Below are 72,089 nucleotides of genomic sequence, written 5' to 3' on the forward strand. Positions count from 1 at the left end.
CCCTTGGCAGCCTGTGCTGCGCTGGGGAGGGCAGAGCAAGAGAGATCATTAGAACCCTGCGAGACAACACTTTGGCAATCTACATCCTACCTGGGAACAATCATCAGTACTGCGGGGAAAAAACAAAAGATGCAAGATAACTAAAATGGCAGAGCCACTGTGTTTGCTGAAAGAAAAAATAGAACTAGCAATCAAAAGCTTTGGTAAATAAAGGACTCGGGGTTTATTGTTACCTCCAGCGGAGATTTCATTGTCCTTGTGTTGTGCACCACGCTATTACACTAAGGGTATGAAATTAAATTTCCTTTCTTCTCCAAGACTATTTGCAAGCTGCTCCCACATCAACACATACTTCTTACTTGCAATGGCTGCCAAATTTTGAAGATGATAAAACAAACCAATCAATTCCTGTTTAAAATGATCAGATAATAGTTAGCAAAAAAAAAAAAAATTTCTTTCTGACTGCATTTCAAACCCCTATTGAGATAAAAGGGGGTTGTGTGTGAAAAAATCTGAAACCTCTAAGAAAGAGTCATTTTAAGGGAAGGTTGAAATGGTCTTTTCAGGCTTTCTGTTTATTTTGAAAATTTTTAGGAATATAGATTTGAACAGACCAAAGAAAGGGATGAGACACCCTAAAAGGAAAGCATGAAACAATATTTAAATGATGTGTGATTTCAATCTTGCCTGAGGGCATGCTGAATTCATAAAGAGGGTCCCCCAGGATATTTCACAGTGTGGTGGTACACAGCCTGCTTCCCTGACAGGTCATTACTGCATATCATGCTGGGATCCGGTACACGGCATGCTGGTGGCTGCTTTACCTGACTTGGTCTCAGTGTAGTCCCTGTAAACATAAGTCAAGGACTCTGTCTTTGTCATCCCAGATGTCCAAGGAGACTCACAAGACAGGTGATTGATTTCCACTATAGGACAGAGCTGACGGAAAAAGTTATCTTCAATTCAGAATGTTTATAAACGGGCTCCTTGAAAAATTTAAGTGCATAACGTGGTCAGCTATGTGGAGTTGGCCTATTGAAGAACTCCTTTCTGACTTTGTGCACAGTAGCAGACTCTGAGTGACTGAAATAAGTTCATTAAAAAGCAGGAGAGATGTAAAATACATAATAGAGATGCATTAGAATGAATGAAACAGTGAGGAAAAAATACTTCCTTAGTGGATACAGTGAGGGCACACCTCTCAGCTAGCAGAAAAACTGCCTTTCTATATTACTTGGTGTATCAGCTGAAAAAATCTGTGGTTGGTGTGAAAGTTCTGCATGGCTGTTTCGAAACCTATGCTGACTCCTCTGGACTTGCATGAGGTGTCAGTGCACTGGTGACAGTGAAGGAGGAGGAACTCCCCCTCCCAAGCCAATCTTCCTCTGGCAATAAATTATCATCTGACCTTGGCCCACATTCTGCCCAGTCAAGTAGCAGAGCAATGATAGAGTAAAAAACATAAGTGCTTGAAGATATTTTAGGCCAAGTTTGATGGTCTAAGGCCTTTAGCAACTATAGGTATTCAGAAGTCTGCATTGCTTCTGCAAACTGTTGGTGAACAAAAGCTTTTAAATAGGATTTGATGCTTATAACTTTGAGAGGAAATCACTTAGATTTTCTGTTTTATAATTAGTGTAGGTGTGAACATTTTAGGGATACACGGAAAATGGCAATACAGTGTTACTTCTGTCCAGTAAAATATTCAGCCTTCTGAATCAAGACGAAATTTCAAGGTTTTAGACATGCAGGTTATTTAAATCTGTTTGCCTTTAGATTCAGAAACTGAAAAATTAGTCTTCTGGGACTAAAATACTACTTAGTAATAATAACAGATAAAGACTCAGGGCGTGGCCATGCAATGAGAAAAAACCCAGAACACTCAACTTTTATCCTAGATTAACAGAATTTAACTTTTGGCCAGTTAAAGCAGTTTTTCAAATCCATTGTGGTCTTCCTGTAAGTATTCTAATTAACTGGACGTTGAATTTTCTTTTTGAAATATGGTTAAAAAAAAAGCACCTACTTAGCATTAGAGTGGGAAGTGTAACCTGTGACCTTATTGTTCTAATTTTAAATCTGAATGAGCAGTTTTTATTATAATGGAATAGAAAAATGTGTGAATCAATAGAGTTTCAGTACTAACTAGCAGAATTGAGGAAGTGCATCTGGGGATAAAAATAGCTAGAGGCCGTTTTGTAGTTTTTACTAATCTACCTTGTAAAATATTCACCTGTGTACTTTTTCTTTCTTCCTTCCTTTCTTTAGACTTTCTTAGAAATAACCTCAGTTTATTGATTTGTTTTACCCCAGATTTTTAAATTGTAAAAGTAGTTGGGACTCCTGGTTTTACTAGATACCTGTCACCTTGACAGCACTTGTAGGTTTGAATCATAGTTACTGCTGTGTTTGGGAAAGTCCTTAGTTTATGAAGGCCCTGCTAGATCATTGTGTGGGAACATCAGAAACCAAGGCTATTTCACTGCACTAATTTGTAACACAAAATTGTACATCAGTGAGGTTTAATAATATCTTCTTGTTTGAGCACTAGTGTTTTTAAGCCAACAACATAATAATATGACAAATAGAAGGCAGGGTGTGGAGGACATGTGGACATGACTAATCAATGCATGCTCATTCTCTGTTTGATCTGGATTACTGAATTTAATCCTGCTTCTCTGTGGATACAGATGGCTCCTTTGCATTGCAGCCAGCCTGGGTTTTCTACATAAAGACAGAAAACAGTGGATGGCCACATGGGAATGCATGGCTGGTGTACTGCACAAATTTCTTCACTTGCTCACAAGGTAGGAACATAGTGGAAGTAAATAGATGAAGAACTAATAATTCTAAAATGGGATAAATTTAATGCTACACTCAAAAAGTGACCAGGCAAGTAAATGTGCAGTCGTGTCATGGCAGGATATGAGGCTTCTCTGCCTCAGCTTCCCCATCTATAAAGGGATTTGGTCCACAAAGGTTCTTGGCATCTTAACATTTTTAGACCACTCTATAGATCATGCAACTTTTCTTTCATGAGACTTTTCCTAATTAAAAATGGTTTCTAGTTGGGACACTTTCCTTCATGCTCATCTGCTTTTGTAATATCCCATTATTTCTAGTTTCTATATTCCATTATTCTCTCAGCTTACTCTTAAGTTCCTCTTCCAACACAGTGATAGTTGCCATACCACCCTTGGTCAATGTTCAACTACATTACATAATTCTCATAGATGTTCCTCATCAGTCAAATTGTTCTGTGCTTAAACATTAGCATTACTTTTTGGTTTTTTTCCCTAAGCTCCATATCTCACCATCTATCTTTGCCCTTCTTTTATAACTTGTCAGCCAATTTTAAATCCATGAGACAGTGCTCATTTCTAACCCAAATGAGATTAATTTTTAAGTATGATTTCTGAGGTACTGCATCTGATGTCTTCTGACACTTGATGCAAGATCCAAAATTGCTGCATGTTAAAAATTTGTGACCCCCCCACGGCAGTCACCCTGTGCTCCAACACATATGTCTAGGATCATAGTTTCACTCATTGCTGTTTATTGCTCATGTTTCTGCTGTCAGCTGCTGACTTTCTTTTTTGAAAAAACCCAAAACCTCACTTCCGTCATTTTCCTAGGGATTGTAATGGGATTTACCAGACGATATTTTCCACGATTACTCTTTATTCATATTCTAAAGTTCAGTGCCATCCAGCCATCTGGTGTTTCATTAGTTCTGCAAAAGCCCTAACCTACAAAGAAAAAAAAATACTCACATGGCTAATTTTAACTATGTGAATCCTAATGATGCAAAGGAGACTGCTCATATTTTTGAGCGAGGCATATAGATAAGTCTTAAAGGACCAGGCCATAAAATAATTTTTTAAAAGATTTCTGTGTTTAATAGTATAAAGTAATTAGCATGGAAAATGCAATGTACTTCGCGTACAAGTGCTAATAGGCCTGGATTTAAGGTTTTCCATGCATTTCTCTACCAGCTCTTTATCAATCACCTACGCATCAGATTTTTGATAATAAGAAGAGCAGCGTAAGTGTTCACATGAAGCATGTTGATTGATGTATGCTTTCAGGAAATTTGGAATCAGATGCAAAGTGTTCATCATTTCTTAATTAGCCATTTTGCTTTCCCTCTTCCTCATGGTGCCAGAGACCTACATACCAGCACAGTATTCCTTAATAATTCCTTAAGCACAGAAATTCCTTAAATAGCAGATTTTCTCTCTTAAATTACTTGTCCTCACCGATATATCTGCAAAACCCTATTTTATTTGTTCTGTATTCTGCTATGAGAATTCATTTTTTTCTGTCTAGAAGAGTGTTACTGCAAAGGAGCAGCTTTATTCTATATCCTCTTTTCTGAGAAACACCTTTCGATTTGTTAATGCACTGCTTAGTTAAAAACATCCACCGTGTTGCAATTTTCAGAGTGCCATCATTTAGGTTTGAACCATTTTGTGAAAGGCAGTTGTTATTGCTTTATATCATAAATATCCTTCAAACACCCACTCTTTGAACTTGTGACTCATCAGTCTGGCATCTCAAATTCCCTTCTGTTAATTACAAAATACTGATCTTGCTCATTACCACCGTAACAATAACACCTAGTTAGGAATAGAAAGCTGCTTCTCCTGGCAAACTGCAATGTTTCTTGTTTCATTGCTTTCTGCCACTTAGCTTATTAAATCAGTTTGCACATAGCCAGCTTTCCATGTGCCTCTGCAAAATCCTGAATGTCCTTTTGTAGGCTTGTGAGTTCAGACTGGGTGATGTGGAATACTCAGAATGAATGTCAGTTGTTACCATTAACTACTGGAGCTTACCCCAGCTCATAAAGGCATTGTTGTGCATTCTCTTAAGCAACATAGGAAACTATGTATTTTTATCTCTTTGAATATGGATCAGCAAAACAATGAGAAATCAAGTGTGTTTTCCTAGGACCTACAGTAACTCTGCAAGTGAATTTTCTGAAAACCATTAAAAGGCTTAGCTGCAACATTGTTCCTTCTGAAAAGGTACAGCCTCCAAGCCGGTCATTAATGGCTAGAAAATATTAATCAGATAAGGTAGAGGCAAATTCACCTGACTATCCCTAACTGATTGGAGACAGCAGGGGGTATTCAGGGTTATTTTATCTGCTTTTAGAGAATGTATTTTTTTATGTGCATTTTCATACAAGAGCCAGCACTTCCCCAGCCTGGGAGAGAGGAACCTTCCAACAATAACTCACCGAAGCGAAACAGACTGGCCAAACTCTGGAGTTGGACTATGTACAAATCTAAATAATCAACAAATACCTCTTCCCCTAAAACAAAACCAAACCACAACATATCCACAGTAGCATCTTTAAGTTGAAGATATTTAAATTATGTAATCACAGTCCAGATGAGAAATTGTTAATGGCAAGCGTTTGGTCTACATAACAATACTAAACTCACACTTGGAAGTTTACACAGTTAAGTAAGTTTGAAATAAACACTGGAATGAACGATTTTCACAGATCAGGAAAAAGGTTGTACATAAACATCCTGACAAAAGAAGAAAGTCACTTTTAGAAAGCCTCTAGATTTAAAGCATTGTGAATTCATTTCAGGCGTAGCATAACAGTCCTGATGGACCAGGATGCTCTCTGGGATAAGCAAACAGAATCTCCATAAAGAAGAAACTTCAGCAGAGCCAAGTCAGTTAAGGATCGTTTAATGCAAAATCTCCATGCAATTTCCTTTTATTTAAACCATTATTAGAAATAGCCTTCAGCTTATCACATGTGAAGCATAAGCTTCCTTTGGTATTAACTTTGACACTTGGGGGATTATATAAATATAGGTGATAGTACCTGTTAGTGAGCATTTGATTGCCCTCAGTGCAGAAGGATTTACTCTTGTTATTGATTTGTTGGCTAATATATTGGTTGGAAATCCCCTGCTATTGCTGGTAGCGGCGTATTCTAAATTTTATTAGAGTTGTGAGCGATTTTCCCCTGTCTTTAAACTTATGATCACTTTATAAAAAGAAGAGCCCAAGAGTAAGCTGAAAAACAAATCCTTGTTTTTATTTTGCTGAAAAGGAAAGCTGTCTTGTTTTGCTTTGTTCCTGGTTGTTGATTACATTAGTCTGGCTTTTGTCATGGTTACTTTTGAGACTGGCAACAAATGGAGAATGCATTGCAACAGGAGCCAGCAAGAGAGAAGCCATTACCTCTAATAGGCAAAGGGTCACCAGGGCAAATTTTGTTTCACAAAGAGGATAGAAATGAAACCCATCTACCCTTTAGTTGCCATGAGTAAGCATATGGGCTGATGTAACTTCTTTTACAGCACTATTTTCCTCCTAATGATTTCCCTAAATCCTTTAGGCAGGAGTTAATGAAAGCCAAGGATAAGTCAGATTACACTCTTGCCAGCCTGACCCCTGAGTTCAGGGTCGTGGGTATCCAGGCAGCCCCTGCCCATTCACACACACCACGGCAGGCGGCCCGTGGGGCCAAGGGGATTGGCAAGGTCTGTCCCCTTGCCTGCAGGCAGGACACAGCCAGGGAGCAGGTCCATGCACCTCTGGGAGTGTGTGGTGATGACAGCAAGCAACTGGCTTCCATTCCTGTGCTGTGCCCTGGTCTGTGCTCCAGTAATCAATATATTCTTACTCTTTGTTATCCCCAGAGTGGTAAATTGATTTATCTTTATCTGTTCTTCGCCAAGCCGTAATTCCTCTGTCCTTACACACTGAAATTTCTGGTAGAATACCATAAAAGTGTCACAAATAATAAACGCAGAATTGGGCCTCTAGGACACTAAATGTCTCCTCTTTAGCTTTTCTTTAAGACTGATTCAAAAAACTTGTTCAGAACTAACAACAACAACGAAAAAGAGAGTTTAATTAAACCCATATTGGGAAACGTCTAAAGAAATAAAGTGTTTCATTATGTTCTCTTAATATATCCTACAATATTCATCCAATTAAGTTTGGCACTCAAGTTATTTTTAAGATGTGGTACGAATAAGACAACCTAAGATATCATATGATTGCTCCAGCTGAGACATAATAGTTGAAAGTCATTTTTTCCAATAAAAATAACAGTGAATAGTGCTATTAATTCATTGTAATGATGCTACTGGGAGAAGTGTATGACTTCCACTGCTGAATAATCAACAAAAGTAAATTAGCTTTAAGCAACAAAATGTGTCTGTATGTGTAAGTCTGTGAGGGTAAATGACCTTGAGAATGAAGAATTGAGAAAAGCAAATTAAATACAGTTTTAACCATCATAAGAATGGGGTTTTTTTAAATTATGTATTTTGAAATGCAGTCCATGTGAATTCAACACTCTGCAAGGCAAAATTCATTGTCATTCACTTCTTACATATTATAACTAAAAGGCACAGATGTATACTTCTACTTGAAACCTTTCCGAATTTCAGCTTTATCACACAAAGAAATATGGTTCCTGGTGCATTTCATTTTTGCTTCTAACTCAAGAAAATCAGGAGCAAAACATTAAATTTAATAAATCTGCAGTTTCTTACCCCTTGTCCCTCAGTCCTCATTGTTTTCAAGAGGGATGTATTTAAAGAGAAAGCATTTATCTCCATTGCAGATGTTTTTGATTTCCATTGCAGATGATTTTGACCAGCCTTTTCAAGCTGATTTAAAACATTCAACTTCTCAACATAGGAAATTCTTTTTTTAGCTGTATTTATCTATTAACTTGGGTTTTTTCTTTCTTTCTTTCCTACTGTTCTAGAAGGTACATATTTTCCTAAAACTACCTGCTTTTCACTTCCAGTGTATTTTTGCTATTTAATCAGGTGTGCACAGTTTGCACTTTTACCTCTTCAAACACAATGTGGTTGTTCAAACCCATTTTGTTGCCTTTGAAAAAAAAAGAATACTTTGCCTTTTTTTTGCAGTTCATTCCTTACATTTGTTCATATATAGATACTCACCTACACTTTCTTAATGATTCTTTGCATTTTTTCTGATCACTTTCCTTCCTTTGTGTTGCTTCTATTTGCAGCCCCTCTCACCAGATTGGTAGATTGGTAGCTGTACAGCAGCCATATACTTTTTTCTCTCTTAAACAGTCTTAAATACATTAAATGTGTATTCATGTATCAAATGAGAGAAGCTGCTGTGTCGTGAATCTGATTGACACAGACTTTTACCGAAAAGAAAGAAAAAAAAATTTGCTTTTGAAGACTACATGGTTTTCAGTTTGGAGTACTTAAATATTCATAGCTGAAAAATTGGAAATATCTGATTAAGTGTTGATTATTTAATTTAAGATTATCCCCCAATAATGGCTCTTTCTTATTTGTTTGTTTTAACATGGTTGTTTTCCTACGAAAATATTGATAGAGATACATAAAGCAGAGTCAAAGACTTAATGAAACATTGATTTTTATCTTGGATTGAAAGGAACCAGTACTTCCACAGTTTCTCTGCTGCAAATGTTCTCTGTATGAATATATACAGAGTATTTTTGAACATAACCTCAGAGTGGCCATTGTGAAATTATTATACTGGATTGGCATACAACTGTTACCAACAACTACTTTCAAGCAGAATTTAGGATATTTAGAATTTTGGCAGATATGCACATCAAGGGACATGTGAATTCCCTAATATTTCTACAGCTTAAAAGGGTAACTTGAATGATGATAAATGTATGAGACGTAATTGGAAGCAAATTAGAGATAGATTAGTATGGTCGTTCTAACCATGATTTATTTTAAGAAACTGGAATCTTTCACTACTGATGTACTTCAGCCAATATTGCAAACATTTATGTGCCTTTGTGTGGCTTTAGAGTCAGGTGAAGAATCTACATTTGGTAATCAGTTATAAGACTCAAACCTCTTTTGGTGATAAATCATCTAAAATAAATATATATCTGTTATATGGTGTTATTGACTAAAAATATGTAAATAATTTTTAAAAAGTATGATACATATGATGAATTCATATGAATTCATTGACTGCTGAATGATACTGGCTAAGTAGACAAACATGTCTTTCATTGATTAGAATGTACACTTTGGATTTTTGTTGTCTGGAATTATCTAGATCTACAAAATTACAATTAATATAAAATTTATATTTTTTGTTATGGCTCTTAGTGAGAAATCTTTTTAAGGATATTTAAAGAAGGCAGAAAAGTCTGGACATCGACAATGCAACTAGAAAAAAATCAAGGCCTGTTTGGAATTTTTTGTGATGTTTACTCAAGTTGACAATGAGCATAACATCAGTAGGAGTTCTCACAGATGAAATTTGGATATCCAACATGTATTCCTACAGAAGACATGGCTAATAAAGACTGTCTTTCAAGTAAGTCTCGATTTGATACAATGAAGTAGCATCTAAGAGGACTGAGAAAAATATCAAGAATCCAAGAGCACCATCCACAAAAGCCCCCTCAGCAGCTGATTGCCATCTGAGATCATGATGAAGTTATCCAGGTCAAAAGGTCTCCCTTCATTTCATTTTCATATATCTGCAGGCTAGACAAATGACAAATTTTCTCTAGGAGAAAGTGGTAAACTAGATTTTTGTCTTTGCAAATTGGGATTTGCTCAGGGAAGGTTTTCGACCATATGACAACTGCAGTTATTTCAGACTCTTGCAGGTAGTTTGCCAGTGCAGTGAGTGCTCCAAACTGAATGGATACCCCATTATGCTGTATTCCTAACATAGCTGTGGATTTTTATTCCTTTTCTGAAAGAGCTTGGATCTGATGGTGAGTAACATGCATGCCATAGGTGTGTAGTTTTCAAACTTTCTGTGTACAGAAGACATATTTGGAAGAAAATCAACTTTGATTTATCCATGCTTGGAAGTGTACCCCAGAGTTATGAAGAGTATATACATAAAAGTAATAGTCCTGCCAGAAAATATCCAGCCATTCAAAATGGAGACAAAAACTCACAGAATCCTGGAAGCCAAATTAAGCAACACAAAGCAAAAAGTAAGAATAATATCTATTCTTTTGTTAAATTATGTTTATTTAGAGACTGGCATATGGATAAATAATTGTTTAAAAATAGATTTTAGGTATATGGATTTACACATAGAGATGTACAAGCCTATACATTATATATACAGATATAGATTTACATATAAAGTTATATATTTTTTAGATATATAGGTAAGATATTTAAATATTTTTAAAGATCAGATCAATGATCAAGGGAATATTAATTGAGATCAGTTGGAAAATCAAACAGAATGAAAATACAAAGGAAATCTCCTGAGTTATTTTGACTTTTTTTGGAAAAAATACATGTCAAAAATACTGCAGAATATGCCAAATTGGAAGGGACCCACAAGGGTCATCAATATATTGCCATGTTGAAAGATATAATCTTCAGAGTGCTTTACTTCTGCTTGTCAGTAGGTCTATTTAATTAATTTTAATTACTTCTATCTATAAAAGTCAGAGACAAAAAGGCCAGAGAGCTCTGTGGGCATTCATTTAAAGGGACAGTTACATATTAAACCAAAATCTATTAATGTCTCAAGATACATTTGCCTTTGACTTTGCTATCTCTATCTTCAGTTTAAAAGGAATGCAATTTTACTAGAAGAATGTTTTAAGCATGAGAACAACTGTATGTATTTTGTATATAAAAATTATGTAATTATCATTAGATGTCTCAGAAGACAGACACTCAGAAAAACAGATTTACAAAGTAAGTTATTTTGAAGTTGGAAGAGGAAGTTCCCTTACTTTTCCTAGTAATAAGCAGATAATTCATGCTCCACAATTTCCTTGATTCACATCACCTCTTTGTGCTTAAGAAATATTTATAAACTGATAGAGATTTTCCTCAGATTTATTCAAGATCCAAAAGTATTCACCAAACATTTCTTTAAACTGTTTTCTATTCAGCGTGATCTGCAGTTCACATTGCTTTGTTTAGCTGTGAGCTGCCAAACAGTGCTTCGGGGTTTTTTCCTACCCACTCACTCATTAGGTGCCCAAGCACAAATTTCAGATTAGAGCACTGAAATGGACTTTCGGCAAAAGTCCCGGGAAGAGACATCAGCCAGCTGCCAGTTACAAACAAGGACAGAAGGGCTGCAAACTTCAGCTAAAGAAAATTCATTCACAAACACTTGTGAACAGTTCCATCATTAGCCAACGTGTTCTGATCTCACCCAGTTACATCATACATTAGCACAAGACCTAAGCTATCTGAGGACTGTGTTCAGCACTTAATGCTGTGTGTGAAAACAAATGCTGCTTTCAGCTCTGTAAACAAATGAGGGGTACCCAGAAATATGTTATATCCTGTCCATATAAATAAAGAATAGGTAAGAAAGGATGACTCTACCAGTACAGGAGTAGCACTTTGAGTGGTGGGAGTCTGTAGGCAGCACAGTGTTGAACTGCACAACAGATTTCCAGGACACTTCACACTAAAATGAGAAGAACAGATTTTTATTAAACATATATTGTCTGAAAAAATCTAGAGAGCATTTTTGCTGATGTTCTTTGTAATCTTCCAGTTAAAGAAAAGAGTCAGTTTTAGTACAACACAGAAATAATTGCTAATGGCTAATTAAGGTGAACGAGAAGGGAAGGCATTCTTTGTCATCTCAGTCCCACCAGGGGGGTCACATTAACACTTAGCATTCAGCAAGTTGGAGGCAGTACTTTTCAAATCTGTCTAAGGATAGACAGACTGTGGTCTTCTTTCTTCCATACGCTTTTGCAACTTAGCTTTTTGTATCTTGCCAGATTTTGCACTACTTGCAATAATGGGAAATGTTCAGTCTTTACACAGCACATGCATGAGAGTTAGTCAGGGTATTTTATTATTTATCATCAGACTATCCTTCCCAGAGATATTTGTGCACTGCCTCTCAGGGGAAAAAAAAAGGGGAAAAAAAAAGGGGAAAAAAAAGGAAAAAAACCCCAAACACCTACAGCAAATTGTTTATCGTGGGACCATGCTAATTCCTGACTGTGTAGGGGATGTAATTTGTTCTGTTTGTCTGGCTACTGGGGGTTGGCAGCAGGAAGGAGGGGGAGTTTGTTTATTTTTCAGTTGTACTGTTTGCTTTTCTGTTAAAGATATGATGATCCGAATTCTAGTGCCTGTGACTCGAACTGTTAAAACTGTCTTGCCAGAGCAGAATAATGTTCCAGATTTGGCACAAACCTTGGAAAATGCTTCCAGGTTTTACAAATGGCAACTTTGCCCATGTTTGAGGCAATGTCATATTCCTTGCAAAGTTCCTCACCTCAGAACTACATTTCAGTTTATTTAGTCACTGTCACTCAAGTATAATAGGAAGCTCTTAATAAACTGATTTAGTGATCATTTTAACAATCCTTTTGAATAAATTAAAATAGAATAGTTTCAGTTGGAAGGGACCTACAACAATCATCTAATCCAACTACCTGACCACTTTTGGGCTGACCAAAGGACATCATTAAGAGCACTGTCCAAATGTCTCTTGAACACTGACAGGCTTGGGGCATTGACCACTCTCTAGGGAAGCCTGTTCCAGTACATGACTAGTCCCTTAATAAAACAATGCTTCCTAATGTACAGACTAAACCTTGCCTGATTCACATCTTATCTACAGGCTTTGTCAGTGTCTCAAAACCTTTCCATTTGACCTGTTAAGACTCTGGTTACAGGAAATGTTCCCCCCCTCCCCCAACGTTGTAGCTTAGTGTCCGTAGTAGCTCCATATGCTCGGCAGGAAGACAAACTATGGTGTACACGACTGTGAGAGGCAGGAAGGACAGCGACTGCTCAGTGGGGACAACATCTTTGGGAGCCTCTTGTGTCACACAGTGTGTGTGTGCCTGTGTGGAGGTGCATGTGTGTGAAACAATCAGGCACAGAGGGACTACTCAGCCTTTCCAGTCTTTATGTGTAAGTCATGTTTCTACTCAGACATTTGGGCCTTGAAGCCCAATCACTGTTTGGAATTTTTTTTTAACGCACTGTCAATCTGAGAGGCAGCAGAAGTGGTAATGTACTTGGGCCACGTTGATGCTCTGCTTTGCTTTTTATGGCACCTTGTGAAACAAATGTTTGAATAAATTTCATACAGGTTAAAAATCCAAGGTTCTAAAGTTCTTGAAAGGTTGGCTGAAAAAATCCTTTATGAGATTTTATCCAAAGTATATTGGCATTGGCAGTTGCACAGTAACAATGAGGAATTGCAGTGTGTTTCGGCTGTGTCCCAGGAAGACTCCTGGCTGAAGCAGCAACTCAGAGGCTTTTGATGAGCTACTGGCATGATGGAAATGTGTTTCAAAGTGTAAGTCAACTATCAGAGCCCTAAAGACCTACACAGCTGAAAATAAAATACTGTTTTCTCTAAACTCCAGCCACAGTGGGCTTTTAACAATGGTTTACAACTTGCTGGATAATCTAGATGTGAAAACCCAGATTTGAAGGATCAGTTTTGGCACCCAAACTCATACTGGGTTGTCTAGGTTTCCCTGAATCCATAAGAACTAAGATGCAAGAACAATTCTAAAAGGTAAAGCAAAAGTTTGTTTATAAAGTTGCCTCTTTACTCTATGAAATAGCATATAAAGTAAAAAACTCATTCACAGAAATTATTTTTTTTTTACTAAAAAGCTGCAGAATCTTTAAAACAAGTGGCACTTCCATCCTTATCTAACATGTGGAGGTTTTAACATAAACTGACTTCAGTGATTTGCACTCTGGCATTGCCTATTAAAAGTACACTAAAGAAGAAACTAGAAGAAGCAGGTATTAATAATGGATACTTTTAATATTATAAAGAAGTTTCAACTGCATTTTCTGGGAAAGTCCTCATAGGGGACTGAAAGGACGTTTACACAGAGATATGCTATGTAATTTGTTTTGCATGCTCATTTGGAGTTGTAACAGAAAGTTTTCAAGACCTAACCAGAGAGAGTCTTTCTAAACAAATAAAACTATAATAGTTATCTAACATATGCCTTCAACCATCTGTGCTTTGCTGGCTCATAAAATTTCTATAAGAGTTTGTTTTGATGATGTAAGCAGCATTTTCTCATGCTTTCTATGCATGAGAAAACAAACAAATGTAGGGATATTACACTGCCATTCCATAAATGAAATATTGTCAGTAACCTGTTTTCTGTAGGAAACAATGCTGGCACTCCATTTTCTCTGCACTACTTATAAACCAATAGGCCTGAGCCTTAGGGGGAAAAAAATAAAATAAAATAACCTTATCTCTGATCATATAGATTGCCTTTTTCTGCACCATTTTTCTGTTAAAGCAAATATTATTAATAAACATTTTGTAAGACCGATGTTCATTTAACAAAAGCTAGGAAAAGCTTAGAAAGCTCATCTGACATAGAAAAGGAACAAATTAATATTGTGATTAATGTGTATTTCTAGAACTAAAACTTTGTCCTGAAAGAAACACGTTTCTTTTACAGACAGAAGAGTAAGAGGACTCTAATATTAAATCTTTTTGATGCTTTAAACATATTAAGTATATTTAAAGATATTTCTCTTAGGGTAAATATGAAGTGATGAAATTTTGGTTCTATTAAACTGGGTGATAAAACCACCATAGCAGATTCCTTTAGATCCATAAAGTGTCTAGTTCAGTTGTTGAGAGTAAGCTTAAAAGTGTCCATGCTCTTGAGAACCTTTCTGCAGATGCAGATGAGATTCAGCCACATTTTGCTAAAATGATTGGGGTAACCTAGTCTACAGAAACGTGTTCAGAAGCCATCTTTTAACAGACAATATTTCAGCTGTAAATCACTTGCTGTGATCAGTTCAGATTCTTGTTGTTGATTGTTGCCTTTCGGTGTCATAGCAGTACTGGTACTCACCTGTTAAACCTAGTCAGTACAGGAAGTTACTGCAAGGTAAACATAAAGATATGACACTGTGGTACAGTGAGCTTTTCTCTATTCATTTCCTTTATACAGTACCTGTGGGCAAAAAAGACAAGGTAACCAATTCCACTTTCTCTAGTAGCCCACAAGGAGTAGCTGTTGCATACTAAATGTGTGTAACAGCCCTTTTCCATACAGTAATGCCCACATCTGTGTCACCTTGGGTAACTTTAGATCAGTCTTGGGGCTGTAGCATTATTCTGATTTTCAGTTTGAGTATGAAGCAGCCAACATCAATGCCAGTACAACACAAACCTCAATTTAGATTTTGGATGCCTTGATTCTTATTTTCTCCATGCTACATTATCCATTATTTACATTTGCTCATCCTATTCACTGTAGGGTAGTCAGAGCAGATTATGGGATGCGTCATGGTTCCCAAAAGTACTCTTTGCAAATGACAATTCTTCCCAAAACGACAGTACAATATTAGACAATGGGTACATTCTGCAATCACTCCCAGATATATGCCTTGCAGGAAACCTTCTCGGGGTATTGATTTTTCAAATATGCCAAAGCTTAAAGCTTTTATCTCCTTTATCTTTGAGCTGCATGTCACCTGAAGAGTATGCACACATATGAACACAACATATACACACAAATATACCCACCCACCCATTTCTCAGGCAGTGGGTTAGGACCACTAGAGGATGAAAGACACTCAAAAGCAAAGAAAATTTGATGCTTGTTCTGATTTCCTTCTACTCTGTCCTTTTTTTTTTTCCTTTGGGTATCTTTTGCCACCTCTCAAACACAAAAATAAAACCAGTGATTCTTGCCTCTGTGGCAGCACTATTGCTCTTTAATAGCAAATAAAAATGCTAACAAAAACGTTTTTTGCTGTAGTAAGGATTCATTAACCTGAAAACATTGTGAAAGAATGATCTGAATTATATTTAAGATAGAATGAAGAAATGTAAGGCTAGAAACCTTGAGGCTTTGTGCTTTTGTTTTTTATTATTTAACTAAGCAGTTCCTCACATCTAAAGAAGTTATCCCACAATTTTCCTTTACATTCTTTTCTTGCACTTTCTACAGAAGTTGGTCACTTTCAAAGACAGAATATTGTACAAGATATGTGGGGCTTCTGCTCTGGCACAGCAGATCCAGTGCTCAAATTCAAGGTGACTTCTGGCACAGCTTGTTGTTGTCTTTTGGTCCTATAGCCCTGTGTCATCCCCTGATAAGGTATGGCAGAGTGACAAGTTACCTAGATGCATTTAATGTGAAATGAAATATGGTGCCTTTTTTTGCTTCTGTTTATTAATTTTTTATTTTAATGGCATGTCATCTTAAAATATATACTTGAAAATAGTTTTGAACTAGGGAGCATATTAGTCTACAGGTCACTTTATTATTTATTTATACTTTCTTCCACACTGTCATGCTACCAAAAATGCAGCAAAGAGATTCTGAGTTTTAGGAGAACTGGAAAATGTCACAGTACAGAGTGAATAAAGTAATTAACAATATCACATATTATTATCTTTTCTTGGTGTGTTTCGAAGACAAAATTACAAACATATATATATATATTCTGGACAGCAGTGGTTTTCCATATTTGCACAGGAAAATACTAAAAGTTCTGCTAAATACTTTCCTGGTTCTGACCTTCCAGATCTCCACTGCTTTGGTGGACCCTTTTGCATCCTGACCTGTAGCAGTAACGGCTTGTTATGATAAATCATGGAAGGTTGTTTTTAAGGACCAGTTTCCCACACACTTGATACTAAAGGCTGGATGTATATCCTTCATCCCTATTTCACTTCATACAAGTTGAGCGGGTAGGTAGCTAAGATCGCTCTTTGCCTGTAAAGACAGAGCTCCCCATGGGACACACAAACATGTAACTAGGTGTGAATGTCTAGTCTAAATGCTAGAGGTGTAGGAGAAAATTCAATTTCTAATACTTGTGTGGAGAACTGTTACGTCTTTCTCGGGAAAACTTGAATTATGACAGAGAAGTTACACTGAGATCAATGTGAAGTTTTTGTTTCCATGAAGAGTAGGTATTAATGGCTACTGATGAAAATTACGAAGCAAAATGAAGGTTAAAAATCATGCCTGAGCTGATGTATGTCCACAATGCCTGAATGTTTAGGCAAGCAGTGACTAGAAAAGGTGGATTTGTCTGGCACTTGATATCATCTTCTTGAGAAGAATTCTAGCTGCAAGGGTGAGACTGTGCAACTCAAGATATAAGACAGATATAAGATTCAAGATATGATGCAGAAATAAGTATGGTAAGATACTTGTTGGTTATTTTAAAATTAGTTCTGTGTAATACAGTAAGTATCTTATTGTCTAATAAGGCTTTGGTTTTAAATAGTTTGGTTTAAAAGACATTCTTAGGAGTTGCTATTTTCTGGAAATTCTGTAAGATTTTTCCATGAGAATTGAGCTCAGTTTCTGATCCAGTAGAAATGGCATACTTAGGACTAAGAACTGCACTCTTAAATTAAGGTCCAGAGTAGCTGTGCATAAGCATCCAAGGACAGACTTATTTTCCTCAGGGTGTGTTCTACTTTGATGTTCCTAGAGTCTGTAACCTTTTAAAGTTAATGGGAGTTACATGGTATAGTATACATCAAGGAAAAAAGATATACCCTGCAGTTAAATATAATAACATTCCTCTTCATAGACCAGTACTATGTTCACATTGCTGAAAAACATCCCTTGAACGAGGCTCTGTACTAGTGATTTGCATCTGTCAGTGCAAACAGAAACAGATAATGTTGCGTTTGTCATGGCAATTGGCAGACTAACAAGTTCCTACTACACCATGACAAATCTTTAGTGTGGCAAATCAGCAGCTCTGCAGCCTGCAACTGCCAGCTCCCTTGCAGAGTGCTCTCTGAGACAGGGACTAAAACACCAAGTGCTGACCTGCTGTAAGCGATTTCCCGCATGATTCTGGAGGCAGGCATGTGTCTAGGACTCCTCTTGCCACTCTAGCAGTGTACAGACAAGACTAGATTTTCTGGCTTTATATCACGATGTATGTCCCTGGAATAGAATTTCTTTATAATTCCTCATCACTCCTTTTAGCACTGCACAAGCATGCATGTGTGTGTTTATGCACAGGAGTTCATGTGCCTTTGAGGAAGCCCTTTGGCTTCAAGACCATCCAGCTCTCACTCCCATACTGGGTAAGATCACCACCTGTCTTCAACCCACTACTGCAGAAACACTTTGCTGTGATTGTTTTGTTATAAGAGATGACAGCAATAACTATTTAATAACATAACCTGGAAGTGCCCCAGAAAGGGAATATGATGTTTACCCTTGAGTATATAGTATCATTTTAGCTGCTTGCTCTGAATGACACCTTTTGCATGCAGCACATTTTATACTTACGAAGCAATGCCACAGCAGCTTCCTGCATCTGCTCTCTCTGCTGCCTGAAATTGGCTGTAAATATTAATGTGATAGCTAATGCACAAAAAATAGCTACCAGATGCTATTTAATGGCCTCAAATTTCTCTTCTCCAGAAACTAAGGACATGAAAGAGAAAAAGAGTGTCCACTGTGTTCATTGATTGCAATACGTTTCTTATCTCTATGCATTTTGTCTTGAAATCCAGTAGCATTGTTCCACTGTAGCATTGTTCCACTGGAGTCTGAGCCACAGTTTTGTACTGTTATACAGTACTTCTTGAAAGGAGAATTAAAACAAACCCTGCAGATATTCCTAACTTGTGATTACCTTTCTTGAAAATATCCATCTTACATTGTAGTTGTAAACAAGTGTTATGTGTACTATCTGCTATGAATGGTCGTAGCACTATTGTTTTAGTGGAGTAAGCTTTATATTTTAAACAGTAATGCCATCTTGTGGTATGACAAGTTTTATCATTCTGTTTCTTTTTGCAACCTTCTTTTTCTTTACTGTTTTGGCAAGAATTCCTGAAATGCCACGGCACATGCAACAGAATAGGTATTGTCCCAGTTGCAAAACATTCACAGAAAAAAAAAAAAAGCCTATATCTGCATGTCATAAACTATTTCACCAGACTTTTAGCAAGATAATTTTGTCTTCTTCCACTGAAAGGAAGGGAGTAGGTAGACAGTGCTTTTATTAGAAGGGTCATTGTGAGACATGTGATTGTAAGAGCTGCCTTATTAATTATTGCCCACTTTTAAAATGGTGTTTGTTCCAGACACATACCCTTCAGCAAGTGTCTGGTCTCTTTATGTGTGGCTTCTGGACCACTGGTAAGCTACAAGAAAGTCACAAGACCATTCACCATCTACAGTCCAAAAAGGGACCTGTAGTATCTTAAGAGTACTTTTATTTCAGACGATAACGATAAGGGCTCAGAAAAAATGTTCTGAATTCACAGTGAGAGAGGTCCAATTTCTATTTTTCTCAAAAATTCATTGTTTTCTGTGTTTGCAGAGTGCTAGTATTAAGGGACCATGCGCTGACTCACTGTTGACAATGTTAATCATAATGTACCACTGACACTGGCCTCAGAAGATGCCCTGTTAGAGTTCAAGACATGCAGTCCATTGGCAATGGACAGGACTACTCAGCATTTCAAAGAGCAACTGCAATTAGCCTCTTGGTCCAGAAAACTGAAGATACAATACCTTTGCCCACTTCAGTGACATGAAAGTATCAAGCCTTTTTACTGCACCAATCATTTGTCAGGTAACTCTGAGCTCTGCCTTGTTAAATGACTTGCTGAGCACCTGATGTTACACAGTCCCACTGAAAGAAAGAGGCTGTGACTTCTGCTGCAGCTTAAGAGACAGGCACGATTTCTTTTCCCCTCTCTTTTCTATGAAAAATGTCAAGCTACTTATTGTCTGCTCAAACTTTCATAGAAAACAGCAAGTCCCATATCAGAACTACTTACATTCTTGGTATCAAATCTTCTAGTGACCCCAAGAGAGCATCACTCAGAGTGTCACCCAGAGCCAGGGCTTTCCATATCTGAAGCCAAGGCCCTGCAAGCAAGCAATGGTTTCCCTGGGTCTTTGCTCTTTCCCATTTATCCTTGAATTGTTCTACGTGGTATAAAATCAGTAGTTTTCAAGATTCTGGATTTGAGGTCCTGTAGAAATTTGCCAAGTACTAAATAGGTACCTTTGAAAATCTCAGCTGTGTGAAACACTGTATAGTGCATATGAACTTTAACTTTTTCTTTCAGGACACTAATGTTGAGCCTACAAACCAGGATTTCTTATTTTGGATGTCCCAAGTCCAGGGATACCACATTGTCAGAGAGGGAAGTTTACTGACAAAGAACTTTTCTTGATAAACCAAGGATTCCTGACAAACTTTCTCCATATTAAAGCTTATCAAAGTTGTACAGTCTGTGAAGGATTCTGTTTTAACTTTCCTGGCCACAAATCTAAAAAGATGAGTTTGTGGAAGTAATATCTTCAGCCTGGAAAGTCCCAAAATGAGTAGTCTTCTGTTGGAAATATGCTAAAGAAAAACAACAGGATCTGTATTTATCCATGAGTTTCAGGACTGAGTTACAATACTTATTGACATCCTTTTTTTGTGCTTGACCGGTGAGCATTGCTAGAAGATCTGTGCTACATAGTTTGTACTTTTATTCCTAATAGCCTGTCCCAGAAATACCATTATGATTGGTAGGAAAATGTTCCTCTGTAATAAACCAGAAAGCAAACACATGAAAATAAGATTTCAGCAATCTGTATGTCTTCTGATGGATAAAAGCAAAACACATAATTCTTTCACTGTAGCGATATAGAAAATGCAGAGTTATCGTGGCTCAGGTTTCAGAATACACTGCAAATGATGTACTGCACATCCTTTACACCTAGAACCAGACTGAGATAAAAGATGAGATTACATTTATTTATGCATGAATGTAGCGAACATCTGCCAAAAATCTATCTAGTTATTTTAATTCTCCATTTCAACAAAGTTGACCATCTGCTCTGTCATCAGCAGAGATCTTGTTCTAAAAGCTAAATCAAAAGATCACCTGTCTTGTGTGTCTTGTGTATCTTGTTCTCGCTTAACAGAAACAAAATTCTAAAGTTATCCCTCTGTAGGTGTGATGGTGACCTGCAGCAGGTACCTACTTATTGAGTCAAAATTAACAGCTGGAGCTGTAGTGAGCATAATGACAGTTAAAATGTTTAGACTCTATCAAAGACTAAAAGTCCCCAAGTTAGGTGTACTGCTTAAAACAGTCACTCTATATAATTGTAATACAGAATTTTTAGATGTATAAAAGCCAGTGACACAGAAATTAAAATAAATACCCTTAAGGTGATGCTAAAGTCTGGAATGAAACTGTTGAACTTGTATATTCTTTATAATTCAGGGTACATGATAACATAGAAAGGTTCTATGACTGCATAAATTGCATAAAATGTAATACAATAATACATGACAAAGTAGTGTTTAATATGAGAAACTGAGTTTTCCAGTGTTCTGATTTTAACAGAATTGCTCAAATTACAGAATAGAACATTTCGGTTTTTGTTGGGTTTTCAGGTGTTGGGGTTTTTTTTCTTGTTTCCCTCCTTGCCAAAATGAAGGAAAATAAGAGGTAGGTGTTACATTACTTCAGTGCTCCCTAACAGGAAAGTGTTAAAGAACAGGATATAATCATGTCGTTTGACTTACTTAATGGGCTTTTGTATTGCTTGCACAGCCATCACTGGCCTTGCAGAATTTTACTGTGTTAGTTTTAACAATACAAATATGGAAGCTTTGCAGGACTGTGAAAACTTCAATAAAGAGTCAACTTCCTCATAAAGGGAACTCTTCCAGAACCAGTCATCTTCAGGGACTGACTCCCCTGGCTCAGGCTGCCTGAGGAGCTGCTCCAGCAAGAAACACCCAGCGTTACTGCAGCTCAGGCAAGCTGAAACTGCTGCCAACATTTACAATATTTTGTTCCTGTTGTCAAAACCCGAAGTCTTCTCTAATTGAGGCTGCTGATAACAGTATATTGTTGGTGCTTAGTACTTAGGAAAAAGGCAGCATTTATGCTATGTGCTTATTTCTAATTCACTAGAACTGTTTTGTCTGGCATTGGAGTGAACTTGTTTCTGTGAACTGAGTACAGTCTGTCAGCAAAAATTACATGACTTCATCATTTTCTATCAATACCAATTAGCAGCTATTTTCCAGAACAGTCCAATTTAGATTGAGTTAAGCTATTAATGTTATTAGTATTTATATTATCCTGATGATCATGATCCAGCTTCTTTAATTAGGCACATCAGTGTGTCTAAGATTGTACTTTTTTAGACAGTCTTTTTATTTTTTATTTATTTATTTTTTGTTAGAGACCCATTAGCCTTACTGACACATCACTTTGTTCCCAGAAACATGTGGCATTTGGGCCTTATCTCTGAATTACATGTGATCTTTCTGAAATATTTTTTAATCAAAAAATCATAGGATGGCATTCAAGGAGTAGATATTATTTGAAATAAAAAAAATAAATTAGTAATGCTTCACTACATGCAAACCTGGGCTGTAGAGTAGTAGAGGTAACAGAATAAAGCATTATATTTACTCATGAGAAAAGCAAATTTCTTTTCTCTCGTGAATTTACTGTGTCTCTTTCAAAATCCTCCCCACGACAACACCTTCATCAGGCCTGCTCACAGGATTAGCTTTGCTGGGCACAGGGTGGCCGTTGTCACACAGAGGCCACGAGAGCCCATCCTGCAGCACCAGCACAAAGTGGGCAGGGTAGGGCTGGCCAGGGAAGTGCCACTGCCACGCCCAGGATGGCTGGGCAGGTCCTCGTCTGGGCAGGTCCTCTCCTGGGCAGGTCCTCAGAGAGGTGCCAGACTCCCGAGACTGGAGCCACACAGCCAAGCAACAAAGAGGAGGTGGGTCCTGGTGTGTGAGGTCCTTGAATGCTGCCCAAGCCCTGCCACAGCAACAAGGGTTTGCCAGAGCTCAGCCTGTCCTCAGTCCCTTACCAACTCGCTGTACTTAACTCCTGGGCTGGATAGTACCGGAAAAAAACCCCTGTGATATTTCATATATATTTGATGCATTTTTTCCTCCACGCAGAATGGCCTGTTTCAACATATCAGATGTTCAAACAGATTACATTAGCATACTATCTCTGAACAAAGCACTTTACCCCATGTCAAAGTTGTCCAGGTAATGGCAAAAAGTAATTCTGAAGGTTGATATTAAGTATAATTGAATGCATTCAGGGCACAACTGCAAATCCCTTGAAACTGTCATAAACTGTGCAAAGCTACTTCCTCAGTGACAGTTTGTTGAGCATAAAAGTGGAATCTGAAGATCCTAAGCTATTTATTTCAATTCAGTGAGATACTCAGCAAAGCTTACAATTTTGCTATATTCTGTAGAAATGCAGTGTCTCCTGAACACACAGATGATGCTATCTGTATTATATGGATACAACACTACCTTTGTGTGTATCTCTGTTTATATGCAATATATACACATCAGCACCTAGAGTAAGAATATGTTAATTTAAATACTTTCAGAATTAGAGGGCAACAGAATTTTGGTTTTATACACTCTTTATCTCTGGCCTAATTTATATGGTTTCTAAAGTAAATAGCAAAATGGTTTAACATAGAAAAATTGTGCCTATGACTTCAATGGCAGCATGGAAAGTTCCTCTAGAATGTTTAGATATTTGTTTCAACGAATTCGTTCACTCACATACATTAAAAGTTTGGCAAGTCCTCAGTTTTGCTGATCCAAGTATTTGTGGAGTTGTGTGTGTAGCTCCAAGCTAAAAACAGGCAACGGATGTCATGAATGTAAAGAGTGTCTTAAAGAGTATTACATAGTTGTGAACAAAACAATTTTCTAATGCCATGACACAAGAAATTTTTTTTTTGATGGTTAGTTTTTTTGAGAGCAGAATGCCTTTAATTTTTCAAGAATGATAGAAAAATGCATGGAATTGTAGACTGAAGAGGTGTTGCCAAGGTGCTCTACAGCAGTACATTCTGAAAAGTCCAAAGTAATTTTAATTACTAGCAGCACAAATGTATTTTGAGCAGCCGAGCAAGTAATTATTTCATTCTGTATGTGACTGTCTTGTAGTCGGACACCATATAGACATGTCAGCTCTCGTACTTTCTTTACTTTATAAGTGTGAAAGTATCAGATCATGTGAGGCAAAAAAATCTACTGAATCATGCAGTATTAGAAAAATTTTGTTACTAGAATTTTGTGTCTACTTAAATAAAAAAGAGGAAGGGAAAAATTGAAGTGGGTTTCATTTTGTGGCAGTTGATTTAAGCCTAATTAATCTACACTACACTGACATTCAACATACACTTAGTTTCTCTGCTATTGATAGGAAATATTGTCAGGGAAAAGAAAAGGTGTTATTTAAGGTGATTAATGAGTAAAGAACTATAATATGGAAATGTAAATTTTATCTTGCCAATAAAAAGAAATCTGCCCATAAAGTCCATTAGGCACTAGAATAGCACATCAAAAGAAGTCACTGATGCATCAACAAAGCCACGTTCAAAGTAGACCAGATAAAACATTTAAGAGGCAAGTCGAGAGGATCATCTTGTAAGTATAGTGCAACTGATATGACCGCAGCGGTCTTATCCAACCTTCTGATCTCTAAGTGTGGGATAAACATAACATGGCATTTGAGTGTGAAGATCAAATGAACAGAAAGCCACTTGTGAATCTGGAAGACGAGTATTTTTCCAAAGTCAGCAAACACAGGAAGAGCAATTGTATTTAATCCATGACAAATGGGAAAGATAGGAATAGTAAATCAAGGCTGAGTTATGGGGTGTTCCCTTCTTTTAGAAAAAAATAGCCCTCCATAGTGAAGTTATATCACTTCTCCAATTTTGTCAGTTTTGTAAATATGCTGTAGACCAAATATGGCTATTCTTAAGTGAATTTTTTTATCCTGTGAGCTCAGGCAGCAAATATTTGAGCTTAGTCTTGACAATTTCCAAGCACAGATATTCTTTCCAAACCTTAAAGACAGAAAAGTTTGGACAATAATGGTGCAAAAAAAGTCATATTTTAAATACAGACCAATTCCAATACTTGAACTATACCATAGTGTCCTGTAAGATAATGACTCAACATTTTAGTAACTACCTCCCACACACACATTCCAAGGGAACAGCTCAGGAATAATACCAGTGTAAATTAGGCCAATGTCTGAATGTTCATTATTATAAACATAATTAGTTCCCTGTAGTCATCTTGCCCAAATTCTAAAGGTTAACTTTCTTCAAGGGTCTCCTGACTGACTCCATGCTCCATAGAGCATTCAGAAGGTTGCAGAAATTAGCATCCACAGTTATTACTGTTTGTCAACTATGAGCACACAGAAACTGCTAAGCTTCCAAAGGCTTTATTCCCAAGTGAAATGAAAAATAAAATATCAAGGCAACATTGTATATTACCATGACATCACCCTTTTTTTTTTTCTGTGGGGAAAAAAACAAACCAAAAACATAAATCTTGGAATAAAAAGAAAGTATAATGCAGTTAATTAAGGTGGCTACCTCTCAGTCTTAGTGCCTGGATAATGCAATCTAGTAATTATTTTAGGACCAATGAAGACAATGGAAGACAATGTCATTCTCTGACAAATGTTTGGCATTTCCATTTTCAACTCACAAGTGCCACAGCACTACTCACACTTTTCTGCTCTCCTACAGGGTGTAAGTCACTTTCTTAATCCTACATTAAATGCTCTGGCTATTTATGGCAATGCTCAATTCTTTCGTGTGCCAACTGGGTGAAAATCCAAATACTCACTCTCACTTTGACTCTAGTAGCCAGAGAGAATTCACCACTATTGTCTCAAACAGCGTCACCAGAATATTTATAACCAAGACTTTCGTATTAAATGCAATCTGAAAGACAACATGTTTAGTAACATATTTGTTAATAGCATTCATTCTTACCACCATCATTCTGATTTAACATTTAGGCAAAGTTAAAATTGCCATAGCATGAAAACACTTGCAAAGGAAATATCTGTATATTGTTTAGCATACATTGTGAAATGAGACTAATAGATTAAGACTGTTAAAAACACAGATTGCAGATAAACACATGATCAACAATTTAAAAGTTAGTGTTGTGTGTTGAGTTCTTAATTTTCCCCCTTAAAACAAAATGATAACTTGAATAAAATTTTTCAGTCTCTATAAAAAAGACAATAGACTGTTAGCTTCCCTTTACAGAACTCCTTCTTCTGTTAGAAAAATAACAGAGATTCAGGGAAATAATAAGCTGACACAGACATACGCAGAGCTGAACAAAATTTTCCAGCACTGAGATGAGAAAATAAATTGCCATGAATAATTCAGGAAACTTAACCCTCTGGTCCACTCATGGACAGTACCCTAGAAGTTCATGGTTTTTCTAATACCACTATTTATTTCACCTTAACTGACAAATATGTAATTTTAACTCTGTGGATTAAACCCACTAGAAGGATAAATAATCTTGTGATGTATCAAACTCATGCTTTCTTTTTTCTAACTGGATGAATGTGAAAGTGTTTACTTCCTGAATGTGTCCATATATATAACTTAAATATGAGCAGTTGCATATACAAGTAGCCATTTACTTTGCTTTATTGTGCATCACTTCCATTAAGTTCAGATCACTATTATACTGAAAGCTACATATAGAGACAGAACTACTGGGAAAAAAAAAAAAAATAAAAAAAGGAGAAATAGAAAGTGAAAAAGAAAAATAAAGAGGAAAAAAAAGAATGAACAAATCTACAGACTTATTATGCATCTACAGAATCAGAAATTAATGTTGACTGAGACAATTATTTCTCCAGTTTATATAAATTACTTGCTTACCTCCTTTAATCTCTACTCAGTGACTGCTACTTATACCCAGTAATGCTCTGAGAAGGCATCCTCATATGTTGCATAGCAAATCCTCCAAAGTTGGAGGAAAATGAATTCAGCTATAAAGATGGGGATTTTATTGTGACTTACAGAAGATAAGAGATAAAATAATCAGAAAACTCTTATTGCCTGGAACCAGCCCCTTAAAGTGTGAGTTTTCATACTACTGGTGTGTTCTCTGATTACAATAGTCTGATTTTTGTGTGCAAGATTCTGATAGATATGGATAAAACTAACTAAATAAAAAGTAAATTAAACAATGAAATATATTATTTGAAATTAATAATGTTTGTGAATTTGCATTTTATGCTTAATTCAGTGCAGTGTGCTTTGTTTACACATATTCAGAGAGCACATGGCCAAAACAAAAGGACATAGCAAGAAAATTATATCTACTCCTATGCTTTATTTTATTGTTCTTTTTCTATATTTTAATTGTCAGAGGCTGAAGTGAACAAGTGTTTTACATTTACAAAACTGACAATTATCTACTGCCTTTCCCACCCCACTACAATAAAACATCCCATCACAAGATATATTTAGAAAGCAAAGGACATTCTTTCTTTATCACCCAGTTAAACACAACTACAATTAATTGAGAAAATTATAAATTATTCCTCATTGATTTTGCAGGTGTTAACTGTTAAGGATTTACCAGCAGCCCCAAAATTTCCTTAGTGTATAGAGGACAGAAGTTAAGATGGTCAACTAGAGGACCATAGTAAAGTTTAAACAAGAATTGTTAAAGTCTTAAAATTTCTCTGTAAAACCATTTAACTACTGTTCCTAAAATGTTCTCTAAGGGATATCATTGCTAATAATGGATACTTACAGACCATCTGGGTGAAATAAGTTAAAGAATTTTTCTTGTACCTACACTGCAAATTAATTATCTCTGCATTGATCTTCCTTCTGTTCCAGTCTACTTCCCTTAAATGCCTCCATATGTTGTACAGCACAAAACAAACCATGTTTGAACAATGTGTTGATATATACAAAATTCTGCTTAATTTCAGTTATGGTACCTGTGAAATGTAGATATTCCAAATCATACTTTTATAGGCTTCATATTGCTTGAATATGGTAGTTACAGGACAATAGTTATAGCCTCATTCCACTGTTGCTCCAGCACATTATAAAGAAAATAAACAGCTTGTTCTTTATTTAAAGGTGTCCTCAACACTCACCATTAGTAGCTTTGGTGTACCATAAATGCAAAAGCTTTCATAAAACCATCATTGCTTTTGGGGTTGTTCATTTTCTACGTTATCCAAGAGGACACTATATTTCTGTAAAAAGATGAAATCGTTCAAAGAGTGGAGGTGTCTGAATCTAACACAGTTCCTTTAAGCTTCCCAAAGAGCACAAAGGAAGAGCTGGCTAGGATGGAAATGGTACTTGTCATGTGACAGAAGAGGCAGAAAAGCAGGAAAAGCAAAACTGGGATAAATGTGGAAGTCTAATAGAACAGAGTAGAACAGAGGGCAGCTGGAGCAGCTGAACCAGGGACAAAAGAAGGACAGAAGGCAAGTTTCTCAAATACACTATTATCTTATTCATCATAAGTAAAGATGGATGGATTCACCTTCTGCATAACCAATGTCAAATGAGCAATTCTTCATGACGCAGCAGCTGCATTCATGCTCTTCTCCAGTGAAGGAACTGAAATTATATAACAGAACTAGTTAAACTTCTCTGGAAATCTCACAGATCTCAAACGAAAAATAATCTATTACTAACTGTCATCTTTCTTCCATTCACTTTAAAATCCATCTGATAACCAGATAGTACATAAAAGTCAGCAGTATTTACCTTTGCTCATAAAGTTTTTCCAATCAGCTACCTGGCATATCCCTAAAACTGGAAATATTGTTTTCTGTGTGCTTAATCCCAGCTGGTTAGGTCTGGGGACTTTTCCCATGTTTAAATTCTACACCAGATTTCAAAATTAAATACAAAAATGAGAAGAGAGGGTACCTGGAAAACTCCAAATCTGGAGTGAAAATAAAAGCCAACTCTTATTCAAATCTTTACTTTCTTTTACAACTCAGAATTTCTAGAGTTTGAGATAGTATTTTGGAAGGCTTGAGACTTGTCATATTGCAAAAAAAAAATAAAAATCAACCTATAACAGGTTTTGACATTACTCAATTAAACTCACTGGTTGGCCAATGAAAGTGAGCACCACTTGCCACAGAAAATGAAATATTGCATAATGCCCACAAAATTCTAAAGTTTTACACTTCAGCAGATCTGTTAGACATCTTCTTGTGCCCCAGCAAACATCTTACTTTAAACTTGATAAATTTCATAACATAATTCCAATTTTTCACTGATTACTAGTATACAAGATTAAGGCCTTAGTGCCTTCAATTTACATACAGAAGAGTGAGAATAGAAATGATAACAATAAATATTTACTAATACTAAAATTTTTTTAAAAACTTAGTGATCATCAGTAAACCTGACTGTAACTCTGGGGTTTGTGAGATATCTGAAAGACCTGGCATTGCTCTGGATGACACTGTTGCTTTCTTCATCATCTTTGTGCTCATACTATAATGCAATGTGTCAAAAAGCCTGAAATTAAAAGGAACAAAAAACAGGTCAGGTCCTTTCAAAGTAGTGAATATTTGGCCCACAAAGTTTTACTTACACATAAGGAAACAGTCTCATGGTTTCTTTTTCTCCATATTTCTGTTTAATTCCACTGTGAAATGCAGAGCCATCTGAGTCTACATTAGGCAAAACACTCACTGCACTCCAACATAATTGGATAGCAGATCCACATATGTTCACAGGCACAGACATAATCTTCTCCATATTCAGCACCGCCTGTTGATTTATGGACACCTCAGATCAATGTATGTCATTTCAGTCATTTGCCACAAAAGCTGTGGGGCTTGGAGGTGGATTTTTAATTTGAAATGTGGACTGATGATTCCATTTGGGATTGGGTAGCGTCTGAATAATAGCTAGTATGGAATCACAGTGTTTCTGAGGGTTAGAGCTGAATGCAGGGCTTAAACAAACATGGGTACAGTAACCCAGGTAGAGCAGGCAGTGCCAATCAATTTCAAAGGGGCAGGAGGGCTCCTGACCTGCCCCTGTGGGCAAACAACAGGTTTGCACTGGCTATGAACATCCCGCCACACCAATCTCCCGATCTCTGACACTGCTCCAGTGAGTGGATCCAGGGGCTGCGTGGGTGGATCCAGGTAGTGCTGGACATAGCCAGCACGGCAGACAGATGGTCCCGCACTGGGCCAGGGACACTCTTCCTACACCACAACTGCTTTGACAGACACTCTAAGCCCTCGGGCACACTGAGAACCAATAACCAGCCCCAACATCCACACATACTCTCTCTCACCACAAAAGGGTGGGAGAGAGAGCCCTTAAAAATACACCTTGACCTCAAAAATTGCAAATCTGAGCAACCCTCTTCTATTTTCCCCTCCAGACCAGGCTGCAATGAGTACTTTTGGCCTAGCAGACACTGACTTAAAGCAAAGCTCACACTTGCGTTTTAAGTCAGTATTTTCTCACAGTTGACAAGGAAATAGGGAAAGCCACCAAATCTGTGTTCTGTCTGTGTAATTCTCTGAGATATTACAGAATAAGGGAGCCTAACACACCACAGAGACAAGAATATGCTGTGTTTCAGCCACTGTCACAAGGGGTAAGCGATGCCTCAATATACAGCGATGTTCTTGGAACACCTTTGGAACCCCCCACAGTGAATGTTCATTTGCAACAAACCACTGGGGATAACAAGAGCTGTGGGTTTGATTTGTACAGGCACAAACTGTAACCCACTGGCTTGACTGAAGCCACAGACTGGAATAACTGCTTGGCATGGCCCAGCTTCCTTCACTGGCCAAGACCCCAGGTTTGGTTTGCCACAAGAAAGGGATGAACTGTATGTAGGCACTGCTTGTAGCTGACTGCCCACAACATGGCTGCTGTGGGATACAGCTGTGTGTGCATGTATTAGCCTTGGAAATACTGCATTTTAACTTACTGAGGTGCTGGTTTGGGGGGCGGTTATTTATTTTATTTTCTCCTGTTAAGTGGGAATTGAAGCGCTGCATTGCCTTAAAACCTATGCCACTTGTTATGAGGTAATAAAGTTACATCCAATTAATTAAGGGAAAAAGCACTACTCTTCAATTTACTTGCCATTTACTATTCACTAGATACAGAATCATTCATGCTCAAAAACCAGGAAACCACATATAGGGGAAACAGTAATGCACAGAGGAGGACATTTCTCTGGAGTTACAATTTCGCATCAACATGAATTGCAATAAATGGATCTTCAGCGTCGGTATTAATCTGGAAATTAGCCTTTCCATCACTAGAAACATACACCTGTTTTCCAGTACATTTGTTGTCCTCCTTTTGTCCAGAAATAACATCACAGTACGTACCAGCAGGCAGTCCAGTTTGCAAATAAACACTCATATTCCTGTGTGAAAATAAACAAATGCTATTTATCCATTATTTTAAAAACAAACATTTCAAATTGTGTGCAAGATTTTTGAACCTGATGCTACTCCCTTACTCTGAAGAGCAATGTGAAGCATGAGCTTTCTGATCATACCCCTGCTTCATTCCCTATGCTCCTAGCACCAAGCCTGCCAGAGTTCAAGAAGTCTTTGGATGATACTCTTGGGCACATGAGGTGACTCTTGGGGATGGTCCTGTGCAGGGCTAAGGGTTAGACTCAATGATCCTTGTGTGTCCTTTCCAACTCAGAATATTCTGTGATTCTGTGATTTGAGCTCTCTAGACTTGGCATACACTTGAATAACTCGGGTTGTATTGCTGATGAGGGATGCTATGGTTCTCTCTGGGTACAGTGTTTCTCACATTGACTTACCAGTCATCATTATTGAAAATGATGAAGCCTTTATTACCACGGCCAAAAGCTACTTGATTGCTGCCATTGTCCCACCAGTTGGAGAAAGGCTCACCATCCACCACGTTACGGAAGATAACCATGTTCCTGAAAATACAAGGAACGGCTGTCACTGCAGCTGCAAGAGCTCTAAAGCCATGAGGAATACGAAGCAAAAGCAACTGCTTTCACTTAGTTTTTTCTCCCACAGTGTCCTACTTTATCTGACGCCAGCGATGTTCACAAACCCAGTCGTTGCCACAGGTAGTGTCCTCATTGATTGTCACGGGCTTTATTGAGCCATCTGAGTTACTTGGGGGTCCAACCCAGTCATTGATGTCCTGTAATTCAGAAGTTTATAACTTCTTACTGAAAATGCAGAGAGCCTCTTGGGAGAGAAAAGCTAGATGGAGCAACAAATTTTCACCAGTTAGATCCAACACGGCCCAGTGAAATCCCTTAAGACACTGTGCTGGACTACTTCTAGGGCCCTGCTCTGGTCCTTATCCACCACAAATGCATCGTCAGCATTACAGGCTTACCTTTCCATCAACAAAATATCTTGGCCAGTGGAAACTTGACATCACACGTGTGAACCCATACGGATGGGCCAGCATGAAACCAACTGCCATTTTATAGAGCCTGTTGGTTGGACAAAGCAAGTCATGAGACGTACAAAGAGAAACCTGCCAGAGAACAGACAGACAAAACAGCACCCAGACAAGAGCAATCTCTTACCTGGCATCCCAGAAGGTCAGAATAGCAGATCCACCGGCCCCGTGCCCCCGCTGGTTGTCGTGATTGTCCACAAACACCAGGGCTCTGTCGGAAGGCACAAAGCCCCAGCCTTCTCCCCAGTTCCTAGTCAAAAACACAAAGAGCTGAAGCTACCCCGTCAAGTGTTGTATCCAGTGTAGCCCAGATAAATAGCAGCATTTCCATCCTTACTTTAGGTAGGCCATCTTTTCTCCGTTCCACTTGCGGATCACTGTCCCCAGCTTTGCACCGTATTTGAACTCTGTCACTCGGCCATTTCCAAAGTACTCGCTGCCTGTGATCGGCTCTCCACCCAGGTCAATTACCTGGGACAGGAAAGACACGGTACTGCTTTCTACTTAAAAAACAAACAAGTAAAAGGCATCGCCTTTAACATTGTTTTAAGCAAGAGGTAATACTCGAGCTAATTATATGTTTTTGCCTTCCTGCAAAATTGTATTTAAATACAATTTTCCCCTTTTACCTCAACCTAGCTGTGAACTTGTTTTCCATCTCCATCCTATATCTCCTTATGCTGATTGTTCACTAATACCTAATTAATGCTTGAGCCGTATCAACTTCATATCAACTTCATATTTAGTTTAGTTTAGTCACCAAGTCTGCTTCCAGCAGTTGGGCAGCCACATTTCATTCTGTAGCTAAACACTGTTTCATTATTGGCTCTAGTGCTTGCAGGTCCGATACTGATTTAATAAAATGTGTCTATCAACTTTAGCTTCTGCTGACTGAAACCAGCAACTACCTGCTTCTTAGGTCTTGTTCGGATTCCTTATTCAAATATAAAGCACAAATTCAGAACATCAAGCAACACTAGCTATGGCACTGGAAAACAAAGTTTCAGACTGTAGACACCAGTTATGTCTTCTGTTACGATTTATTATCCAGAATTTAAAATTCAGGAAGTGAAATCTGTTTTTTTAGACCAACAGATTTTTTACACTAACTTCAATGCAGTAAATTTCATCTCAAGTGAAATTTCCAGGTGAAAATTCCAGAAGATCCAAAACATCTGGGGCATTCTGCACGCCAATTACCATTTATGGGCAGATTAGATATTTGCAAATTATGGTTATTAAATCTTGATGATGATTTCTATAAATCTTGAATCTGAAAGGTGCTTGGGCTCAGCCAAGCAAAGCGTTGCTTTCCGTGTGTGAATGAGTCCATACTGTGCCTACAAAAAAATGCATTTGTTCAGTAAAATTTAAAAAAAAAAAAAAAGATTACCTCCTGGTAAATGAAAGGTTTAGTTCCTTCAGGAAACCACGCAGTATTTAGATCTTTCAGCTTGTCTAAAATCGCCTTCACATCCCCAGGCCACATGTGCTTGGCAGCATCAATTCGGAAGCCTGCTACACCAATGTCAATGAGATGGTTCATGTACTCAGCCACCTTTGAGCGCACGTAGTCCTTCCCCAGGGCCAGATCCAGAAGGCTGACCAAGCGGCAGTCCCGGACCTGGGCAAAAATTCTGAAATGAAGCATTTTTCCCCTAATAAACTAAACATAGTGTTCTGCATACATTTTGAATTTTCTTGCCTACATTACAATGTCAAATAAAGCATTCACTAGCCTTTGTATACCAAGCATATCTTTGCCTTGGACAGGTACCTTGGACAGTCATCTACACAGAAGGAGCATTAAGAAATCTGCATTTACCCAATTTACGCATTTGCAGTGCTGAAGGATTAGATTATAACAGCCAACCTATTACATTTATAATCAGCTTTTTAAATGCAAGTATAAGGCAAAGTATGATAAATTATTTTTACTCAGTACAGTCACTTCTTTTCTGATATATGAAAGATTTCTAGAAATTATATTCCTAAATATTTTCAAAATCGCAAGTTACTTTAGCCTTCTAAAAAATTAAACTCTAATTTCCCATAAATACAAAATGATGGGCACTGATTTTCATCAAAAGAATACTTTAAACAGACACTGAGTATACTGAGATGCTTTTTCTAAGAACTCTCATTATAGGTTTCCATGGCTATGCACATCTTCCTGGAAAGAGCAAGGTGCATTAGTCTGTCTTGCAAACTGTACTAAAGAACAGTTCCTTCAGAACTTCTTCTGTCATTTCTCCAAAACTCCTTTCCCCTCAACTTAGATTCAGGAAAGATCAAAGGCATTTGAAAGGCATAAGACATTATTCAAGAAAAGTAGGTATTTATTAGTAGGTATTTATTTTTAGAAGATAATTTTTTATTCTTTAGTAGTTATGAAGTCCTGACCTCAAAATCTAACATAGAGGAATAGATAAGCTCCTGGGAAATATCTGAACAGAAGGTCAATTTTCAAGATTTTGGCATTACTATTTTCCTTTAAAGAATCCTAATCTCTCTTTTCTGAAATTGAGACCAAAGAAAACTTCCAAATTACAATAAAAGGCAAAAAATAACTCTTACTTTTTTTTAAACACAAAACTCCCACACAAGGTAATCGCTAAATAGATTTTATGAGCTTGACATTGTCTTTATAAAGTACTTAAGCATATTTGTCTAAATCTGAAACTGAGCCATTGTCTCAAATAGAGCTAACCCTTTAGGAAGTGGCATTCCTGATAGCAACACTAACATCTATTATTAATTTGGATAGTTTTCTATGAGGCATTTTGTTTTAAAAAATGTCTGACTGTAAATGAGAGCAGAGAAACCACAGTACAGGAACAGATGTACATGAAAATCATAGTTCTAGGTTTACCTGAGATATATCATGATAATTCTCAATGTCTCCACTTCTAGATTTACATTTACCATCATTAAAGTCCCAGCCAGAATACGGCACAGCTGGAAAATCTTCAGTCTTTGCATTGAAATAGCTTCCACAAGTGGCATGGTCACCAGCACCAGCATTAGCTCCACACATATGGTTGATTACTGCATCCACATAAATATATACCTGGAGAATAATATTCACATAACAATTTGAGAAAGCTACTTCCCACAGCATCACTAATTAATGTTCTCTCTCCCACACCTCCTGCCTTACCCCCCTATATATGCTTGATTGCTTCACCCAATATTTTATTCAAATTATTTTTCTTTTATTAGCATACAGCAATGGTGATACAGCATGCAGCCCTACAAACAAGCAGATAACATTGCATCCATTTTTTAAAATGGTAGAAAGGAGGATCCTGGGAACTACGGACCTGTCAGTGTCACCTCTGCATCTGGGAAGATCATGGAACAGATCACAAAATCAAAGAATGATTTGGGTTGGAAGGGACCTAAAGATCACCTAGTTCCAACCCCTTGGCCATGTGCAGGTACACCTTCCACTAGATCAGGGTGCTCAGAGGCCCATCCAGCCTGGATCCTCCTAGAAACTGTGCTAAAGCACATGAAGGACAAGAAGGTGATTTAAGACAAGGAGCACAGTTTCACCCAAGTCCTGTCTAAGTAACCTAGTGGCCTTCTATGATGGAGTGACTGCATCAGTGGACAAGGCAAGGGTTACAGATGTCATTAATCTGTACTTCTGTAAGGCCATTGACACCATCTCCCACAACATCCTTCTCTCCAGACTGGAGAGATTGGATTTGATGGGTGGGCTATTCAGTGGATGAGGAATTGGTTGGATGGTCGCATCCAGAGGGTAGTGGCCAACAGCTCAGAGTCCCAATGGAAATCGGTGACATGTGGTGTCCCTCAGGGATCCGTACTGGGACCAGTGTTATTTAGTGTCTTCATCAATGACACAGATAAAGGGATCAAGTGCACCCTCAGCAAGTCTGCAGATGACACCAAGTTGAGTGGTACAGCTGACACACCTGGGGGATGAGATGCCATCCAGAGGGACCCAGACAAACTTTAGAAGTGGGGCCATGGGGACTCTCATGAGGTTCAACAAGGCCAAGTGCAAGTTTAGCCTAAATACAGGAAGCTTTTTCACAATGAGGGTGGTGAAACACTAGCACAGGTTGCCCAAAGAGGTGGTAGATTCCCCATTGCTGGAAACATTCAAGGTCAGATTGAATGGGGCTCTGAGGAACCTGATCTAGTTGATGATGTCCCTGCTTATTGCAGGGGGGTTGGACTAGGATGACCTTTTAAGGTCCCTTTCAAACAAAACTATTCCACAAAAAAACTCACCATCTTCACTCCAGTGCTACCATGTCTTCCCTTCCAAATTACTGCTTGTCTGTATCCTTGCATTGTTAACACCAGAAGGTTTTCAAAGCACTTACTCCAACATTGTTGCACCTGGTCACCATGTCTCTAAATTCAGTCTCATTTCCAGATCGTGTGCACAGCTTGTAGCTGACAGGCTGGTATCTTTCCCACCATGGCTGCTTGGGGTCAGTAACAATAACATTTTCATTTGGAGGTGAAATCTGTGAATAAAACAATGGCACTTGGTAACAGGGTACTGATAGTGGTTAATGTGTTTGCCCACATTAGAGAAAGAACATAACCCATATAGATACTCAGTATCCTCTGCTTACACTGAAAATAAAAGACTTAGGCCTGCCTTTCAGCAGGTAGAAAAATACTATAAAAATTAGGTCCATGGACATAGTGTCCTAATAGCTTTTGTTACTGCAGGCCTCAAAGATAAAAAAAAAAATGTCTGAAATCAAAGAATTAGGTCAGCAGATATAGGATCAGAAAGGAACTGACTGCATAACAACTGATGTAACATCCTGTTCTTAAAACTGATCCAACTTTCCATTTTTGTAGTGTTTTGGACAAAAGCATTCTTGACCTAATTCTTCCAAGTTTCCAGGTGAGTTATACCTCTTCCAAAACTTTACAGACTCTCTTTAGGATACTTTTCAGGCAACAAGCTTTTGCTGCTACCTCCAAGTCTCTGGGCACAATCACTTGATCCCACCATTTCTCAGAAAGATCCCTAGGCTGCAGCCTACTTAGGTGCCACAGCTTTGTGACCATCTCAGCAAGCCATCATCTGAAAATCTTTCTTTCTGAGACACTGTCAAAGAATGGCTTAAGAAGACATATAGGCATATAGCACAGTCTGAAAAATCAGTTTAAAAATCAGTCAGGTCTTTGTGTCTGGAAAGAAGGTTGCAAAGAAAAGCCGTTATTATTTGAATATTATGGGAGAGTTCTTACTCAGGCCAGCTTGCAAACTTCTGGGTTACAAGAGACAGGCAGGCTTCTCATCAATTTTTTCCTGAGCAATCTGACATGCAACCTGAAACAGCTCTCCAGCCACACTACCCCACCCATCTGACAGTACTGGTTCTACAGGAACATGTCTCTGTTGTTCAGACAGAACAGACTCACCTAGGCACACCCCCACCAGAACCTGTGTTCAGTTCATTTCTGCCTGCTCACAGTAGGTTCCTACAAAGAAGGGTCTCTAAATGGCTTACTGTGACACTTCACTTAACAGAGAGAAACTTACCAGTTTGGATGAACACAAATAGCAGCCTTTCATACTTAATTATTTAAACCTTCAGCACTTTGTTATTCTGAGAGCCATTTTTTCAGTCATAGTTCTATTTTATGTTTATCTAGCTCTTAAGAGCTTCCCTCGATTTAAATAATATCAAGCAGATAAACATAGGTTACTCTTCACAGCAGGAAAAAAAAAAAAAAGATTTAGCCAACAATATGCAATTCTAATTCATCTAAATGTAATAGCACAGAATGCAAAATGTGTACTTTGGAACAATGAAATAAAGTCATGCTTTCTCAATGATAGCTGAAGAATATATCTGTCAGCATTTACTACTTCCATTACCAATTTCTATTTTTCTTTCTCACTACCTGTCCTTTGAACATTTTGAACAAAATTGAACATTTTCTCTGAAAAACAAATTATCATCCATGTAGCAATTTTACTACCTACTGATAGGAACAGACATACCTGAACTCCTCCAAATCCATTAGGAGCTAAATAGCGTTCACACTCCAGGGCAATATCCGCCCAGCGCCATTCAAAGAGATGCACAATAGATGTCCTCTTAGAGAGGGTGTGGGGGTTGTACTGCCCCCAGCAAAACCCTACAATTAACAGAAGAAAATAGATACCCATCCTGTGCTCTGTGATCAGCTGCACTCTTCCTACTACCTATTTATGCTCCTGCAAGAGGGTAAAGTACACATTAGAAAATACACATTTAAAAGTAAATGCCCACCTCTGGCACTATATTTAACTTGACTGTCATTTTGTATGAGAACTGGATTCTATCTATGCTATATCAACCTCCCATACTTGCAATAACTTTGTTTTCCTGAAGTTACAACTAAGATGTTGATAGGCTGTCTCCCATAAGTTGTATTTTTATTAGTATAAAGCCAAAAATGACCCCAAAAGGCAAAAGAGTTGTTGTATAAACTAAAATGGATATTTTGTTTCTCATTTTAATCCCTAATATTTTACATTCCTATTTATCCTTGAGAGGTATCTTTTTTTCAAAATGGCGTTACTATGACTTGCACATATTTAGACAAGAGAAGCAGAATATTTCTTACTGTGAGTTGTCACAAACCCCCACATATTTTAGAGGTCTAACGTGAGTTATGAATATCATGAATATTCATGATATTCATGACACCTGTCATCCAAACAACCACCCTAACCTTGGAAGATCTCTCAGACACAGAAATTATTATAGCAACTCAAAACCAGAAGTGCTAATGTCTAATCTCTGTACACTTGCACAATTTCTGTGGAGATACTGTCCTCCCAAAGGACACAAGGCAATGGCAGACATTAGAAGTGCTGTGAAGCTCCGTAATCAAGAAATCTCCTTCTCAGGGCCGAGGTACAGAGTTCTGCATATGAAGAAGCTTTCCAGAGGAGGAAAATCAGCTGTATTACCTTCTGATGAGCTAGGCTAGGAACTCTATTTCCCAATTCATATCCTATTTGTATTTACCTGTGGACAAAAACAGAAGACAAGCTTTATATTTAAATTGTGTCTCCTTTTTTTCACCTAAAGAGATACAATCTGTAACAAACCAGAAGTTAAACAACTATCAAGGTTTGCATTACTCTATTTAGGAACTTGTTTTGCACAGTCTGAGATACAAAAAGTACTACAAGGAGGAGTTTTGCAAACAAAAGGCTGAACTACTACTTCCCTTAAACAACAAAACACAAAATCTTGTTACTTTCCTCTTTGTATCTGTTTATTACATTTGGGAATGCACTGCTGAAAACTCCAACCTGCTATGATACCCAGGCCAAAGTTTATATCAAATCTTCCACGACTTCCACAAAATGATCCTCATTTTTGTTTCAAGGAAATGATAATTCATATCCATCAGGCAGCAGAGCTGCACTCTTTGGAGCAAATTCAAGCACAAAATACATCAGTTTATATATAGTACAGAATCTGCTTTCCAGAGCCTGTTGCTATCAGCTGTCACTACTCTTCACAAGCAGATAGAGTTATTTAGAATCAATAGCTTGGTATATTTAGCTTGCTTTTCTGCTTGTGAACAAAATAATTTTAATGAAATTATTTACTTGTAGATCTTTGGTAAAGTATACAGATAAATTTCAGCCACTAGCAGTTGTTGTGTGCATCCATTTTCATGAAAAAATGCTTCTTTGCCCTGATAGGAAAAACATACATTAACAGAAAACGAGCTAAGAAGGTTTGATTTTCTCTGATGAGAGAAGCCATTTATCAGACTGGCAAATTTTACTTACAGCAGTAAGTACATAAAGCAGTAAATTACACAAAGCAGTAAGACTAATGTACTTTGACCCAACCAGCTCCAAGGCCTAATGCTTGAAGACCCAAGGTTGTTTTTCATTTCTTTGAAATAGATACATGGTTGTTCTGACTTCAGTACAAGTAATGATAAGAGAATGAAGATGTTGAAATCCCCACCACATTTTGATGGCTCTGGCTTCACAACGCTTTTCAAACTTAAAAACTAATAGGCCTGTATTCACCCATGGAAGAGGGCACAACTGACTGGACTTCAGAGAACATGCGAGAAAACATTCTCTGAAGAGCACTATTGCTGTCTTGGACAGCATGAGATCTCAGGTCACCTTGTCTTCTGGGTTAGTCTGTGAAGCTCAGCTGCAATCTCCAACACACCGGCAGCAGCATTTACATTTGCGAGAGGTCTGACGCAGGCCTGCTGAAGCTGTTACAGGATAGCAAAGCAGTCCCTGTCACTTCGAGTCGCTCCCCACAGGACTCCCCTCACCAGCTCCGTGTTTCGCACGGGCGAACCAAATCCCGCTTCGGCCGCTCCTCCAGGGCCCGGCAGGGGCAGAGCCGCCGGTCGCGAGTGCCCGGGCCAGGCCCCCCGGCTCCCCGAGCTCCCCCGGCCGCGCACACGCCCAGAATAGCGGCGGAGCCCCGGGATCCCGTACGTAGGTGCAGGGCTGGGCCCAGTCCCGCACCCACCGCCCGCCCCCAGCACCGCCCCTTTCCGCCGGGAAGGAGCCGGGCACCGCACGACTGCGGCAGAGCCCCGGGGAGCGGAGCCCGCCTCGGTATACCCTATTTGGGATAGCGATTTTCTTTCCCCTGCAATGCTTGGTTTGTTTGCCACTGGTTTCCTAAAGTAGCTTGCCTTGCTACTGTTCCCGTTGTAGGCCAAACACTGCAGCTCCTACCCCAACTAGCAGCTCCTGGCAGAAGGTCCTTACATGTTATATATAGACGACTATATACAGCTATTTACTTTAGTTTTGGTTTTGTCTATTCCCAGAGAAAATAAATATTTTTCTATGACTAACTCCATTAGTTACTTTGTATGTCAAAGCCACTCTAGCAACACTAAAGTAGAAAATATCTAAAAGTTTCATATTACACACAATTATGTTGATTCAATATAAGATTACTGTCTGGAATATATTTGTTCTTGATATTTGGGAAAGGAAGGCTCTAGGGACATACAGTTATTGTATGCCTTAAAAAAGTATTTCTGTCCTTGAGCACAGCACCACCTTGCTGTTACCCTACTTCACTGCTTTGAATACTCACTGGCCTTTTATGCACTATTTTAATAACTTGGTCCTGTACTTGTAGCTCAACAGGGGTGTCAGGACACACTATCATAGAACCATAGAAACAAAGCCCCAAATACAAACCGTCAGCAGAAACAGGTATACAAAAACCCAGCTGACTTAAAGGACTGAAAGCTTTTCCTCCTGACTTCCAAAAAATGTTCTCTCAGCAACACTGCAAAAGTTTCCTTGATAGTTTATGAGTCTAAGAAGGTGGATGTCATGTTTTATTTGTATTTTACTTTAATAATTCATGGCTAGGCTTTGCGAACAAAGATTTAGGAAGGCTCTATCCACATTTGTTACAGGCACGCTGGTGACTTACGAGGCCAATACGAGATAGACATGTCCGATTGCAAAAGGCACAGCAGAAAGACTCCTTAGGTGGCGTATTCAGCAGGATACGATTCCTTCTGCACTGTCTACTTTAATAATTAAAACCCCACCAAAAAATACAGCTTAGCTTATTCATAATGGAATGGCCACAGAACACACACACACACAAAAAAAAATAAGCTACTTTTTTTTTTCTCACTTCTAAGCATCATAAATCCTTCAACCACTCTCATAAAACTTCTCTCAGTATATTTTTCCTGGTCTACAAGTCCAAAAACAAGTAAGATAAACTAACAAACAACTACACAGTCCACATGGGAATGCAACAAATAAGCTAAAAAAGAATTCCAGTAAAAGCATTTTATAGTAATGTGATAAGCCAATTCATATGGAAAAAACCAGCAAAGATACACTTACTTTGGTCCAGCCATCACAACTAGTGATTTGGACTGCCTGCAGCTGGAATGATGACAAAATAAATCTTTTACATGAGCCAGTTACTAGACCATCAATCATGACTTAGTATTTTATGGAATAACTTTTTCTTTAAGTCCACTAGACTGGACTCTCTATTGCCAAGTAAACATCATTTCAATGTTTCCCACATGGTTTTAGACAGTTACACTAATCTGCCAAATATGTAAGAAATCCTACTTTCTGACCTCCATAGCATTTATTATTATTAATCACAGTTCAACAGGGCAAGGACCACATTTACACAGGTTTAACGCTGCTTTAACTGCTACTGTTGTTTTATTGACTTCAGTCTCACTAGTGACATTTTTCAAGATGCAGGTGAACAATGGAAGTTAATTAATAAGTAAAACAGTGCCTAATTTCACAGTACAAATTCACGTTGGTGCACTAGTCCTCCTGCTGGTTCCAAGAGAGCAAAAAGATCCGTCCAACTCAAAAACTCCACAATAAAAGCCAAAATGAAGAGAGAAAGGCAAAACAAAGAGAAAGGAAATAATTTATTAGATTTCACAAGCAAACTAACATACATTTATCATATAAGTCTTGGGACACTTTAAAGATGCGGAATCTTTAACACAAGAAAATTTATAGTCTGCCAATTTATAGTCTGCCTTAAATACTTTAGAAATGCTACTACGCACAGTTCAAGAGTCCTGATGATTACACTGCTTCTTCCCCCAGCTTGTAATACTTGAAAGAGATGGAACACAAAGGGGACCTGGAACATCACAAAGGCATGTTAAAAGTAAGAACAACCAGAAAACAGCACTGTTATACTTTGTTTTGACAACTAAACTGAAAGATGTTAAAGTATTTAAAGAAGTGCTTAATGTCTGAAAAAAATATGACTTAATAGATGCAGGCTGTATTAATTTTAAATTACAGAAAGTTAAATAGTAATGTAGTATGAAACCCACAAGAAAATTAAGTCACTGGCAACAACACTACCTCAGTGCAGAGAACAATCTAAAAAAAAAAAAAACCAACAAAAAGGTAGCAGTGATTAATAGTTGAGTATTAGTTCAACTTCAAATACTTCATTGCAAGTTATTATTAATTTTTTTCTTTACTCAAAAAAGACATAGTAAGGAATGTATAAACTGAATCAACTACAGATTGTTTCTCATAAACCAGGACAACAGTAATCATCAAATGATCTAAATACCTGTCAACCCCTTAATATTAGGAATTGCTCTGCAACATATTTTAGCCAACATATTAATATAATATATTCATATTTAAAGAAAAACAAAGTGACACCCTCAGTGTGAGCTCAGCACAGCTCCACATACATCAGCTTGTTTGAGCTGGAACTGTTTCACTAAGGAATGGGACCACAAATTAGTAAGGTATATGACCTTTGAGGAAAAAGGTGGAGGCCACCTTTTAAGACTAAGAACTTCTAATGTGTCTATTCACCCAACACAGAAAACTCATTGATTTCTTTTTTCCCCCTGAAAAAGCATCTTCTTCTTTTCAAAATTACCAGATTAGCTCAAGCTTTAAACATGTAAACTCCTCCCCACACCTACTCTGTATGAAAACTTAGATGTAGTTGAGTGCTACAGGAAACATTGCACAAAAAAAGGATACAACAAGAAAGGATACACTCTGCATGACAGTATTACTGCAGTATTTACGCAGGAATGTTTCTAAAGAAGAACAGCAGAATGTGGTTTAATTTTACTTGATTCTCAGTATTGCATACATATAACTTTATGCTACCTATCAAAAGCAAATATGCCTGTTTGATAAAATACAGTTCTGACACCTTATGAGATTTAATGAGGGCTGATGGATCCACCAACACTAATCCATATTCAAAAGTAAATACATTTTTTTGCAACTGGAACTACTAGGACACCACCAGATTTTTCTATTTCATTAATTCTCCTTCAAGTCTTTGCCATTTTACAGACTCACTTTTTCTTTTCCCCATCAGGTCCAAAACCCAATCACATTTCCATTTAATGCTGGCTTTCAAGTCACTTCTTCCTAAGAAGAAGCTGGAGAAGTCTCAGCATCAGTTTCTTCTACATAACCTTTCTCCCAAAAAGTTGTATTTTAGCTACAGGAAAAATAGTCACCCCAAATACTAACTGAACTTTTCGCCAGTCAATCAAGAAAGACATTTCAGCCAGCGAGGACTTACACAGTATTTTTATAGACCATATGTATTATCTTTTCCACAAAGGATAAAATCTCTATAGAGAAAATTTTAAAAACCCCAAACAAACAAACAAAAAACCCCATGAAACACAAAACCAGACTCAGATTTCTAAAATGGAATTTTGCATCATAAATCAGCATCCACCAGAATATTCCAGTAGGAAAAGGAAAACATAGTCATGCACAAATAGGGGTCCATTTCATCATTAGTTGGGAAATCAAACAAATATTTCCAACTAAATCTCATGGATCCTTACAAATCTGTATCATTCTAAACATTCTGTGATTCCTACGTACAAACAGTCAAGGTAAGGGAGCAGTTCTGCCCATGATACATTAAACCAATGACACCTGCAAGATGGCAATTCAGGTAAGACTTTCGAGTGCACAATTAAGTCTTGCATAAGTATGTTTTTGTTCACTCTAAAAAATGCTTCTGAGTTGACCATCAACATAATTAATAACCAAGTAAGCACTTTGTTATTTTCTTCATGTAATTCAAGTTTTTATCATGTTTAGTGAATTCAGAATTAATGTACAAAATCAGTTGCAAAGACACGGAATTCCTAAAAAGAATAAAAATACTCAGGCTTCATCTATCAGGCTTTCCAATAGCTAAAATGTTTCAAGTTTCTTTTTTGAATATCAAGACAGTTAGTAATCTTCTTATTAGATGCTAGATAAAATATAAATACAAGTTTTTGCTAACAAGGCAGGAGTAGGAAACAAGACTGAAACTGTCTCATAAACACTTGTTCCTAATAAGCCTATAGCCATGGCTCATTTCTCTCTTTTCAATGACCAATACAGAAGAATGCCTGTAAAAAAAATTACTTTTAATTTTACAAAATATAGATTTTGCAAACCACAATCAGTTGTACAAAATAGGAGCTTCTAAGACCAAGTAGTATCTCAGATATGAGGGAAACAAACTCTAACATAATCTGATTAAGAAATCCTTAGGACAACGGATACAACAAGGAACATACAATTAACATACACAATAACCATTCTGTGGGGTCTCCAACCAATTTGTACAAATCAAAACCAACTGTTCACATCCTTTATTTCAAACTTCAGGTTTTCTTCAAAGTAACAAGGATCAAACCTCCAGATTAAAAACACATCATAAGCATTCAGCCTAAGATTTGAGTTTATTTTGTCTTAACTGGTGGCATATCCAGAGCAATCCCCAACTGTAACCAGTGATTAAGTTCAGTGCCCTTTAAATTTGAACTCGTTGATCTATCAGAGGGTGCAGACTGAGAACTGAGTGCTTCTTATTCTTGCATCAATTACTTCACATGAGAATTTGAGAGTTCACTATGCAAATGTTTTCAGGCCATGAAACCCCTCACAGTTAAATCAGAGCTCATTTCGCGTGATGAGTTACAAGGAAATAAATAGAGTAAGCAGTAGTGAAGTAAAGCTACATCATAAGAAATAACAGCAATTACTTTCTGCTATAAATTACTTTCCCAATATGTTATGATGGGATAATAATGCCAAAAATCAGGACCTACACATTCCACAAAGGAAGCCTTGATCAATGCAGCATTAAGCAGCATGTTCTGACAGAAAATCCTTCACTAATTCAGATAAGTTTAAAGGATGCTGCAACAGCACTAAGATCTCATCTTCCAAAGTTAGCAAAGCCAAAGGTCCTTTACAGCTAGCAGAAGTTCATTGCTGGAACCAGTTCTTCAGCATCCACTTTACTCCTCCCCTTCCATCCCTACTACTGTAAAGAGGCAACTCTTTTCAATACCAAAACCCTGGAAGATTACTAAAAGGTAAGTGGTCCAATTCCACCGAATTATTCTCCTTAGCTCCCCAGATTAAGGATTAGAGAGACTGACAAGTACCCTATGGTATCAGGAGCAGTGAAATGTCAGTCTCTGAGTTTTTAAACAGGGGAAGAAGCAACGTTTTAAACTTACACCAACTATATACCTTGCACTCTGTTTTCCTCATACAAGCACACATTTAAGAAAAGAAAATTGTATGGAACGTTTCCCAGTATTCCTAAATAAGCGATTAAAGAGATATTACATAAAAACAAATGCACACACTAACAAAAAAAATCCAAGCCTAATTATTTATTTTTATTTTCAGGCAGAGAGTCCATACCTTGTGCAGTGTTTTACTTTTTCCTTTTCCCTTCGTTGGCATCCTGTTTTGGTCTAGCTGAACGAGCAAATTGCTGAGATTCTGTTAAGGACTACAAATGTCTGTGATATGTAGAAGCCAATCAAGAAGAAAAAAAAAGATTACTTCTGCAAATTACAGTCTAGAAAGTGATCTTTACCTGTGAATCAATTCTACTACAGTATAAAGTATTATAACTATAGTGTCCATTAGTCAAAGATTAGGACCTCACCGTTACACAGTACTAAAGTTATTAAGAGAGACTGTCCAAGAGTTTGCAATACTAAGTAAATAAGGAGAACTAAATGGAAATAGGTTTGGTGCAGAGTAAATACAGAGGGATAAATGCTTGATACCTACAATCTTCCATCTCAGTGTGTTAATTCTGTAACTTTGATGTCTCAGAATTTAGGAGGAAAAAAGGTAAAAGGAACAGAGGTTGGGATAAATGTGAGCACAAATAAAATGAAACAAACTATGAAACATTCAAGTGAAAAATAAGGAAAGATTTACAGACAAAAAACAGTGCCAGGCAACTAAAAAGTGACAGTTCAAGCTGGAGACCCAGTGTAAACAGAGACAACTGACCCGAATAGGAACACTTCTTATGTTCTTAATTCTGTAAACACAGGCCCAACCAAGTCAAAAAGCTTGTATTTAATTTAAATACAGAGGTCATACAAGCTAAATTATTTTTTGTATTGTCTTTGCAGGATCAGAGGTAAGACCAGAGAATCTTATTGTCTTATATTATCACCTTTACTTTCCTATTTTAGAAGAGGTGCCTCTATTTTTTTTCAGCTACCCTAAAACTGCATAACACTGTGTTATGCTGACTGGTTTTCTGTATTTCCTCTTTTGTAGAACACTATGACAGCAAAACAAGAGACTGACGGACAGATTACAAAGAATATAATGTAAATGTTTGAAGAAAAAGATACAACCACCATGGGTTTTTCAAATAAGACATATCCATTTGCTTCTTTTAACGCTTTAGCAGCTGCTTTTTCATTAGGAAGTCCAATGAAAGCCTGTCCCTTCATACGGCCTTCTTTCATCAAACGTATATCAAACCTAGAGGCAAAATGGAGAATTGAGAATTACTCAGGTTTCACAAAACTTTCCTATTTCACAGTAAAAATGTGATTCTCATGCATCAAATTGGAGAAATAGCAGAAACAGGAGCAAAGCCTACAAGCAGGAATGATGTCCTTGGAGACCATTTTGCCTGGGGGAACCGTTTACTAAAAAGTAACATCGGACTGCAGGATGGCAAATTGCTGTGCAGTACTACTAAATAGGGCATGCAAAATGACCAGATACAATCATCTACACCGTTCATAAAACAATTCTATTTCTGTACTTGAGATAAATGAAGATTTTCAGATGAAACACATTTTTTCTTTATGCAGAAACATAAAAAACAATGACTAGTTCTAAAAATCACAATTTTCAACAGTTTTGTAGAAGATAACATAAGAAACTTAATCTAACCAAGTACCAAATGAACTCACATATTTCGTTCCACTTCTGACTGGAAGTCAACGTATCTTCCAAAAATGAACTTGAGATCCTGAAATTAAAGTGTAGGTATAAGAGAAAAGCTAAGAAAAAGCCCTTTTGGATAAATATTTAATTTGCTTGTTTACCTACCTTTTCCTGGACTTGTTTAGCTAAATTCTTCACATATATCCTGCAATTTGGATCACCTGGCTCATAGTTTTTGAAAACAGAAAATTTTTCCATTTCTTAAAGAAGACAAAAAATAGAGAATGTTTTAGTTCATTTACTTCGCATATTTGCTCAGTACATAAAATAACTTATCATCAACTAAGAAAGGAATTACTTATTTAAACTATTTGTTTCAACAAATCAAAAAGGTATTACTAGATAATACATTCTCAGTTATACCTTCTCTAGAAAGTCTGTTTTTTTCTAGATCCTTTCTAGAAATAAATTCTGATGGTATTTCATCACCCTCCTCTTCAGTTTCCATTTTATCATTTGAGCTAGGAGCTGGGAAAATCCTTCCAAAGCCTGTATTATTGATTTCTTCTGTGGTTGCAGAAAGATCTGAAATTTCAACACATTATTTAAGCGGTTTCTATGTTTATTCACAAGAGGATCAAGAGCAAGCAGAAGAAGTATACTCCTTTCAGTAATATTTTAATATAGTAGACTTTGTAAAGCAATTTGAACACATCCTTTAGAAAATGAGTCTTAATCCCTGGTTTGACAAAAGCATCTGCTCTATATGGTCCTATAAAACCCAATGTACTACAAACGAAAGCTGTGGCACATGCTAGTTAGCATAAAACAAGCCTTCCTGCTCAAGCTTGTATCCCTTTCAGTGGTTTATCTAATTTTGATTTTAAAAAAATGAGTATTACTATAAAGTACTGAGAAACACAGACTGACCGTAACCCTATAAAAAACCATCACATCTCATTGCTATTATCACCCAGCACTATTATAGCAGATAATCAGTGCACCACAGAGAAGGACTTGGCAATCACTTGGATGCTGCTCTCAAAGAGCTGGAAAAGGAAAATCTGAAATTACCCTGATAAATTCATTTACACTATAAAATACTGAGAATGCATTTGTAACATTTGCTAAAAACATCTTAACATTTAAAAGGCAGTGCAATTCACCATAAACCTACAGAGCACATAGGAAAGAAAGAGACTTTTAAAATCCTCTGTATCCTTTACAAAGCTTGTAACATAGGAAAAACAGCAAACACAAACATGACACAACTTGGTGTTGAAAGCTCCAGTACAAAAGAAGAAAAGAATTTCCTAGCCTAAATTTCAGCACCTTTCTACACATTGAACCCAGACGATTTTAATATTAAATACACTGGAAGTACAAAGTCTTACCATTTTTTTCTTCTTTTTCTGAGTTTGTCTGAAGAACAGCTGGGATGTCAGTACTAATATGAAACTCTATTTTTTTATGACCTACATGATGTGGCTGCTCAAAGACATCTGAAGGTGACAGTGCAGGGTGCAAATTACTGGTTAAAAAAAACATGTTAATTAAAGATTCAGACACTGATGAATGCATATTCAAATACAAGATTTCTTCCAGATGTATTTTATGCTGTTGTTTACCAGAAATACATGTGTTCTCCATTTCATAAATCTCACCCAACACAGTTCAAGTCGATCAGAACACAAAATACAGTAGGTATTGCTGGCAGTAGGAGCAAAATCAAGAATCGCATACCACATTACAACACAAACAGGCATTTATTAAAAACTTTAGCAGTTACTTAAATATGAAAAATAACTGGCCTTGCTGCTGCTCTCACCTAGTGTAAAAAAATATAGCACATTTTAAAAAAATATAGTAAATCACTTGGAGGAAGCAGGTGGCTATTAGGAAAAATCCATTCACAATCACTCATCACCATACAGAAATACTACACTGGTGACTACTGTGCCACAGAACTGCAGCTCCAAAAACCAAACTTACCTTAAACCAAGTCCAGTATCATAATTCTATTATAACTTTTTATTTTAAGAAGTATTCAAAAAAATAGACCCAGATTGCTTCTGTCACAGCTGTGATACAGAATTAGTTATCTTTTTTATGAAAAGGAATTTTTATTAGTTTGATAGCAAGAGAAACACAGAGCTTGAATAGGCACACTTTACAGATTAAGGTAGTTCAGCAGAATTTAGTTCAAATTACAGGAAAATTTGGACTTTTTGAGCAATAAAACCAAGCATGAGGATAAGGGAAGACCATCTTCCCTTCATCTGCCAAATTCAGCTATCAGTGAAGAATGCTTGTTTTAAAAAAGCAAACATGATGCAGAGAACACAATTTAGTAAAAAGAGTAAGCTTCTGAAAAAGTGAAAAAAACCACAGAAAAAATACAAACCTGTGGGGAGTACACACAGGAACATTCAGTAAGTCTTTAATTCTTTGCTTTTTTCTAACACCACGTCTCTTTGTGTTTATTGGTCTTTTAGGCTGAAGGGTTGCTAATTCCATCAACTTGGTCATTCTATATTAACAAAAATAAAAAACAAACCAAAAGAAAGTTGTTTACAGTTTATTTGAAAATACTCATTATGAAAACCCTTCCCCTCTCCTTAAAGCCCTTGAAACAGAACTTTTCAGAATATGATTATAAAACTAGGTACCTTAAAAATGAAACTACACTAATAATCTATAATTGTAATGAGGTCAGTGACGCCCTTCCTTCCCCAAGCATGCTCCTAATTAGGACACTGAAGCTGTAAGGAAAGCTGTGACACCCCAAGCTGAACCTTAATTTATAACACAATTTCCACTCAACAGGAGTGCTTTTTTCCAAATGCATGTCTCTTTCTGAATAAAGCATAGTGACTTTCTGATTTACTTTTCAGTTTAAATAGCAAATAAAAAACCTGTTTTTTTAATTTTAGTATGAGTTTAAAGATTAAACAAACCCCACACCTATGATGCAATTTAGTCCCAAAACTGCAAGAGCATCCTCAGCACACAACCTCCAATGATTAATATATGATTCAGGCTGAGTAGTTAATTCAGTAAAGATATGGAACAATGAAGAATTCAAAAAACAAACTAATGCTTCCTTGTAACTGCACTGTGGGGTTTTTTTGACATGAGAACAAATGATAAATTGCACACCAATAGGTCGTTTTCCTTTTCTTACTGCATTTAAAACAGCACTGTCCTTCTGTTATTAAGTTGATCTGGAGTTTCTCTAAGCACCTCCAAGATTTTTATATACTATCTACTAGATACTATATCTACGTACTGCAAATGTTAAGAGAGATTCCACCACTTGCTGAACTAGAAGTTAGAAGAGTAAAGGCACCCACCACTTTAAGTGAGCCCAAAAGCCTGCAAATGACTGCAAAACATGTACCTCTCCTTTTCCTCATCATTATCACTTTCATATTCCGATTCATCCCCACTAGATAGTTGCTCTTCTTCCTCTTCAGGCAAAGGAGGCTCTTCAGGAGGCAGAGGTGGGATTGGGGGAGGTGGCACAGGCACTGGTAAATACTCTTCATACTAATTATGGGGAAAAAGTTTAAAAAAGTACCTAAACTTCGTATGAAAATAAAAAGTGTGTACCTTCTTTTCCTTTACTTAATAAAAACAGTCAAAGCAATAAATTATAATATGACAAGAAGCATTTTCTCAAAGTATGCTTATAGGGATCTAGATGCTATTTTGGTAAACCACATTACTAATGAAAAACTTTCCACAACCAAAAAGAAAATGTTGGTGTTTTCTGAAGCACAACAGTGAATGTTTTAATTTTTTCAAGCTGAGGTAATAAGAAATATGGCAAACCCATGGTCCTGTGTTTTCATCTTGCACTCAGCTTTAAGGATTTTCCTGAGAGGAATATGGTCAAAAAATACAGGTGGAGGCCTAAGCTCCAAAGCCATCTCAGTTTCTACAGTGAGCCAAAAGTTTGAAACATTCTAGTGCTACTGTCATATATATGTATTTCTTTGTTCTAAGTACAGTCAAAAAGATTTCTTTAGAAGACCAACATGCACACCGTACCCAGTGAAATGCAGCAGTATTTGCTATCCTCTAGAGATTTCTCCAGCTTTTAGAACTTAGATCTCCTATCACATTACTGATATTTTAAATTGTGAATCACTTCTACAGCACTTAAAACATATATTTAAAAAGTTACCACGGGAGGGCGAGCAGTAATCGGTCCAAAGGGTGGAGGAAGATTCATTTTATTCATTAGATGAAGTACCTGAAATTATTCAAAATAAGCAAGGTTTCCTTAAACAAATAAGTGACAACAGTTCCTTGCTAGGTATCATAGCCAGTAACTTCTGGCAGCTGTAAATCAGCAGAGTTTTAATGTTAATGAACAATGTGAAAGCCTTCACCTGAGACGCCATACTAATGGTAAATAAAAGCAACACCCTAAAAAGGCTAATCAGAAAAGCAAAGCATCTTCTCAACTGAAATTCCAAGTACTCAAGTCACATCTAATTAGGAAGACCATATCCAGTTAAGTCTTCAGTAAGCTACCTCTGGTCAATAAAATCATATTATCTCAACATGGTAAAAAATTAAGACTGATTTACACTGTCACAGAAAAAGTAACTTATTATTTACTATGACAAAAATAATTATTTCTGTGCATAACTGAAAGAGGAGAAATGAGATTTGATTTTTATACTTAATTTTGTTTCCTGTTTTTTACTTACCTGGACATAAAATTTGGGCACGCTTGCCAAGGCATTTGCTATATTTGCTAGAATTGCACTTGAAGGTGGTGGGTACAAATATTTGAGGCAGGAATTGATGGGAAAGGTGAGGCTGAGGAAAAAAATTAAAAACAAGACATCTTAACACCACTGCCACTGGTAACACTTAATGATTACTAGAAGCTTAACTATTCATTACATCTGAAGCAACACTGAAATATCATTATTTCCCCAAGAACAGCTTTGGGCCCCTTACGTTGACTTTAACACCAGGGAATAGGCCCCAGTGCATGACAGACTTACTGGGCTGGGCACAACGAAAGTATCCACCTAAGCAGAAAGCCTAAGTACATAGAAACAATCAAAGCATCCAAAACCAAAAGCACAGCATAGGAGGCTGTACCAACATCATAAACTCAATATTCAGAGTGCTGAATTTATTAGCCTCCAAAAAACTTGTTCTTCACGTATGCAGAAATGCAAATGGCTGGGGGGGCTGGAGAGGGGGGGAAGGAAAGAAGCAGCCGCATCTGGAAAACCAAAAATCAGTGGTATTCTGCTGTTAACACTGGGACAATCTACCCAGCCCTCAGACTCCTCCTGAGAAAACAATGCATAGTGCTAGAAGGCTACTGTGCAATCCACAACTTCACGGCTCAAAGCACCAGTTACTACTTGACTATGAGGATTCTAAACTTGAGGAATTGAGACTTCAACTTTAAGACAATTCCTACAGCTATGCCTGTGGAATAGTAGCATACTAGAAAACAAAACTATTGCTCAACAGTACATAACACATTTCAAAATAACCTGTAACAGAATAAAATAATTAACACAAATAAAAAAACCACTAACCCATGGTTAGGTGCAACTCCATTCTCTATTTTAACACAGCTTGGTTCTACCTTCTCTTCTTCTTTCACTGGTTCTTCTGAACTGAAAATTAATTTAATCTTAATTAAAAGAGGGCTAAATGTAAATGCTTCATGTAGCATATAAAATAGGCATAATCTATTAATAAATACAAGAAATTGATTAACACAGGTATTTTTAACATCTTTATCAATGGTATTACTACAGCCATTATCAATGCTTCAGAATTAATACACGTGGACAATTATAGCAGCCACAGTCTTCTAAAATAAGTATTTATGCAGATTTAAATAAGCCTCCCTATATTAAAACACTCTTGACTTCAACCTACTCATAGGAAAAGAACTAAAATGATTTCATGCTGCGCTCTGTCCAGACTTTAAAAATTCAAAGGTATTAAACTACTGATTTGTTCATATTCAGACAGCAGACTAAGTAACTTGAAACCTCTACTACAGTTGTTTTAATTAAACACTATCACATAGCTTTTATCACTTAGTTACATATTCCAGAGGTAATGACACAGGTCTAATGTGAGGAATGCAGTCACTTATCTGTGGATCTGAACCTCCTTGTTAACACTTCTTTGTGGTTACAATTTTTCCTTTGAGTTAAAAGGACTACCAAAGTATCATGAATACAGAATTTCCTCTCCTTGACCACAATCATAACTATATTACGCACATACCTTTTACACTTCTCTGAGACAGAAGGCTGGCTAAGGACCTGTACACTCTCTTGCTCCTTCGCAAATTCAACAACCAAGGTGTGACCTAAAAGTTTCAGCTGATGCAGCCTTGATAAAGCCTTCAAGTAATTATAGTGGAGAAAAGAAAGAAAGGGAAGAGGAAAAACATGAGAATAATTTTAAAGCATAACTGTTTCTCCTTTGACTGGTAAATTAGCCATAGGATGCAGTCCCAACTGCTTTAAGCTCAGTCTGTGCCGCTATGGACACAGGCAGCCCTGCACTGTCTGCCTTCACAGCCCTGCTTTTAGTGCCTCTTTCTTGCTGGCAGGAAGAGACAAGGTTGCACAGCCAGAACCATGGCAGAGTTAGGTCATCCGAACACAGTGGCAGGACTGCAGCCTCACCAGTGATACTTATTACACAAACTAGTACATCTCTGTGATTTCAAGTAACCAGCCTCTTGCTCATAAACTACAAACATACTGAACTCTGTTAGTAGCAGCTGGGAATCTTAAGATCAAGATTCTTAAAAGTGACAGTAGGAAGATCCAGCATTCTGCAAGTCCAGAACACAACAGGCTGCTAACGACTGACACAAGTAACCTAATTCACCACTGTTCACCTCACACAGTAACTTTTTGAGTACTCCTCTGAAATGTAGCCTAAAAAAAATAAAAGCAACGCAAAAAAAAAACAACCCCAAACACCAGGGCATAAGGCGGAAGTTCTAGACACAGGCTTTTTAGCAGATTAGTATTTAAAAATCATTATTAGCATCACCTTTTTGGCATCTAAGTCTCCCACTAATGTGGTAGTTTTCTTAATAAAGTTGGCATTCAAGGCAGCCTTGAACTGTGTACGTCACTAGGGAATTTTATGGCAAATATGCAATTATGCATGAAACGAGAAAATTATGTTTGGTTTCGTTTGTATATAAATGTACATACATCCCTGACAGGGCCCAGTTCAGCCTCAGCTCCTCTAAGTTTACCATGCTCTATGTGAAAGGTTGGATCAGATGACTTCCACAAGCAATTTTCAACTTATCTTTCTTAGGAATCTACAGAAGTGTTCATTTCATCAAGTCCTGCAAGCAAATCCTGAAACAGAACTCTAATACTACATTGTGCGGCCTTGTTTTTTCCTAGCACTGAGTAGTAGATGATGTGCAAAACATTTTAGAGCACAACTGACAATCCAGAAAAGTGCTTTGCCAAACCATTCAATAACAAGCTCAATACAAACCTTTGCAGCTGCATTTTCACTGGGAAAGGTGGCAAAAGCAGTATGTTTCTAGAAAACAAGCAAAAAAAATTACTGTATATAATATATATATATTATACTGCATTCAAAAAGTTGAGATTGCATGTAAAATATACGTCCACAAGAAATTTGTAAGTTCAAGTTTACATATTTGAAAGCTTCCAGACAGCAGTCACCTAACTTCCATGTGGAGCAAACATGAACGACTAGAAAACATTTTTCTTAAGAATTTAAGATATAAACCTCCAGCAGTCAAAAATCAAGACAGGAACTCAGCTGCTTGAGGAACACAGAAAAAGCTTTTTTCTATCAGCAAAAGCTATCCTAAGCTGCAAAAAAGTACGTATGGATAAAGAGGTCTAATCCTCTTTTCAAACAAGAAATTTATTTCGGCACCTCTCAGTAGCACATTTTCATCAGAGCAATTTCTAAAATACTATTCCTACTACAAAAGTTGCAACTATTGTTGTGCTTTGAATGGTTTCTAACTAACATTTTCCTCTACTTTTGAGGTTTTAAAAGGATGCAAGCTTTTCAAATTAAATCAAAGCCTCACAGAATACAGAGTTCATCTCAAAGTTATATTTGTTTTAACAAATATAATTACTTCACCTTGCCACCACGTGATTTGGTACCCAAAATGATTGTAACAAAGTCAGTATTTTTGATATCCTATAAAGAAAGCATGACCCTGACAGAAGATGCAGACATCAATTATCTGTAGCTCTGCAGGAATACAAGGCTCTTTCCGAACAGCATCTGTCACCAAACAGATACGCTCGTGGTTTTTTAACTTGGAAAAAGAAAAAAACCAGAGATTTCTACAGACACACCTGTGAAAGTGCGCCCCTACACCTGCAAGAGGCCCCTCAGGACTGCTCTTCCACAGCCCCATCGCTACGAGCCAGCGAGGCTGAAGCTGCGGCCCGGGGCACCCTGAGCCCGCTGCTCTCCCGCCCTCCCCGCGGGGCTCCCCGCCCGGCACACCGGCTCGGCCCCGCTGCGGCCTGCCCCGGGCCCCGGCCCTCACCAGCCGCCCGTGGTCCGACAGGACGCGCACAGACACCGCCCCAAAGTGCTGCAGCAGATCCTCCTTCTCCGCCGCCGTCAGCTCGGCGGGCAGGTGCCGCACCAGCAGCGTCCGCCCGCGCCGCCGCGACACGCCGGGGTGCGGCGGGACAGCTCCCGAACCCGGAACACCGCTGAGGTGCGGCGGGACAGCCCCCGGGACACCCCCTGGACCCGGGACACAGCTGGAGTGCGGCGGGACAGCCCCCGGGACACCGCCCGGCCCGCCCGCCCTCAGCTCCCCACAGCCCGGCGCCGCCATCGCAGCGCGGGACCGGCGCGCGCAGGGGCAACTCGCGCGAGAGCAGAGGCGGAGCCTGAGGCTTCAAGTCTCGCGACACTTACACAGCCCGGGAGTGGGCTGGAGCCGCGCGCGGCGGGGCGGGAGCGGGACCCCTCAGTGGGGGCTGTCCGGCTGCTCCCACACGGCTTGCCTGAGTTACGTCCCAAAGGATGCCCCTAAGCGAGACAAAACCCTCCCGCTCCAACAGTTCAGAGCTTGTCCTGAGACCAAATTCTAAGCTGAAGAGAGTTGACGGACCAGCGAGCTACTGACACCTCACCTGGACAGTCATTAACCTGCTGCCCTGATGTCTGGGCAAGGCAGGCGGTGTGGGTGGAGCACAGCCACAATGACAACCTGGGACGGATCCCAGGGTGAGCAGTGAGGACAGAGGCTGATCGCAGCCAGTAACCACTGCAGCCACAAGGGCTGCTCCAACCCTGCCTTGCTTCGGAGGGCAAAGGTGGTGATCTCAAAAGAGGGGGAATCCCCAACCTTGATTGATGAAATCTCTTTTACCACACCTAATTAGCTGTTTGCTGGCTGGCAAAAGCACCACCTGCCTGTGTCACTGTTGCCACTGGCTGTGGGTCCCACAGAGCCACTCGCCAGATGCCGCTGTGCAGAGCCTGCAGGTCCTGCGCTCAGGTGCACTGAAGCCACCACAGAAAAAGCATGTTTGGAAGGCTGTGCAGCATTCCCTGCTGAATAGGGAATGGCTGTTTCTTGTAGCTTTCAATAGAAAAAAAACAAGGCCTTCAGTCCATAAAGTCTTCAAGGCCCCTTCTGTTTCTTGAAGAGTCACAACGGACCTGGCACCTGTGCAGTACACCTGGAGGGTCTTAGGCCGTGCTTATTTTGTGACTGAACACTGGCAATCTGGGAAAAGATCTGGCCATAGTGGGTGGTCACAGGGATCTCATTCAGTACATCTGATGACAGTCCAAGTTCATCCAAATGAGTTTGGGAAGGAGTTGGCTGAAAAACAATCTTTAAAAAGGTTCTAGGAGAAACGCAGAAATTTAGGAGCAATTTCTTAAAGGATCCATTAATGCATTTTTGTTGCTGTTATTAGGATAAGCTGGGAAAAATCTATGAACATGGAAACAGGTGGAATAATTAACATAGTGTGCAAATAGGGCAGTGTACTTTCTCTCTTGGTAACACCAGCAGTGCTGTTTTTTCTAAGGCTGTTAAAACTTTAAAAGTAACACCGACCAGCCTAGCCAACTCTCTGTGTGACTTGTGGTTTGTATAAAGTCCAGAAGACTTTCTGGTATATGCTGGTCAACATGCAGTTGTAGCAGATGGGGAGGATGAGGATTGCAAAAGCAATTCTGTGGTGGCTGTTCTGCAGCATCCTGTTTAAATTGGCCTGACTTTCAGTTCACTCCTGGGTAATGACTTCAGACAACTTCTTATGCAGCAGGTCTGTGAAACTTGTAGGCAAACCAAACTTCCCTGTTTCCCTTCTAGTTCTCTAGGTACATTCCAATTATTAATCTGCACATCATTCGCCAGATGGGGAAATAATTATATCACTTCGAATATGTTTTCCTTTCAGAACTAAGAAACACTGTTCTCAGTTCCGCTCAGAAAAGTCTGAGAAAAATACGTACTTTTTAATTACATTGAACAAGTGACAAGAACAGTTTCACTTCAAATAATTCTGATATCTGATGGCTGTTCATCCCACCTCTCCCTCCTAGTACAGAATCCCCCCCAAAGAAAGAGGAAAACTCTCTTAAAGTCTCTTCACCCTGACAGACCAGACTGCTGAAGATGAACGTCTCTAAAGCAGAGGTTTAACAAAGTATCGTGCAAGTCAAGGTGATAAAATTGTGCATGTGATTTTTCTAAGATGCAGAAAGAAAAAAAATTGCCCTTTCTCTCCCCCTCATGTCAACAGGCAAAATAGATGACTAATATGTTATTTTCTTTTTACTTTCCAAGATATTAAATTTGTAGACTCTTAAACAATAGAGTTCTTCAACAGCAGTGCATTGTGGTTTTGTGTAGAAATTCATGGTTAAGTTCTTTGCTTATACAGAGAGAAATTTCAATGCAAGTGTTTTAGTAATGCTAGTATGAGTCAGAACTACAGACTCATTCAGGTTAGAAAGGAAAGAGATCCTTTTGCAGCAATCTGTAGTCTAGTCTTCTACTCAAAGCAGGGTCAGCACTAAAATCCAACCACATCACTTAGTACTCTCTCCAGCCTGGTCTCAAAAGGCCCTAAGGGTGAAGATTCTATAGCCTGCATAAAGAAGCTTTTCCATTCCTTAATTAACCTCCTAGTGATTTTCTTTTCTCCCTTTCTATCCATTTGGAACTGACAATATTTATATAAATGTGTTGTAACTCCATAAAGACACAATTTCAAATGCCAATTAAAAGTTATTGAGTTGGTAAGAAATACAAGTTTGAAAAAAAAAAAGTGAAGAAAACCAGCTTTGCAGAACACTCCGATGTTTTGCACATCACTCATTACCCACCTGCATAAAGCTGTCTATTAGTGACATCAAATCAGCAGTGGCCAGGGGCAGATATGGTTGTCCAAAGCAATAGAAGTCCAACTCAGCCTGTCCTTTACAGTTACTTAGGAAAGCAGCAAATTAGTGCCACATTGAATGATACACAGGTTTATTTGAATCTATAAAAAAATATACAATGGTTCACCTGAAAGAGATGAGTTTTCTTTTGGATGGTGTGAGTTAGTGAGTTCACAGATTTTTGAAAAGTACTTATCTGCATCATTAAGCAGTCAAAAGTGAGCATTACTATGAGAGCAGCAATGCTACTGTTTCTTGCAGAAATTAAGATACACAAAGATATCATCATCCTGATAAAGTGAGACCAGAAAGCTAAATGTTGAAGAAAATAAAAGCTGCAGTGTGGAATTTTTTTTTTTTTTTTTTTTTTTTTTAATATGCCTCTAGGTATTTTCTGTTGCCTCCAGTATATATTCCAGTTGGCTGGACACAAGGAAGCTCTGAGTGAGGGGACAGGTAGCTGCATTAGCATGAAGATAAGCCCAAAGCTTGTTTTACCTTCTCTACAAAATACTGTATATCCATGTACTTAAATGAATCTGTGAGGGCAACCTAACATATTGGAACTCTCTTGTTTGACTAGGACCAGACAGGCCATGAGAAGCAGAGTTTTAAATGGCCCCCAAACTGGTAACACAATTCACAGAATAAATAACATTGTATAATGGGGTCACATTCTTTCATTAATGGAATTGCGTATTAGATTTAGCACTATAGAAAGACTGTACAACTGAATTTACTGACTCTTCTGCTTTTGTATTCATTCTTTACTGACACGAGAAAAAAACCTTTCAGATTACAACAGCAGAAACTCTAAATAACCTCAATTCAAGTTTCTTCTTCCAGAAAGAAAAGTATGGACTTTTAATGCAATTTGAGAGGCTGTCAACAAAGGCTTTTTCAAAGAAAACAATCTTTTCACTAAAGAGAGATAAAAATGCTTTCCTCAGTTATTTTTCTCAAATGATACAGTTGTTTTTCTTGGGTAGTTTTTTTTTTTTTTTCTGCTTTAATGAAACACATGAAAGACTTTTGTTACTCTCTATCCATTCTGTACATTATTCAAACTATGGCCACTGGAATTCTAGTATCAGAATAAGGAAAGCATTGTCCCTGCGCACTGAAAAACCTCAGCAGCAAGTTCTAGTAATTCCTTTACTATTTAAACAAAGTTCCCAGAGTTCGTTCCAACAGTGGTGCATTTTGCCTTTCTTTCCCTATGCAGTTATGTTCTAATTGCTTTTCCTCCAAGCCTTTGTTTGAATAAAAAAAATTTGTGACAACGCATCTGCATGTTTAAGCATGTCTTGCAGCATAGGTATAAGAAACCATTTATTGCAACAGTTTCTCTGTATTATGAAGTGCCACATTTCAACAGTGAAGTGTCAATCAAAACAAATTACTTTTCACTCAGTATGTCCAGGGGAAAAGCTACATGCTGCATTTCATCATTTCCAAAGTTCTCAGGTTACATATACAATGCTAAGGTGACGTATTTCATACCTTCGCGCAAGTGTCAGCAACCTTTCAGGTGAAAGCAGAAAATACACCTCTACATAAGCTGAGTGCCTGGCTTTTTTACCCACAAGGAATGAGGTTGAAGACCAATACATTATTGTGTGTTATACTTCTGCGTAAGACATTTAGTGTCTTTTTTCCACCAAACACAATCAATACTTTATATGCAACTACAACTACATTCTAGATCATTGGATTATGATTTTTCAAACATGCTGCCTTATATTGAAAGGAAGAGCTTGCACAATCAGCTCTACCCTACCATTCCATAAGTAACTGATATTTTATTTTCAGAAAGCCGCAATTTCCCCTTTCTCTGTCCCCCCTGCCCTGTGGAATTATATCTATATGCAAGAAATAATTATAGGTGACAAAAAATAGATCAGAGGGGGGAAATTTGTTTTTCGTCAGAAAGAGGATTGTATAACAAGCAAATGGCTTTTAGAATTGTGGCATCCACAGGAATATAATTTTAGTTCTCCAGAGTTTCAAATTTGGCACTTGACAAAATTAATTCTTTCACTCTCATCCCATCCTTTTAATCATTATGTTTTCTGCCTTATTTCATAAGTCATTAGAAAAGACTTGGTTTGATCAAAGACTGTGTAGTATAGGACATTTATTACTTCTGATTAAGAGCTTATTCATCATATAAGATTTGGTGACATTGTTACTCTGACTCAACATGTTAAAAGGGTTAATATTTGTATACCAAGTGTTTGGCAGAAGAAACCAAAGATATTTAAAACCATAAATAAATTTCCTTGCATTCCAATGGTATGTTGATATGTGGATTTTCTCAAAATATCAAAAATGTTTTCCTGTTCAGCATTAGGTGTTTTTTAGGACAGTATCAGTGCTGGTTTTGCAATTGCATCCTTTAAAGCAGAACTTCTCAGTTTGTGGAACGTGGTGCAGTGTAGATTCTATCCATTGGCTGACAAGTAAATATATTTCCTCTACTCCTGGGACAAATGTCAAAAAAAAGACTAATATAATATAACAGCACAGATTCCATCTTAGCTTTCAAACTCCATTTGAAACATCTGGTCTGTAACTATACAGTGACTTGCAGAACTGTAGAATGTGCAGTCAGGACTGTTTGACTGGTTCTCTGAGTGAAGTTTCCCTCAATAGATTCAAAATACAAGTTACAAATACTATTGAGCACTCCAATTTCTACAAAGCTTCTGCAGCTGCTCTTGTATGTTTGCATACAATTACAGACAAATTGAGAGGCTGATAAGAATGTCTCCATACACCTCACTGATTTCAAGGCCTCTGCTGTCACGCTAGGCCTGTATTTCTGCATTAGATTAGAGTGATAAATGTTTCATTCTATACAGAATAACCAGGTGTTACTAACAAGTATATAAAATCTGATTTTGAGATAAACAAAAGCAAATTAAATTAGGCATAGCCACCTGATAAGAAAAATTGTTGTTACAGCTAAACAAGTCAAGACAAAGGTCCAGACAGGTCTAGATGAATTCAAGCAAAGCAAGTCTGATATGCTTCTGTTCTTTGCAAACTCACTGAAGGCCTGTGGCTCTTTATTAGTAATGACAATATTGTATTTACTGGCTTACAGGCTAACATTCTATATTACCATGTCATTGTTGTAATAACAACTCCATAGATCAAAAATGTTGGAGCTATAGGCAGTATTAGATGGTATTCAAACTTAGTTCCCAAAAGATATTTTTTATGTCTAATTCCTTGTGAGCTAGGCAAGGCTAGCGAGGCTTTTGTTAAGAATTTTGGAAGCCTCAGGCCAAAATGTTTTAAGGTAAAAAAGGTAAAAAAGAAAACCACAAGAGTAGCTTTGAGATACAAATGGCAACACTACCAGATATTTGATTTTCATGGTGGCAGTTCTGCAACTGTCTTCATATTAATATGAATAGCATGGTGTAACAAAGTAGCATTAGAAAGAAGGTTGCAGAAGGACCACAGTAATGTTGACAAGATGACGTCTGTTACTGCTGGAATTATGTCCATGTTACAAAAGCTTCAGGTGTGTACCAGATTTACTTTGTTAGGTACTATTGTATAGGGTTTGTGTGGCAAGGTTTTGGTAGCAAGGGGATTACAGGGGTGGCTTCTGTGAAAAACTGTTATGAGCCCTTCTAGAAGAGCCCATGCCAGCTGGCTCCAAGGTGGATCTGCTGCTGGCCAAGGCCGAGTCCATCAGCAGCAGTGGTAATGCCTCTGGGATAACATAGTTATGAAGGGGAAAAAGTTGGTGCACTAGAGCAATTGCAGATGGAGAGAGGAGTGAGAATATGTGAAACAGCTCTGCAGATACCAAGGTCAGTGAAGAAGAAGGGATAGGAGGTACTCCAGGTGTCGGAGCAGAGGTTCCCCTACAGCCCTTGAAGGACCTCATGCTGGAGCAGGTGGATACCTAAAGGAAGCTGTGACCCCATGGAGAGCCCAGACTGGAGCAGGGTCCTGGCAGGACCTGTGGAACCTTGGAGAGAGGAGCCCACACGGGAGCAGGTTTGCTGGCACCAACGCACTGGAGTGTGTGTTCCTGAAGGACTGTGCCCTGTGGAAAGGGTGCTGTGCTGAATCAGTTTGTGAATAACTGCAGCCGGTGGGAATGGGTCGCATTGGAGAAGTTAATGGAAGATTGTCTCCCATGGTAGAGACCCCACACTGGAGCAGGGGAAGAGTGTGAGGAGTCCTCCCCGTGAGGAAGAAGAAACAGCAGAGACATTGTGTGATGAACTGACAGCAACCCCCATTCCCCATCCCCCTGCACCACTGGAGGGTAGGAGGTAGAAAGAGTCAGGAGTAAAGTTAAGCCTGAGAAGAAGTGAGGGGTGGGGTAAAGAGGTCTTTAAGATACAGTTTTATGTCTCATTATCCTACTCTGATTTGAATGGCAATAAATTAAAATAATTTCCTAAACTCGAGTCTGTTTTGCCTGAGACAGTAACTGGTAAGTGATCTCTCCCTGTCCTGAACTCGACCCATGACTGTTTTGTTATAGTTTCTGTCCTCTCTCCAGCTGAGGAGGGGAGTCACAGAGTGACTTTGGTAGACACCTGGCATCCAGCAAAGTCAACCCACCACAACTACATCAGCATACACATAACCCTAGAAACTGCAAAATGATTGCTGTGAAAAATAATTTTCCGTTAAGAGGGAGTTGATATTTAAAGAAAGCATTAAGTCAGGTAACTGCTTTCCAGACCTTGGCCTGCAACGCTTCCTGAAGCATAAACAGCCATTTTCTTTTTGCTTTTCATTCTTCTGTCTGAATAAAATCCCAAAACAATGGATAGATCACTAAGAATTCTCCTTTTCATATATGACCACTAGGTGATGCTGTGACCCTTAATTGCAAATTATACTGTACTGTTAACATTGTTATTCTTTCATTTTATAAAACTCCGCAGCATATTTATATATGAAAAATTGGTGTTTTCTTTCTCTTTCTTACATGCATTGTAGCTGTAACCACATGTAGATCGGGGTTTTTTTACACAAATCCATATATATCAGACATCTTAGCAATAGGTCTTTCTGCCAGTACTGAGAATTTCACATGATTTTTGATGCTGTGCATATACATTCTCTGTAGATGAAGATGGGGCTGCTTTGAGTAAAGATTTTGCAAAAAGGGGAAAGTGTACTGAGAAGAGATTTGACATATTTAATTCAGGTTTATATTTCATTTTGTTTATCTGTCCTATATAATAGGTCAGAATGGTGTTCTTAGTTTCAGGTTTAGAGTTTATTTTTCTATGCCATAACAGCATCTAGAATTAAGAGAGATATTTCTATTTAGCAACTATTTCTAAAAAATTAGGTGATCTTAGTTATTTCTGTAGGCCTTATTTCTGTCTTCTGTTTCCATAAGTCATTTACCATTTTATTGGTTTGATCCACACTGTTGGATCACTGTTGGGTCTCTTAGCCAAGAGCTCTGTTAGACTTTCACAGATTACCCCTTTTTACTGATGATCATCTCAAAGTGGTTTCAAAAGAACAGTATTCTTTCATGTAAGCTAATTGTTTTTTCACCATTCATTTCTATGAACTCCTTCAAAGACTTTTTAATTTCTGCAGCAGTTTTTCTGTCTTCTCATCAGAAATGTTAATACAATAAGATTAAATTGATTTCAACAGACAAAGCAAATATACTCAGCTAGCTACCTCCTGCATAGAAGTGCTAAGGGCACAGCTCCATTCAGGTGATCCCCATATGTCAAAAGCAGAGAAGGAATGAAAACAGGTTATACAATTTAGAACAGCTTGCAAGCTAGGTCAGTGCCTGTCAATTCCAGCAGAAAAGAGGTTTGGAACTAGCTTAATATCAGCCTTTCCCACTTCTAGACATGCATGTAGTACACTTCTGCCAGTCAGAGATCTGGATCCTATTTTCAATATGTAAGCAAGGAAATTACACTCTCTGAGAGGTAAGTAGTACATAAAACCTATTTTGCCCTGGCTGAAATGGCATCTGCCAGTCACTCTGGGCTCTAATTGGGAAATCCCTACATGGCACTGCAGTGCCACTGTTTTATCCACTGCAGGCTCGGAGTTGAGGTATAAGTCGTCATTCATTTTAAAAGTGAGCTTCGTTTTTGCAAACTCAATTACACTGGAACTGATCTCCTGTCACATAAATGTGCTAACTCTTTTTGGCACGTGTCTTTACTGGTTTACTTTGAGGTAGGCTTATACCAAAACCAGCAAATAAATACATAGGATATTACTCATTTTACTTCCAGGTGTAAGCTTACTGTCACCTTCAAAGGCACCTAAAACTGCCTTCCAAAAAAGACATTATATACTTACATAGGTAACAAGTACATGAAGTTTAAAACTCCTTAAGTAAAAAATTCAGCATTAAAATGTGTTGAAAATGCTGTGCCACTAGAATGACAATATTAGGGACCCCAAATCTACAGAGCATGCTTACACATGTTCCTGTGCAGGCAGCAACACACTCAACAGCATGACAGAGAAGCATGCTTTCTTCAGGCTTAACCAGAGGCCAGCCTTGGGTTCCAAGAGACCTACAGCAGAGGCCTAAAGCCACTTGTTTTTCTTCTACCCCATGACCTGGCAATTTAGATCCTTGTTTCACTAATAGTCCCACTGATATCCAGGTACTGCATGAAATATTTATTGGGTATTAGTAAGGATATCAGCAGTAAGGATATCTACCTGGACTTATTCTGGTCATAAAGCTATTAGTGTACTACTGCAAGGATTGAAATTGGTACAAGAGGTTTCATCACCAGAATTTCCATTTAAATAAATCTATATATTTCCCAAACTTTGAAGAGTTTTACATTGTAACAAACTCCTATCTTGTTTGAGTGATTTTTTTTAAACTTTCTTCTCTGTGTCTCAACTATTTTTTGAGTATTTTTTGGGTAAATATATCCACTTCTATTCTGGTAGAGTTTCACTGGTGGGAAGAAGCTTCTCTGTTGCAAAAAGAATTTTCTTGAATACCTTTAAAAAGTCTTCTGGAGATTTATTGACTTGAATTACAGCAGCTCACTTTTCACTAAGGCTCTGTGTAAATCACAGAAAAGGATGACAAATTTCACATGGTAATACAGTGGATTTCACCCATTGTCACTGATAAACAGAAGAGCTCAAACAATCCCTAATATTAGATGTGTACATATACTTTATATATTACTGCCAAAGTCAACTTGGAGATTGCAGTCTGGTCATATTAAAAAGGAGGAACATAAGAGAATGAGAGGACACTTTTTTAAACCAAATGGCAAACCCAAGATATTTACTAGTGGTTAAATTCTTTCCAGTTCAGAGTGTCTATAAAATATATTTTGCAGCTCTGCTTCATTAAGACACAACTATAAATGGCTGCATTTTCCCTTAGGATCTTCTCCTTGTTGTACCCTAATTAGAGTTTTTATCTAGCATGTTATTATTCTGGTTCTACTGAGTAAGAGCATGACTGCTTTGGAAGGCTTTCAAGTGCACACTTTCATAAGTCCACTCGCCTTTTTTTTCCCTAGCTTTTATAAAGCCAATAATTTTTATGTTTATATTATGATATTTAAGTATTACTTATCCCCTTGGGACATACATTCTTTTTCTATTTGCACACTAGATAAAAAAGCTGTGGGGCTAACAAAGTCGTTTATACATTTAGACCAATTTTTTTGCAGTGCAACTTTGATAAAATTTATGCAGTGAAGCATGACAGTGTCCTCATCTGTATGCTCCCAGACTGAGCTGGCAAAGGTCTTTAAGTGAAAGATCAACGTCTTACTAAACCTTTTTTCCTATAAGGATAATACATTTCAGACTAGGCTACCTTAGGCCAAGACCACTCTATGCAGTTTCATGGAATCCCTATACAGTAAAATAAATGTTCCTACACATTCTTAAATGCAGCATTGTCCACCTAAATGTGTGTGGTAGAGGCAAGAATACGTAGAACTGAGGAATGGTCTGGAGTGGACACATATTAGACTGATTCCAGTTTTGCTGAAGGGTCATGTCATGTGAACTGTATAAATGGAAAAGGCTTTGGGCTGGCAGCTTTAGAGAGACATTTCCTGTGCAAGAGAACTTTTTCTGATTCAGAAGAAGGTATTTGCTACTTGAGGACTGAAATCAGCATGCTCAAGTATTTCAAGGATACTTGAAGTGGACCAAATGAAAAAAGTTGCAGTTTACAGTAGGAAAATGGAACTGGTATTGTGTTGTATGGTTATATAAAATGCTTATTATTGAATGCTGTACAAATAACTCTTTACTCCTTAATGCTAATAGTTTAAAATAGTATAACCCTTAGTTAATTATGGAGTATATCACTTTTTCTAAAGATTATTCAAGCTGATTTTTAAAAAAAATCTTCTTTAAATTTCAAACAATATTTCTGCTAAGATTAATTAAAACTGACATAGCATAGCCAAACTCCTGAGTCATACTTCTGCTGTCAAGAGGTAAACTTATTTTCTTTTCCTTTCCTGTCTATTTTATAGAATCCTGTATTATCAAAGGTAAATTTCTGTTCAAAAATTCTATTGTAAAGAGCTGTAACACCTCCAGGAAAACATGTTCTGTTTCTCAAACTGACTTTAATAAATAAAAAGCTACAGTGACCTTGACATTCTGTGAGGCCTTTAAAATGTCCCATCTACCCTCAGGATATGAAAAACCATTTTAGAATAATTTTTTATGTTTGGCACTAATAGGTACCACACTAGCCAACTTAAAATGAATTTGGTGTGCAGCAATAATGTTTCAAAGCATCCTAAAAAATGGAGCACATATCAAATGGCATTGAAATGAAGATGATACTAGTAACTGAAACCACATACCAGTGAAAGTTTTAGTCATTTGCTTTCTTTTGTGCCTCCTTTGTGAACAGTACAAGCATATCATTGAATGCTGAGGATTTCACTCCTTACTCTGTATTCCCGCAGAGTTCACATAATGACAATGGAATTGGACCTGAAATGTGTAAATCTAGGGCTAATATATTTCTTAATGCTTTCTGAGTTTATATGCTAAAACCAGATTATTTAATTCTAAGCAGTCAGGCAGTTCAACTAGATGATCATCGTGGGTCCCTTTCAACTGAAATACTTCTATTCTATTCTATTCTATTCTATTCTGCAATCTTTATAAGCAGAAAGAATGTGGAAGTCACGGCACCACTCATGTGTCAGTCCAGTGCTACGTACTCTTCTTCCAGGAACTAAGAACTGCCACAAACCCCACATGGTTTCTCTGGGGAAAGCAGAAGACTCTTTGACTTTACACCCTGTGAATTTCACAAATAGCTATAAAAACCAAAAGCAGAACCAAAACAAATCCTTCATCCAAATCCTAGAAAGCAGATCACTGCACTTCACAGAAGAGGATAACCCGAGAAACTGCCTCTGGTACCTGAAATCCTGCAGTCCCTTTTCTAAAAGCAGATAAAGAGAACTAAAATTGTATGACTAAAAGCACCATAGCATCCAAGGTAAATTTAAAAAAAAGTGCTAAATAAATTATTTCAAATCAGAAAGGCCAATTTAGAATTAAAAATTGTTGAACACTGTAAGACCTTTTCTCCAAGGCTCTGGAAATGTCCAGCTGAGACTCAGCCCACCTGGCTTTTGTAGTCAAGGAAGGCACTGCATTACAGCATAGACATATATTTAAACAAGCATGCTACTCACAGTAAGGAGTTATGAAATGGTGTTAGTTCTAATAAATGTTTTCGTGAGCAGTTATGGAAGACTGATGTAAACTATACTATGTGCAAAATAACAAACTGTGAAGACTGGTGTTAGAATCAGATTTGGAAATCAGGTACAACCCTACTTTTTTCATTCTTTAAATAATTTTCAAACCAATAAAATCACCATGCACTTTTGGTGGGTTTTTTCCACAAATTAATGACTCACAATTGCCAGAAAAGAAATATAAGCTTCCTATGCAATTCAAAGCAGAAAAAGGAAATGCTACAGCAAATAGTCTGGCCAGATCTCTAATGCTGAGAGTTCCAGGATATTATCTGGAAATACTCTAGTGCAATTTGGGTTGTGTAGGTAGGTGGGCAAGAAAGGGTTGTAGTGTCATAATCAGCTCAGGCTAACTGGTGCTGTGTCAGAAGCAGTATCCCCTCTGCTCCAGCCCACGTGCTCTGCTGCACTCCCTGTGCTGGCAAACTGCAGGGACCGTCCTGCCATGGGGGGTTTCTGCTGCTGCTCTGGCTGAGGGCTAACCCAGCGAGAGCAGGATTGTTTCACCTTCTTGAATGTGTGCCTGAGATGCTTCTCCTACAAAATGAGCTTCTCTGTCCTAAAAGAGATATATAACCCCCCTGGGTTACACAGATCACTTTTAATTTAATAGCTTTTTTTTCCTACATTCGCTTTCAGGATCATAAAATTTGCAAATAATGCCTAAAATAGATAACAATGAACATTATTTTTTATTTTCACTTTGAATATAGTGTTTGCAGAGTGCATAAGTGAGGTGTCTACATGTTAAAAGGCAGAAAGAGTTGTTCTGAGGCAAAATTATTCCATGTTCATGTCATTTTCCCATTCATAGTTGCTTCAGTTTTCAATCAAAGTTGAGCAGACAAATCATATGTTCTACTCATGCTGTAAGCTTTTGCTTTCACCCACGAAGAAGCTTTTGATTCATTAGCTATTAATTGATAGAAATAACAAGTCACTGTGTGTCAGAACCCCAAATGGCTTGAATGGCTTTTAGAGACATAATTGGATAACCACGGGCAGGCACTTAGGGTATGTGTAAGATTATGTATTGTGTGTCCAATTTTTTTAAATTGAGTAGGCTTCAGGAATAGCAAACTAAAAAATTCAGTGATATTTTTACCAGAAAGTTTGTTATTCTAAGTATAGTAAACTTTTGTTCTTTCCTTCTTTTTTTTTTTCTAAACTAAAAGTTTCTCTGATATTTTTACCAAAGGTTTTCTATTCTAAATATCTCAACTTTTTCTCTTGTTTTTCCTTAAACACTAATAAAGCTGCATGCTGAATTAACTATAAGTATTTCCTGCAAGTTGAATTTTATTTCCGAAGTTGCTGTGTATGGCTGCATCAGAGGACCATCTGGGAGACATCTGTTAAGTTGTAATATCTCTCAGACAGGGAACATATCCTACAGTGCAAATGCAAAAAGCTGAGGTAACCTTCAACCTCTATCCAAGTGTTCTTTAATAAATAGCAAGCAGTAAATAAAAAAACACTGATCAAGTTGCTTGGATTGTGTCCATAACTGTGGATGAGACCCACTTATGAATTGGGTGACCTTGTATTTGAATACAATAAACAATAGTTCAACATTTTTGCAGCATATTCAACTTTTTATAGTAGTCTCCTTATTTTCAATACAACTAAAACCACAATTCAGTTGCAAACTGAGTTGTTTCATTGCCTTTAGCTATCCCAACAGGCTCTAAGAGATTAGTATCTTAGAAAGAGACCATATAGATTTTAACATATATATTCTAATGTGTTTCCTGGTTCTCCAGCTGTATTTTTACAAGTTACAGTAGTCTTAGTTTAAAAAAAAAGTATATCTCAGAGCAATTCATACACAATATAAGCAAAAACCAAAAAAATCTCAGTGAAGACAGAGGCTCCAAATCCATAAATGCTGAGTTTCAGAAAAGTATCCAGTGGAAAAAAAAAAGTCTCTGATAATTATATTTTTATTTTATATCAGAATTTGTAGAAAAATTCCTGCCTTCTCATTATAAATCCACTTATCTGACTCATTTTATTCTACCATTATAACAGTGATCTAGTTGGAAAAACAGAAAAAGCTCTCTACACTACAGACACTGTAAGGCTCAGAACAAGCTGAACCTCCAAATTCAAGCAGCAGTTTTCAAATTAAGAGAATGTGTTTTTTCCTTGAGAAGTATACTGTTTATCTTGTTTATTAACATGGCACAATATACAGTTTTTCTGCATTGAAACCCCTCAACATTGAAGAAGAATAATTTCTGGTGAATATCACCAAACTAGAGTAATTTCCTGGTGTATTATACTGCAAAATGAATCTGTCATTGCCATTAACACTGTAGTTCTAATGAACATCAGGAATGGACTTGCTAGCCATGGATGTTACCACTGAACACATACTTTTATTAAGCACAATATAACATGTTTGCTTGGCTTATTAAGAAGATACAAAAATGAGTTACAGAAATTATTTCTTAGTAATTGTACATCCATATGAATATATTTAAATAAAAATCAATCCGAAATTAGGATAATTTAAATAGTTTGATATAGAAAAGTACTTATTTTGTTACTTACAGTGTACACACTGCAAAATCATTCAAAGATGAGAGAAATAAAAGTAATTCGCAGAAGCTTAATAGTGAATTAAAAGTGGTGTAGTTCCCTATTATTTTATAAAGTGAGAGATGGTATTGCAGTAAATCAGAGAAAAGCAGGAGTCTAGAAAGCATTATGTTTCATGTTGGTGCTATATTACCAGAAAACACGGGAACAGACATAATTTGATTTCCAGCTTTCTAATAACCTTTTCTGCCTCCTGGTTACTATTTAGTATGAGTACAAGAGTGGGGACATGATCAGCCTT

General features: G+C 37.7%; 2 protein-coding genes across 8 annotated transcripts; both read right to left on the minus strand.

The window, feature by feature from the left end:
• Positions 1-29,187: 29,187 nt before the first annotated feature.
• LOC113951028 (pancreatic alpha-amylase-like) lies at positions 29,188-40,702 on the minus strand. 6 transcript variants are annotated; one of them, XM_027651533.1, is made up of 13 exons: positions 40,446-40,701; positions 39,258-39,315; positions 38,301-38,516; positions 36,652-36,798; positions 35,163-35,360; positions 33,684-33,914; positions 32,628-32,761; positions 32,418-32,540; positions 32,222-32,321; positions 31,899-32,020; positions 31,662-31,787; positions 31,149-31,247; positions 29,188-29,356 (listed from the first exon to the last, which is right to left on the minus strand). In XM_027651533.1, the coding sequence occupies exons 3-13, from the start codon at positions 38,466-38,468 to the stop codon at positions 29,203-29,205; spliced, it is 1,602 nt and encodes a 533-aa protein (XP_027507334.1). In that variant the 5' UTR covers positions 38,469-38,516; positions 39,258-39,315; positions 40,446-40,701; the 3' UTR covers positions 29,188-29,202. The 6 variants fall into 6 exon arrangements, with proteins under 6 accessions (XP_027507334.1, XP_027507335.1, XP_027507336.1 ...); XM_027651534.1 differs by lacking the exon at positions 40,446-40,701 and adding an exon at positions 40,344-40,441; XM_027651535.1 differs by lacking the exon at positions 39,258-39,315 and having other exon boundaries at positions 40,446-40,702.
• A 2,003-nt stretch (positions 40,703-42,705) lies between these two features.
• Positions 42,706-56,910, minus strand: RNPC3 (RNA binding region (RNP1, RRM) containing 3). 2 transcript variants are annotated; one of them, XR_003528995.1, is made up of 16 exons: positions 56,611-56,910; positions 55,563-55,610; positions 54,315-54,433; positions 53,609-53,689; positions 52,754-52,865; positions 52,222-52,290; positions 51,433-51,581; positions 50,437-50,562; positions 49,427-49,563; positions 48,456-48,617; positions 48,198-48,292; positions 48,059-48,117; positions 47,486-47,618; positions 46,527-46,599; positions 43,145-43,879; positions 42,706-42,945 (listed from the first exon to the last, which is right to left on the minus strand). XR_003528995.1 is itself a non-coding variant. In XM_027651539.1 (15 exons), the coding sequence occupies exons 1-14, from the start codon at positions 56,908-56,910 to the stop codon at positions 46,540-46,542; spliced, it is 1,650 nt and encodes a 549-aa protein (XP_027507340.1). In that variant the 3' UTR covers positions 42,706-42,945; positions 46,527-46,539. The 2 variants fall into 2 exon arrangements, 1 of the variants encoding a protein (XP_027507340.1); XM_027651539.1 differs by lacking the exon at positions 43,145-43,879.
• Between the last annotated feature and the right edge of the window lie 15,179 nt (positions 56,911-72,089).

Source organism: Corapipo altera, unplaced genomic scaffold (genome assembly GCF_003945725.1).
Source record: "Corapipo altera isolate COAL_440 unplaced genomic scaffold, ASM394572v1 57, whole genome shotgun sequence".
Classification (NCBI taxonomy): domain Eukaryota; kingdom Metazoa; phylum Chordata; class Aves; order Passeriformes; family Pipridae; genus Corapipo; species Corapipo altera.

Coding starts and splice junctions, on each gene's coding strand:
- LOC113951028 (XM_027651535.1), bottom strand. CDS start 38,468: ATGGGTATCTATTTTCTTCTGTTAATTGTAGGGTTTTGCTGGGGGCAG. Junction 33,915..35,162: donor ATTATCATGATATATCTCAG/GTAAACCTAGAA, acceptor ATTTTTGCCCAG/GTCCGGGACTGCCGCTTGGT. Junction 29,357..31,148: donor AAATGTACTGGAAAACAGGT/GTATGTTTCTAG, acceptor TTTTAATTTCAG/GCTTTTTGACACATTGCATT.
- RNPC3 (XM_027651539.1), bottom strand. CDS start 56,910: ATGGCGGCGCCGGGCTGTGGGGAGCTGAGGGCGGGCGGGCCGGGCGGT. Junction 54,434..55,562: donor GTGAAAATGCAGCTGCAAAG/GTTTGTATTGAG, acceptor AATTACTTGAAG/GCTTTATCAAGGCTGCATCA. Junction 51,582..52,221: donor TTACTGCTCGCCCTCCCGTG/GTAACTTTTTAA, acceptor CCCCATAATTAG/TATGAAGAGTATTTACCAGT.